The sequence below is a fragment of the Terrapene carolina genome, unplaced genomic scaffold, assembly GCF_002925995.2.
Source record: "Terrapene carolina triunguis isolate 2854851 unplaced genomic scaffold, T_m_triunguis-2.0 Scaffold112, whole genome shotgun sequence".
Lineage (NCBI taxonomy): Eukaryota > Metazoa > Chordata > Testudines > Emydidae > Terrapene > Terrapene triunguis.
The window spans coordinates 6,740,806-6,812,894 of NW_020664463.1; the positions used below are offsets into that span (position 1 = coordinate 6,740,806).

Genomic DNA, 72,089 nt, shown 5'->3' on the forward strand with positions numbered 1-72,089 from the left:
TTGCCATGCAAAAAGGTGAAACCCAAGCCTCCATGGGGTTCTTTCCCTTTAACCTTCTCTATGGATACCAGCCCCAGGGAATGTTGGATGCATTGTCAGAAGGTTGGGAGAAGCAAGACACAAAGATGCTGGATTCAAGCCAATACATTATCTGAGTATAGGAGCATCTTAAGAAGTTGAGCATTTTCTCAAAAAAGAACTTCATCTGGGGTCCTTGTCCCCAGGGCGGACGGCACAGTCTGATTTTTGCATCAACTTTCGTAAGGTCAATTCCATCCCGAAGTTTGATGCTTATACAATGCCAAGGATGGATGAGCTGTTAGAGCAGTTGGGTCCAGTGCAATACCTCAGTATGATTGACCTTACCAAAGGTTATTGGCAGATCTCCCTGTCTCCATCCTCCCAGTAGAAAACCACATTCTTGACCCTTTGGCCATTTCCATTGTAAAACCATGCCATTCAGCCTGCAGCGAGCAGCAGCAACTTTCCAGCGCCTGATGAATTGACTCCTCAGACCCCATCAGCAATGTGCTGCAGGTTACCTTGACGATGTAATCTATAGCCACATGTGGGAAGACCATCTATGTCACCTAAGAGTGGTACTGACACTCCTACTGGAGGCCAGCCTCACAGCTAACCCGGCCAAGTCTAAGTTGGCCATGACAGAAGTGACTTATTTAGGATATTGTGTAGGAGGAGGCTTCATGAAACTGCTGTTAAAGTCCATGTATTAAACTCCTGCCCTACATGCTGGACCAGAAGACAGATATGCCACTTCCTGGGCCTGGCAGGATATTATCACTGGTTCATCCCCCAACTTCACATTGGTCAGGGAAGCCATGATCAATCTACTAAAAGGCAAAGATACAAAAAATGTCTGGTGGGACAACCAGCACAATGAAGCGTTTAATACCCCGAAGGCACCTGTCCTTGCCAACCTGGACTTCTCCCGGGAGTTCATTCTTTCTAATAGATGCCTCGCACATTGGCTTGAGAGCAGCGATCTCACAGGACTTTGAGCGCAAAGAGAAGCCTATCCTATATTTAAGCGGAAAGGTGCTCCCCAAGGGGAGAGCATATTCTATTATTGAGAAGGAAGCTTTGGCTATCAAGTGAGCGGTGGACTCTCTCAGGTATTTCCTGCTGGGTAGTCCCATTTCCCTAGTCACAGACTACATGCCCTTGTGGTGGCTACAGTCTATGAAGGACTCAAATCTCCAGATTATGTACTGGTATCTAGCACCCCAGCCCAAGAGAGTCTGGCTGCAGCACCGAGCATGGAAAGAACATACAATGCAGTTCCTCCCCCTCTCCCCCCAAGGAGATTGGGATTGCAGAGATGCTCGAGTAAGAAACATTTCTGGTCTTGAAGTGGATGGTATGTGAGGGGACATGCGCCTTCCCCACTGATAGAAAGGATGACAAGCATTCCTGTGCTCAGACAGTGCCAGTTAGGCACATCTGGAGAAAGGGAGCTTAAAAAGGTGAAACTTGCCACACAGAGGGGGGAATATCTCCAAAGAGGAGATGCTGCTCAAGCAGCAAGAGGAGCCCAGCCTGAGGCAATAGCTAGCCTTTCCTTTTCTGCTCCCTTGTATGGGGATAGACTGACACTACCAACCTGATATGGGTGAGGGGCCCTGGAGGGTTGCTCCCGGCCAGCAGCTTGTGGCAGGACTTGGGGAGCACAGCCAGGGACTAGAAGTGATTGGACCCAGAAGTGAGCTGAACTCCTGCTGAGAACAGAAAGATTGCCCAGAATTAAGCAGCTCCTGTAGGGAACCCAGGGGCAAGAAAATCAGAGAGACTATAGCTGAGCCCAGGCTGAGGGTTGGCCCACAGCAGAGTGAAGCTGAAGATGTTTGTAAAACATTTGCCATTGCTTAGGGAGGACTACAGAATAACTATGCTGTGACATCATTCTAGCAGAATTATGAACAGTTCATTTCTAGTATGAATAATACTTTTTCTACAGGGACAAAGCATGGAATCCTTTATCAGAGCCCTACCTGAACACAAGTAGCATTGAGACTTTGATATCAGTGAGGCAGAACACATAGGAGCTTGTCTAACAGTTTGGATTTTTAAACAAGAAACATTCAAAGCAATTACAGTTAATGTCTGCGTTCAGAGAATAGTGAAAGCACGTTATAGAGACTAGCAAAGAAAAAAATCTCATGGGAAAAGGAGAAGCACCATATGAAAATATGGAGTACCCAAAAGTGTGGGAGAATAGAGGAGAGATGACATCTGTCCAGCCAGTGGAAGGGTGTGCAGGAAATGTCAGACTAATGGACAGTGGGAGTGTATCTGTAAGGAACAAAGGAATCAGGGAGACTGTCCATGCAAAGCTGAATGACACCTATTTCCTGGGATCCGAGTCTAAACATAGTGTTTATAAACAGAACTGAGTGAAATTGGGACTTTCTGTCCTACATGAAATTCTGATATTTCAATTTTTGTTTTTTCCCCAGTCAGAAACATTTGGATATTATAGATTGAAACAAAACCAGGGCTGTCCTTAGGCATACGCAGCATACGTGGCTGCGTAGGGCACCCAAAAATTTGGGGCACCACTGGGACAGCAGGTAAGAGGTGGGTCGACTCCCGCACACCCAGCGCACGCTGCAGTCTCCTTAGGCAGGGGCTGTATGCACCAGCGCACAGAGTCGAATGCACCAGCGTGGCGCATTCTGCATGAGGGAGAGGTATGGGGGTCTCTTCAGGGAACTGTGACTCTCCGCTGCCCTGAGGCAGGCCGGGCGGCTTGGTACCCTTTGCTGCCTCCTCCCTCCTCCCCCCAACCTCCGGCTGCAAGCCCGGGCTGCCGTACGAAGCTTAGTGTGCCAGCAATGGGGGGGGGGGAGTTTCTGGGGGTCCGAGGGCAGGGATGGTTGCTGTGTCCCAAGTCAGGCATAGGGGCACTAGTTTAATACTGCATAGGGCCCCATAAGTCCCAAGGGTGGCCCAGAACAAAACTTTAACATTCCTGAAATCAAAATGTTTTGGTTTGCTTTATTGAACTGATCCAAAACACTTCATTTCAAGTCAGAGCAACATTAAATTGCATTTCCCCATTGTGGGGCATAGCCTCAGGGGAGTGGAAATTCCTGAGTCCGATGACCCCATTCTCCCCTTTGGGGTAAACTCCCTGGCCAGATTGTATTTCATGATGACCCCAGAGTCATGTGACACCAATGATGCACCAGTTTGGTCAGAAGGGATTCTGTGTTGCATTTCAGAAGATGTAGTTCTCCGGGGAGTCTGTCCCCCAAGAGAGAATTGGGCCCTGAACTGTAAAGCCCATGAATCAATGTGCTGATAGGGAAATGCACTTTAATGCTTTGCTGAATTGATTTGAAACAAAACACTTCAGGTCAGTTACACAAAACAAAATATTCAGATTTGGACTGAAATGACTTGAAAACAATATATTTTGTTTCCATTTTCTAAATAGAAAATCAAATTTTCAGCAAAATTGAAATGTTGATTTTGTGGAAACTGCACTTTCCATTAGAAAAAAAAATCATTATGGTAGAAAATTTCCAACCAGCTTTAATGAATGGGCTTGGATAACTAATTTCAAGAGTCACATTAATGTGATCAAATTTAAGTTAGATTTAGGGTCAGAAATGACTGATTTATAAAGTGAATTCTAAGGAGATAATCCCTAGCTCTAAACTGGGAGGGATAGCTCAGTGGTTTGAGCATTGGCCTGCTAAAGCCAGGGTTGTGAGCTCAGTCCTTGAGGGGGCCATTTAGGGAACTGGGGTAAAAATCTGTCTGGGGATTAGTCCTGCTTTGAGCAGGGGGTTGGATTAGATGACCTCCTGAGGTCCCTTCCAACCCTGATATTCTATGGAGCAGTCCAGGGTAGTGCTCCATAGCCCAAGGGGGGAGAATAAATTCAATTCAAAGGCATATTAACAGAACAGGCAATGAGTGTGTTTGACATCTTTATTGTGAATGAGGCCACTGCGAGGAACCTCCTAGACTGAACCAAAGCCATTGGGATGGGTTACATAACTGATAGTGGAACTGTGTTCATCTACTGTCATGTGAGCTAAAGGAGAATTCCTTTACCTGTGAGATTATAGGAGTTTGTATAGCCACTGGGCCCAGCCCCTAGAGCAGGGGTGGCCAACCTGTGGCTCTGGAGCCACATGCGGCTCTTCAGAAGTTAATATGCGGCTCCTTGTTTGGGCACTGACTCCGGGGCTGGAGCTTTCAGACACCAACTTTCCAATGTGCTGGGGGTGCTCACTGCTCAACCCCTGGCTCTGCCACAGGCCCTGCCCCCACTCTACCCCTTCCTGTCCGCTCCCCTGCCCTTGCTCCTCCTGCCCAGAGCCTCCTGCACGCCACGAAAAGCTGATTGGCAGGGCTGCTGGTAGGTGGGAGGCACTGGGAGCGGGGGGGGGGGAGGCTGGTAGGGGAGCTGCTGACGTATTACTGTGGCTCTTTGGCAATGCACATTGGTAAATTCTGGCTCCTTGTCAGGCTCAGGTTGGCCACCCCTGCCCTAGAAGGATACACAATCGCACACACTAGGCCACTGTGTTACAATGCCACACATATAAAATCTTCATTCTCCCTTATGTTGGGACACGGAAGTAGTAACAGTGATAACAAATATTTATACCATGGTAGCACCAAAGGCCCCAATGGGGATGGTCCTCCCATTGTGCTGGATGTTGCACAAACGTAAGAAAGACAATCCCTGCTGTGATGGTTTACAATCTAAAGACACAAACAGATGAAGGGTATGGACTGGGGATACAACATACAAGCAAATGAATAAGGTGAGAATTGATATATCATAGCCTTACTATCCACTGCTCAAGCATTTACAGGATGCAGATCAAAAGGGGTCTCTGGATTATAGAAAGCAAAGTAAAAAGTATGTTTCAAAAATAAGTTCAAAGTAAACTAAGCCCGAAGATGGAGATTCACCTTACTGAAACAAGAGGAAGAGCAGCCTTCCCTAGGCTTCTGTTTGCTTAGAACACCCTCCTTTTTGTAGATTAATCAAAGTAGAAGCCTCACCTAAACAAGCAAGAGGATGAAGTACAAACACAAGCAATGAGGGGAGATGAAAAATCTACCTCCAGAAAAATTTGCTTAGCGGTGAGGGGAAATGTTGTTGTTCCTTTCAAATGAACAGAATTATCCATTCTTCAAGTAATGTTTTCTTTCTGTATCAAATAATAACACATGTTTTTCTTTGGAGAGTAACAATCTTTAAAAAGCAATCATCTTTGGGCACAGATCAAGCATGGAAAAAATTTAGCGCAATAGGTGAATATGTCAGAAAGTTGTGGGCATTAAAAAAGGTCTAAGTTTATATATTGGAAACTGGTTTTCAACCTTAGCTAAAGCAGATGCAACCAGCTCTCTCTAAAATACCGCATAAAGCTATCGGGACCCACAGATTTCACCTTAAGCTTACGAACTGCACTTTTACTCTACATTTTTTAAAAAGAAATATTTTTCTTCTTTTGAAGTTTCTTGATTATAGCTCCCAGTCATGTGATCCTATCTTAGACAACTGCAGAGCTGACAACATTCCTAGACTAATTAAATAGAAAATGTCCTCCATTTTGTAGCTTCCATCTGTCATGGACATTTAAAAATATTGTTTTTACATTAAGCCTCCTGGCACCCATAGCAAGTGTTTGGCAGTACTTCTGTTTAACTTCATGTTATTCATCCACAGTTTTTGTTTCCTGGTGCAGGACCTCAAGCCTAAAGGGCAGAAGAAGAAATTGTGCTAAAAATACTACACATAGGCCCCAGGTCTGCAACTGACTCTGCATCGGCTGAAACTTGTGAGCCCTACTAAAATAATGAAATCAATAGGGCTATAGGCATCCATGCAGGCCCAGCTACAGAACTGGGGCCTAAATGTGGAATACATTTTAATGTTTCAGACACTGGATTGTTGTGGGGTTTTAGACATGCTGTGACAGAATTACCATGTCCTGAGGCTACCAGGTCCTGTGACCCCTATTTTAAATGAAAGAATCTCATATACCTATTTGATCAGACTGGAGGGAAATAATGAACATCGGTTGTCATGTGGCCCTGTCTCAGCTAACTGAAGTTTACTTTGGCAATCAAAAGAAGACAACAAGCAAATATAATTACAGTATGCACATTTTAATACGTCATCACTAATACACACAGTATACACAGATATTACTAAAATAATAAATCTTTAGTCTCATATATAAATAAGATAGCAAAATAAATCATGGCTTAGCGTTCCAACTGTGCAAACATAAACCATGAAATATTGACTTTTAATAAAGGAAATGTAATGGCTGTGGAAAGGGCTAAAACTTGATAGTCCTGGAGCCACAGAAGAGGTAGAGCATGGGCAGCAGCAGTGAAAGGATTTGTGATGTCTCCCCCTCCTACTCTCTCATGTTTCAAATGTGTTCTGGAGGGATCTCCTGTAGATATACTTAGATTGTAAGTTCCTTGGGGCAGGGACTGTCTTTTTGTTCCGAGAACAGCATTTAGCATAGTGGGGTCCCTGGTCCATGTCTAGGGTTCCTAGGTGCTTTGGTAATACAAATAATAATAACAACAATTCCAGTTTCATTTAATCTCCATGTTAATTCAGGATGGAATTTTCACAAGTGTCTGTGAGGTGCAAAGTTCCCTCTTATTCTTTATTGTTTGCTATGCACCAGTCCAGGAAGGATTTCAACCCTAGAACATTGGTAATAGAGCTAGTAGAAAAATAGAGAGGGGGTTATAGAAAATATCAATGAAAATACAAAACAATAACAAAATCCACATTTTTATCTAAATTTTCACAAGAAAGCACTTTACACAAAAACATTCATTTAATCAAAAAGCCAATTTCCCACAGAATGACAGTTTTGATGGAAAAATTTTGACCAGCCCTAGTGGCTAAAAATCCAGACAGCCTCCCACTTTCTAAGTGTGACTCTCCTATCCCCCAGTAGCAATCATTGTCATTTTCTCAAATAGTCCACACAATACCTAGACCAAAGCTCCAAATCTGTCTGTCTCCCCTTCATACCCTTGCCAAGTTATAAAGAGTATTATATGAGTTTGTCCACATTATATAACTAATAACAAAGCACTGACTGCTGAGGACACACACATTCTGTATCAGCCTTTGGAATTTGTCCTGCTGGTTATATTTTCCCTGTTTATTTTATATTTGCCTGTAGTTTTATTCTCTACCATTTCTTCTTTCCCTGTGTTGGGTTGTGGATCAATGGAGACAATTCAGGCAGGAAGTATTCTGAGGGGCGGGAAGTGCCCCTTTAGCTTCCTGAGACATCCTCCTCTTAAGGAGGAGTTAGCAGTTAAGCTAAGAGAGGTCTGGATAAGTTTGGACAGGGGCTATTTCAGATAGTTCCTGGCTCTTGTGACCTATCATCCCAAAACTTAAAGACCTTGATTGACTAGAAGCCAGATAAACACTGCCCTTTTCCATACAGGACATTAGCCAGCCACCAAAGAGTCAGGAAATAGCCAATGAGAAGAGGATTTGGGGGTTTATGAAAGCTAATCCTTCTCATCTGTATAATATAGGTATTACATTGTATTCGCATGTCACAGTAGATCTGATGTGGACATTTTAACACATATAGTTGTAACCCTTTAGCCAGGTGTTGTCAGCAGCAATAAGGTCTGGGTTCAATTCTCTAAGGGTTCCTTCTGAAAACTTAAACAGCAGCAGCTTGAGCCTGCATCCAGAAACCTGGCAAATGATATATAAACCACCCTGGGTGCCCTTGAGAGGCAATACTTCCCCACTTGCCAGTGTTAAATCCAGAGGGTTTAAAAGAAAGAGAACTTTACTAGGGGGATGGGAGAAGTGGGGAAAATAGAATAAACTTGGGAAAGCCAGCAATTAGTAAATTAACAATACCTAATAGGTAAGACTCCCACCCCACAGGGTGTCTTAATGATAGTCTCCGTCCTCCTCTTACAGCTGCGACTAGTTAATACATTCTAGCCACTTCCCTCCTCCCCAGGTTCCCCACTCACAGTTTGTTGTCTAGGGTGGGTGGAGTTCAAGAACTCTGGCAGATCAGACTCCAGCCCCTAAGGGCAGAGTCACTTGGGCTGCTCCAAGGGCTCTACCACCTGACCCAGCTGAACTGATTTCAGCTTTGATTGATGGTTAGGGAAGTCTACACTAGAGTTCCTCAGATAGGCTGCTGATCTCTGCAGTTTCTGTCCAAGACACCTCAGTGCCGCTCACTGTTTGGAAACTTTCTCTGTCCTGCATCTTTGAAGAGAGTTCAGTGGTGTTTATAACTCTTTACATAGTCCTTGCTACCACAAAGTCATTCCTGATAGAAGTCTCTCTTTAGCACCACCCAGGCTCCTTTACCCAACTAAGCCTGAACTACGGTCTCGGTCAGGGTGACCCCAGGTACATTTGGTGTAGTTCTGTCTTTTCATTTCCCAGTAGAGATAATAGCATTTCATTGCCTCCAAACTCAAAACTTCACTGAATTTTAACCAAATGCCCCCAAACTGTGACATAATTGAAATGTAAATGAGGCTTGATCCATTCAGTTATTTCCCCTTGCTCGCCAGCAGAGAGCTCCCTTGCCTACGGAGCCCCTTTCCACCTGAAGTTTTAAAGCAACTTTGGGCTGCTCTTCTCCCTTTTTACCAACAGGTGTCAATAGTTAGCTCCCTACAAAGAGCTTATATCGTTTTTTCACTTTTTTAGTTTGGCACTTAAAGTCTGCTCTGAAAAGCAACTAATTTCACATAGTATTATGGGGCTCCACTTTTATTGTGTTTTACTGATTTCCATATCAAACATGCTCATAGACTCATAGACTCATAGACTTTAAGGTCAGAAGGGACCAATATGGTCATCTAGTCTGACCTCCCGCATGATGCAGGCCACAAAAGCTGACCCCCCCCCAACTTTCCCTTAACTCTGCTGTTGAAGTCTCCAGATCGTGATCTAAAGACTTCAAGTTGCAGCGAATCTTCCAGCTTGAGACCCCTGCCCTATGCTGCGGAGGAAGGCGAAAAACCTCCAGGGCCACTGCCAATCTACCCTGGAGGAAAATTCCTTCCCGACCCCAAATATGGCGATCAGCAGAACCCCGAGCATACAGGCAAGATTCTCTAGCCAGACCCTCATTTTACCAGCGATGGCCGTTATTGCCTTAATTGATTAAAATCAAGTTATCCCCTCAAACCATTCCCTCCATAAACTTATCTAGCCTAATCTTGAAGCCAGAGAGGTCTTTCGCCCCCACCGTTTCCCTCGGAAGGCTGTTCCAGAATTTCACCCCTCTGACGGTTAGAAACCTTCGTCTAATTTCAAGCCTAAATTTCCCCATGGCCAGTTTATATCCATTCGTTCTCGTGTCCACATTAGTACTGAGCTGAAATAATTCCTCTCCCTCCCTGGTATTTATCCCTTTGATATATTTAAAGAGAGCAATCATATCCCCCCTCAGCCTTCTTTTGGTTAGGCTAAACAAACCAAGCTCCTCGAGTCTCCTTTCATAGGAAAGGTTTTCCATTCCTCGGATCATCCTAGTGGCCCTTCTCTGTACCCGTTCCAGTTTGAGTTCATCCTTTTTAAACATAGGAGACCAGAACTGCACACAGTACTCCAAGTGAGGTCTCACCAGCGCCTTGTATAACGGAAGCAGCACCTCCTTGTCCCTACTAGAAATACCTCGCCTTATGCATCCCAAGATCGCATTAGCTTTTTTCACAGCCACGTCGCATTGCCGACTCATAGTCATCCTGCGATCAACCAGGACTCCGAGGTCCTTCTCCTCCTCCGTCACTTCCAACCGATGCGTCCCTAGCTTATAACTGAAATTCTTGTTAGTCATCCCTAAATGCATCACCTTACACTTCTCACTATTAAATCTCATCCTATTATTATTACTCCAATTTACAAGGTCATCCAAGTCTCCCTGCAGAATATCCCGATCCTTCTCCGAGTTGGCAATACCTCCCAACTTTGTGTCATCCGCAAACTTTATCAGCCCACTCCTACATTCGGTTCCGAGGTCAGTAATGAATAGATTAAATAAAATCGGACCCAAAACCGAACCTTGAGGAACCCCACTGGTGACCTCCCTCCAATCTGACAGTTCCCCTTTCAGTACTACCCGCTGCAGTCTCCCCTTTAACCAGTTCCTTATCCACCTCTGGATTTTCCTATCGATCCCCATCTTTTCCAATTTAACCAATAATTCCTCATGCGGTACTGTATCAAACGCTTTACTAAAATCGAGGTATATTAGATCCACCGCATTTCCTTTATCTAGAAGGTCTGTTACTTTCTCAAAGAAGGAGATCAGGTTTGTTTGGCACGACCTGCCTTTTGTAAACCCGTGTTGTAATTTGTCCCAATTGCCATTCACCTCAAGGTCCTTAACTACTTTCTCCTTCAAAATTTTTTCCAAGACCTTGCATACTACAGAAGTTAAACTAACAGGCCTGTAGTTGCCCGGGTCACCTTTTTTCCCCTTCTTGAAAATAGGAACCACATTAGCTATTCTCCAGTCCAACGGTACCACCCTTGAGTTTACAGATTCATTAAAAATTATCGCCAAGGGGCTCGCAATTTCTCGCGCCAGTTCCTTCAATATTCTAGGATGAAGATCATCCGGTCCGCCCGATTTAGTCCCGTTTAGCTGGTCAAGTTTGGCTTCCACCTCTGATACTGTAATTTCAATCCCCCGTCCTATATTCCCCTCCGTCCTACTCCCTCTATTCCTAAACCCTTCATTAGCCTTATTAAAGACCGATGCAAAATATTCATTTAGATATTGTGCCATGCCTAGATTATTCTTAATTTCCACTTCATCTACATTCTTCAGCGGTCCCACTTCCTCTTTCTTTGTTTTCTTCCTATTTATATGGCTATAAAACCTCTTACTATTGGATTTAATTCCCCTCGCGAGGTCCAACTCTACACGGCTTTTGGCCTTTCTCACTGCATCCCTACATCTCTAACCTCAATAAGGTAGGTTTCCTTGCTGATCCCTCCCTTCTTCCATTCTCTGTACGCTTTCTGTTTTTTCTTAATCGCCCCTTTGAGACGCCCGCTCATCCAGCTAGGTCTAAATCTCTTGCCCACTAACCCTTTTCCCTTTCTCGGGATACAGGCCTCGGACAGCTCGTGCAACTTCAGCTTGAAATAATCCCAGGCGTCATCTGCCTTTAGATCCCTAAGTATGTTAGCCCAATCCACTTCCCTAAGTAGTTGCCTTAATTTATTAAAGTTGGCCTTTTTGAAATCGTAAACCTTAGTCACAGTATTATTTCTGTTAATCCTTCCATTTAGTTTAAACCGAATTAGCTCATGGTCACTCGAGCCAAGGTTGTCCCCTACAACCATTTCCTCAACGAGGTCCTCACTACTCACCAGCACTAAATCTAAAATGGCATCCCCCCTCATCGGTTCAGTTACTACCTGATGAAGGAATTCATCTGCTAGCACGTCTAGGAACATCTGGGCCCTATTATTGTTACTAGCATTTGTTCCCCAATCTATATCTGGGAAGTTAAAGTCCCCCATGATGACACAGTTCTTATCAGTTTTTACTTCCCTAAAAACATTAAGTAGTTCTCTGTCCGCCTCCAGGCTAGATCCCGGCGCTCTATAGCACACCCCAAGCACTATCTCGGGGGAGGCTCTAGTAGTTCTTTTACGCAGTGTAATTATTGCCCATACAGACTCGGTCTTATCCATTCCATCACTTATTATTTCTTTACATTTTAGCTCATTAATGACATATAACGCCACTCCCCCACCTTTACCTTTTTTCCGGTCATTCCTAAACAGCACATACCCTTCCATACCTGTACTCCAGTCATGACTACTGTTCCACCACGTTTCGGTTATTCCTACGATATCAGGTTTCATGCTGAGTTCACAAGTACACAAAGATTTATTTTTCAAACTTCTATCCTGGCAAACTCAGCCTGAGCACTAAGATGCAGATCCACAAAGGTATTTAGTTTCCTACGTTCACTGATTTCAGGAGATCTGAGCCTATGGTTTTGTCAGATAGCGTGATGATTTAAAAACAAAGCATCCTTTTCATGCATCAGTAATGAAAGTTTTGTAGGAAAAATTAGATCCGCCATCATGAAAACCTTGCTTCAGTGGGTTTTCACAGGTGTAGCAGAGTGGAGCTCAGTAAAAATTCTGTTGCTGGTACAGAACAACAATTAAAATTCAACTAGCTCTCTTAGCTATGCTGGCTGTTTTACAATGAGAACTTGAGCTCCAATTTTGCATTTCATCTACTTTAGCTGCCCAGAGTTGAATTTGGCCACTTGTGTTATAGGTGACTGCTGGACTTATACACCAACCTCTGGTTTGTAGCGCACATAGTTCTGCCAGACCTTTAACAAGATGCCATTATTGTTAAGTCTGCCTGAAGAGCTGTGACACATTAAACCAAGCTATTACATCTCTACTTGACTTCTACCCCATTTTCAGACAGGAAACAACAAGCAGCAACAAGTTGAAGGACTGCTCATGTTCCAGGGAGGAATCCCACTCGTGTTGTCTGGATGTGACACAACAGATGATCTCCTGATACATCTTTGCTACTGCAGTTCACTCAGCCATGGAGAAGAGTACTACTGGCCCTTTACCACGAATGGATGATCAGTGCTTCCAGGGAACTGAAAACTACTTTCTTATAGAGTGGAAGCATTAGTGGGAAAGAGCCTAACACACTAAATACATTCAGGAGTCTACCACAGCACCTGACTCCACTTGATCATAGATCCTGGGCTGGGCTCCACAGGCTACTCTCTGGCTTGTCCAGAGTTGCTGTAACTATACACCGGATTGGCCTGGTTTCCATCCCACTCTTTGACAGTGGAGCAGCATGGAAAATGTTGACCAAAAAACAAGCAAAATGTTCTTCTATGTTCTTTTCTTTTCTTTTGGAAGGATGGGGGGAGGGTGTCAAAAAATCAAAAAGATTTTGGCATCTGAAGCCCAAAACATTTCAGCCAAAAAGCACATTTTTGGTGTTCAGTTTTTGGTTGATAAAAACCACGTTTTCCTTTTTGTGAGGAGTTGTGCTTTTTTTGAGGGAAAAAACAAACAAACCTGAAAAATTGAATTGAAAAAAGACATTTCCCACAGGAATTTCCATGTTGACAAAAAAGCTATTGACTGGCTCTGTTGGTGTGGCTGGAGCTGTGGTACACAAACACTAACTGTTGGTAGGAGCAAAATGACTTTACCCTAAGCATATTGGGGACACTAAACCAGCAAAGCAAACCAGCATTATACAGCGATGCTTTCTCTAATGCATATCTTTTGTCATCAGACAGATGCTTCCAACAGCTCCATGCAGCTGAAATCTCTAGTTTATTCCTAACTCTACTCAGTCATGTTAAAACATGAGTTATTTCTAAAAGGCTTGGTTTGTAGGTAGGTATTGAATTCCATACCCTACAGCATCCTTATTTCACTACAGCAGTGGGGCCATAATGTGGAAAATCAATAATTCTGTGGTCAGTTTAGCCTGATTTGCTAGTGGTTACTGGAACCGTTCTATATGAGTAGGAAAAGAGAAGGCTGTGGTGCCTTTAATGCTGACCACATGTAGGGAAGACTGCCAGCACCAGCTGTGCAGTGATGGATTTGGAATGCCACCATCTTATGCTGATTGAACAATGGCATTATTTGCTTGTGCATGTGCAGATATTAAACCACCCTGCACAAGGGAGGCAGGAAGAGAGAAAGATTGAAATAAAGAACCTACACTTCAGCCAGAAAATGAAAGAAAATACAGTTATGGCTGAAGCCCTGTTTTTAAATCGCTGACAAGGTTCGGATGTGCTGCTTGGAACAGAGCATTATATGGTCCTATATATAAAGCCAGTCTGCATACTGATTGAGAGACCAGTGCCGATCCATATTTTTGCTTCTTCTATCCAATTCCATTCAGATTCTTATGCACTAACCCTGGTACCTAAGTTCCTCAATAAAGGCCAAAATGATGGCAGCGAAGTTTTGGTGGTGTAAATCAGCATGTCTCCATCCATTTCACTGGATCTTTGCTAATTAACGTCAGCTGAAGATGAGGCCTTTAATTTTAATTTCTTTATTATAACAATTTTATTATCGTTATAACAATCAACACATCTTTGCAAAGCAGTTCAAAGTTAGCTAAGCTGCATTTTTCAATGGAAAATGGTTCAGTCAACATTTTTTTGGCTGGCTCTCATTAAGAGCTGGCTAAATGACAAATCTCAGAAGTACTTGTTGATGGGGAATCATCATCAAATGGAGGTGATTGTAGTGTTATCGGTTCAAGGCCTGATGCCATACAGAATTTTCACCAGTGATCTGAACGTAAATATAAAATCACTGCTAATAAAATTTGAAGATGACACCAACATTGGCAGAGTGGTAAATAATTATGGGGGCAAGGCCGTCATACAAAATTATCTGGATTGCTTGGTAAGTGAGCCCACTCAAACAAAATGTGTTGTAACACAGTCAAGTGCTAGGACGTACATGTAGGAACAAAGAATGCAGGCCATATCGACAGAATGAGGGACTGTATCCTGGACAACAGTGACTCTAAAAAGGATTGAAGGGTCATAGCGGACCAACAACTGAACACGAGCAATCAGCGTGATGCTGTTGCAAAAGGGGCTAGGACGATGATCGGTAAATATTCACCTAACTGTCCATGAATCCTGAAAGTGTCATGACTTTCAGCAGAAATTATTATTAGTATAAATGTTTGTGGTTAGGGCACTGAGTGGGACTCAGGACATCTGGGTGCGGCTGGCCAGATAAAAACAGCTCTATTTGCAAAAAAAAATAAAAAAAAAATTCAAGGTTTCAAAATTGGTTTAATTCTGATGCAGAATGAAACTGAGAACTTTAATTTTTTTTCTCAAAAACAAAAAGAGAAACATTCCAGAGAACCTCAATAGTCTGGTAGGATAGGGCATTCCCCTGGGAGTGGAGACCACGTTCATGTGCCTGCTCTGCCTGTCTGAGCAAACAAATGCGTATGCCAGTTATTTAATGCAGGCAACCTGGCATACATATTTGTTAACAGTGCAAAGGTGTGTGTGAATCAACAAAAATATCCCCATTCAGTCTGGCAACGTCAAGAAAAAATATATGAATATTTCCCTACTGAGAACTGAAATGAAATCACTCAAGTAAAATTTAACGTATTGCATATTTCTGGCACTTAAAGTACTTTTCAATTTGCAACCTCCTAACACAAGCATATGACTTTTAAAGTGAAGTAGCCATAAATCAGGCTACTGTAAGACACTCCTTACAGAAAGCCTGACATGACAAATGATCACACTGGCCTTGATCTCATCAATTTAGTGAGGCATTTCATTTATTTTTCTTTTAATCTGAATTACTCAGCCTCCTCCCCCAGCTCCCTTCTCCCACCTCCCTCTTCAAGGACTCAGTGACATGGACTAGGCAGTGACAGGGAATATTTACTGTCCCACTAAAACCGAATATGTATTAACCAGCACCTCACTGTAGTCTCTACCACCCATCCTGATCAACAAACGACTGAAGTCAGTGGTATGCCTCCTGCTGATTTTGATGGGCCTTGCCCCAAATACTCTTGGTTTGCCTTCAAACTTTTAATGTGGCTCTTACTGGTGTGTATTTGTTGCCTTTCCCCATCTCCCTCCAAACATAACTGACTCATTTTAAATAAGTAATGTCCAGTTGGCGAGGTTGAATGGAAATCTTCAGGCTCACACCAATATTTTACTGCAGAGCATAAATACTAATGTTTGGTTTTTATTTAATGGGCAGTTCTATCACTAAACATGGGGTTATCTTGCAGAAGTTTTGAGGCACATTCCAATAAGAACTTTAAGAATGTGAAGGAAAAATGAAATAACCTAACCTAGTGTAACAAGTGCCAAAATCAAGAGGCTTCTCTGTCCCCAAAATTTAGAGATAAAGGGACATCTTCCCAAGTGGCTACTGTTTTTGGGTGCCCAATTCAAGACATGTTAATATTCAGTGAGTTCTCAGCACTTCCTGAACATCAAAGCATCTTGAGTTGAGCACCCAAACAGCAGGGTACCCAAAATCATTAGTCACCTTTGAGAATGTAAGCCAGGGAACCACTATGAAATTAAGTAATGTTAAATAAATAATTTAGTTCATTTATTAATTCCCCCCCACCTAGGGTGACCAGAGAGCAAGTGTGAAAAATCGGGATGGGGTGGGGGGTAATAGCCACCCATAGAAGACAAAGCCTCAAATATCCAGACTGTCCCTATAATCTTTGTGCACATTTCTCTTTTCTTTCATTTCCATCTACTCTTTTCTCACTACACTCTCCTTAGGCCTTCTTTCCTCATTAGAGAGCAGCATCTCCATTTCTCACAAAGGTTCACTCTTCCTTTTTCTTCACTCCATTCCTGTGGGGATGTTGCTGCCCAGGATAGGAAGGCATGCTCCCTTCTACATCTGCCTTCCCTAAGCCAGCAGCTAAACCAGTTGGCCAACATTTGTAGTTACAAAGGCAAAAATGAAGGGAATAAAGTCTCTTGAGTCAGCATATAAGATGCAGAAAGTCAGGAGGGAAGGATTTTTTTCCTCGCTGGGCAGCATTGTAGTTAGATAGGTTCATTATGGTTAGTTTTGTTTGTTTTAACCTTCTGAAATCATGGGTAACAGCCACTATCTGAGAGGATATCATACAGAGTGGGTCACTGATTTGATTTATCATGCCAAATCCCATGTACATCATGGGTGAGCAAGGCTTTTGTTCTAGAAGTTTCTCAAGTAGCACTGACAGTAAAACCCACATCACAAAGTTAACACATTCACATAGACAAACTAACAGTAGGTTACAGGGTAGTTAGGGGTGAACCTCAGATGATCTGTTACTGATAATCATTTGTGGGCAGCGAGGCTTTTCTGAATGGACTAGGGTGTGGATAATTGGGCTGGAGAACAGCCCTTCTGTGTTTTGACACCCCCAGCTTCAGAACCCAGAAATGCAAAAACGATTTACAAAAATAAAGTTATTCAACCATTTTAGAACCTGAAAAAGGCGCAGTTCTAAAAACGCATGAAGGCTTGTGTTGGATGTCAGGCGAGCGGAATGGCTCCTCTCTAATTGGCTGAACCAAAACCCTGCCTTGCAGCAACCCTAAACAGTGTGTTATTAGGCCCAGCTTTATTGCAGACCAGCCCACTGAACTGTACTATAGATACAGCCCAAAGGGAAAACAGGGCAGCAGCTGCTAGAAGGCTGAGGCATCAGGCCAACATTCAGAAGAGAATCTCAAGTATTTAAAAGGTCAAGTAACTGGTTACTTTCCCTCTTTACATAGCCTTTTTTGTTGTTTTATTGAGAGAATATGGGGGGGGGGGGGAGGGAGAGAGAATATGCTGCTGTTTTTATAGTGCAGCACAATTGGCAAACCCTCACTTTAGAAAAGTGTAGGTTGTAGCATGCATGACTAACGATTAATGATGCTCATTAAAAAATGAAGTTCTGGTGAAATTCATTAATGCTTGGCTCAAGTCTTGCTAACAGTTACGCAACATTAAGAGCAAGGCAATTACAGATCTTGGCAGCAACTTGTTGAGAGATAAAAGAATACCTTCTCCTGTTAACTCAATGTAGGACATGCTGTATTGCAAAAATATGCTGGGTTGGAAAGCAACTGGAACAACGAGACACACTAACTGCAGCTCCATTGCCACCTGTGGGTTAGTGCTGGAGTTTGCTCTCTCAAATGCCATCAGCTTCAATGGCAAGGAGAAATAAGGCTCTAAAAGAAAATAGCTGGTTTAAAATAAGGGCTGGTTATAAACCAAACTATTTAGAGTGGGAGATAACTATGTCCTTCTCCTGCCCTGTTTCAAGTGCTTAAATATTCCAGGGGTTGCCTAACATTTGATGGCTTTGTGAAAAAATAAGTGTAGAAATTTTCATCCCAAAGGCTCCAAAACCCAGACAAGATCTTTATTTGCATAGCACCAGAGAAAGCTTCTGCTGGGACAAAGGGCAGGCAGATGGAGAATGCAACAAACTCAGGAGCAAGGGAGGAAAAAAAACTTAGGTGTAATCTCTTTTATTAAGAGTTCCGTTGTTCATACACAGCAGGAAGGATATAGATGATTATGGTCTCATCCAAAAGACCTATAAAAGAGCTGCACGGAAAATGGGGTCCATGCTTACTGCCTGAGTGCTAGTTTACAACTAAAAAGATTTCTCTCCCTAAATGCCAGTGCTACAAAGCCAAGCTGTGGGGAATGTTTTAAGAGTTCCTACTTCATATCCAGTAATAAATATTGATTCTGAAATGAAATCTTAGTTAATAAGTCTGCCGATGCACAAACCAAAACAGATTCCAAATCACTGTGCCGTAGCTGCACTGATTCTGCTGTGCTAACAGAAGTTAAACAGTACGTCAGCTTATTTGTCACTCAAATAGATGGCTCTGAATACAATTAGGGAGCAGTTCTGCCAAATAGCAAATGAAGGGGTTTTTATTTTTTGCCATAGTTGCACAAACATTTTGTAAATATCCTATTTAAATTTTGAATGTAAAATCTAGTATGTGTCCCTCTGCTCTCCCCCTCAAAAACAGACCAAAAACCCAAGCTTCATCCTCTCAAGGAAAATCCTTATCGTTACAGAAATCTTTTGACATTGTGCCCCATTCATATCCCTTTATCACACAGATCACAGCAGTTACCACATGAACTGCCCTCACACTGTACCTTTATCAAGGTACCTCCCCCAACTTTTGGCTCATTAAGGGCTCCTGCATTTTGTGTGTGCCTAAGACAAGACAAGTTTGGGGAAGGCCTGCTCTGCAGAAGTGGGCTCTCATTCTAGCAGATTTTCAAAGCTTCCTCTGGTCCACAATGATAATTCACTTTTAGTAAAATCATGAAAGTCAATAGAAGACAAGGCACAACTGAAGGATTATAGAAAGCCATGAGGATTCCAGAAGAGAAAAAAAATCAGTTACTGATTTCATAAAGCCCTTTCATGTGTAGATTTAACTCTAGCACTTAAGTTTATTATTAAACATAATAAACTTAAAACTAAAGTTAATAGTTTATACTACTTAGAATAAAATGTTCAGAGTTTATAAAAGTTATCCACTAGGTAACGGCAATATCACTACATTTGCAGCAAAGAACTGGAGGTAGTAAATGGTTTGTTCGGGGCAATAAAGGCCCAAGTGAAGCTGACACAGTTGATAATCTAAAACCATTTACTTCTGAGTATTTATTACCATGAACATTATTAATTATTGTAAAAGATGAGGGGAAATTCATTGTCACGTGAAGTTAGGCAGCACTCCTTTATTGGATTTCTGTCACTGATTTGCAAAGTGCATTTCAGTATGTTGAACAATTCTCTCTGCATGTTAAGCCCATTGTACAATGGGTACAATTGCAACTATAGCATTCACTAGTGTGAACATACTACCACTACTTTCCTAATTCAAAGAAATATTCTGACAGTTAATGTTCTCTTTGAGATCAGATGAAGGACAAATAGAATACAACAAAATATACATTTAAATTAAGTTTAGTGTCCACTGTAGGGTCATTACACACAGCTCAAATACTGGACTTTGCATTTGCATTCAGCTTTTTTATTTTTTAAAAGACTCATCAGTTTTTTCTATCTCCCCCTATTAGCTATACATAGGAAATGGCAGACATTATTTCAAACATATATGCATGTAATCGGAGGACAAAATGTTGCTCTCTTCAATCTTATTCTAAATATAAATCCCATTGACAGCAGTTGGCATTGCATGTACAACATAGAAGGCAGAATTTGGCTCAAGGAATAGTCCCCTCCAACCCCATATGCTCATTGCAGACAGTTTGATATAAATAATTTGGCCACGACTAAAAAAACCATGCCCCGTTTTTAGGATGGAACGATGACAGGGTGTTATTTGGTGTGTGAGGGGATGCCTCTCCAGTAAGATGATGTCAAGCTGCATTTTAACATGTCAACCGCTATTAGAGCCTTGGAACACAAAGGGCCAAGATTGTGTCATCAGTTTGGGCAGTAATCCCTACAGATATCAAAGGAGATTTCTACTTAATGTTTGACATGGGTCTGATTTTTTTGGTGATAATCCAGCCCTAAATATGCATAGTAAAATCCACAGCATATTTCTTGGAAGGTAGTTAACTATTGTATGTGCACTAGTCAGTTGCTTGACTGCTATTAGCAGCAGCAGCAGTTATGTGGTTCATTCATACCTTCTCCACTCCCTCCCCCTCTTAAAACATGTACTAGTTAATGGCCCTAGCAATGTTTAATTTGTAAAATAGAAATGTTAATAGGCTTATAGTTTTTGTAAGCCAAGTACCAGCCCCAGGGAATTTTTATTTCCAGATGAGTCATGAACACCTGGAAATGGGTGTTTATAATAAATATGTAGCCTTGACAATAGTAAAAGATAGCAGCATGCGTAGCTCAAGTGAAAAGCAAAATCAAAATATATGCTAATAATGCAGTTAGAAACCAGCTTTATTGTTACAACCAGTTTTAAATTATTTACACAATATAAATCTTTGAAAGATACATTCCTTCATTTAATCAATGGTAGAAGGCCTTTATTATAACATAGCTCCAACAATGTTTCATTCAAAAGAAACGGTTCACTCCAATGAAAACTGATGAATGAACAGAACGTATGTTAACTCCATGACAAAGAAATGATTTTTTTTTAAAGATTGGGAGCATTTTATTCACAGGACATATGACTTAACAGCAACCTAAAAATGAGAAAACAATGAAAAAATGTTGTGGAACAATGAAATGACATTGGAAAGTATTCCTATTATCCAATAGTCCTATCTTTGCAAGTGTTACAGGGCTTTGGATAGCTGGCTAATACAAATTTGTGAACCAACAAATCTACTTCAAGTTATATTTGTTTAAGATACTGATACATTCTCAGTGCTGAGACTAATCAAAAGCTCTTATGTACAACACTGCGTTACACTACCACAGACTGTATCTGAGATACACAAATGAAAGGGTCATTGCAACAACAACAAAAAAACCTCCACACACTTCTGACTGAAGATTTCACATCAATCAGAAGTAAACAGCTAAAATTATAACGAAGATTAGAATTTTTGTTTTCCAGTTTATTTTGTGCATTTGGTAATTTATTGTGTTTGGTAATTTACACCATTTCCACCTATAAGTCAGTTTCACATTGCGTTTTGTGTGCGTTTCTCCCCAGTTGTGTGAAAAAAATATATATATACATATAAAGATAAGTGATTTTAAAACAAACATGATCAGGGGCATTACATGAAACTACAACTCCTATCATTTTGCAAACATTAAGTTAATGCTCACACCATCCATGGGAGACATGTAAATTCTTCTCCATTTTTACAAGTTGAGGACACTGAGGCAGAAAAGCTAAACAGCTTTCAAAGGCCACAAAGGGAATCAGTAGCAATTCCTGAATTAGCTGGTATTCATGGATCTCAGTCCCGTGCTTAGACCATTCCTCTGACACTACTGGACTGTTTTCAATCAACTTTTCTCTTGACAGTGAATGAAGAAGCTATTATTAAAGCATCTGAAGTAAGAGAATCTTCTAGACTATTCAGCATTTTAAAGAATCAAATACTTCATATTATGCAAACTAGCCAATTGTGCACTGACAAAAATACAGTACAATAGTTTTAGAAGATTCCCTCATTTACTGTAACTAGGAACCTAAAAAACTACACAAACAGCTCATTTGGTAAAGCCACTTGAAGTCAGACAATGGAATTTCCAGTCTCATCACACCACTAGAGCAGCACCACACAACTGGCATGTGAAAACGATTTACACATTTTCTTTTCCATTCCAGAGGTCTGTAGGCCACAAAGTTAGTCATGTACCCTCTGGACTTGTGCGGTTCTACCACCTTGGAGAGCCTCCCTCATTCTAGCTGTGCAGTTAGCAAAAGGAACACCTACATGGCGCAAGAACACGGTCAGCCTTTTGTCATATCCTTCATAACCAACAAATCCATAGTAGCAAATGTATAACAAAAATCAGTTGTGATAATGCACACTACCAGCACTAGAATCTCTCTGGAAATATGATCCACCTCTTACTGTTCAGCAACTGTAATTACATCCTGCATGGTATGAGGAATGGCGTAGAACTAGGTGCTAACTTTACCAGTTTAGTACTTGCACATTTTTAAGAGCCTTTTCAAAAGGCATCTAAGAACCTATTAATCAAAATACAAAACATTAAAACCCACTGAAGAACCCAACTCAAATTCACAGCCAGGTAGGATGCAGCCAACCTTCCCGATAGCCTTCAAAACAAGCCTCCCCAACAAAAGAAATTACATTCCAACTGGTACAAAGAATGAAGGTTTTACCAGGAAATTGCTGTTCTATTTCATGACTATGTCTATTTAAAAAAAAAAAAAAAAAAAAAAAAAAAAAAAAAAAGTTGTTTTGGTGGGAAGGAAGTAAGGGTATACTTTAATGTCTCTTAACCACCAACTGCCTTCTTAAAGAAATCCAGGCTTCATCATGCTGGAATGAGCTCCCTTTCCTTTATAATCTGATCCAATCAATAAGCTGCCTAAGTATAAGGAGGTCAAAAAACAGAAGTCTGAACACGTGCTTCAACTGGATTATTTCCTCTTATCTGTATTTATTCCCTTCCCCTCCAATATTGACCTTTTGACACTTAGGCCTTTGGGATCTAATTACCATCAAACAGCACCATTGAAGATCCTAGACAATATTAACATATATACCTTTTGAGTGTGTATGTGTCTTTTGTCTGGTATATTTATATGCGATAAACAGGATAGAAGACTTGCACCAAGATGTGTTTGTGAACTTGACAACCAAAATATTTGAATACTCCTACCCTCCATATTTTATGTACCAACATTTTCCAGCAAATCTATTACACATAGCAGTGGCAAGAGGCTCAAAGCTCTTCTGTTTTCACTGTAGATAGCTAAAGAACTTAGTTTAAAAATAAGATAGATGGCAGTTTGTATATGAAAAGATGTTCAGAGAAGCTGGTGTACAAAACTTTACACTTCACTTCTGAGGTTAATTCCCTAATCTCCAGGGGACTTCCTAAACCAGAAACTGATTATGATACAAAGTCTTTATTTCTTTGTATGGTGGATACAGTGGCCATTAATTATTTGAATAAGGCTAAGTTTGATGGGAATAGTTCTGGCTTGCAAACAGTGAAAGGATACTGCATCAAGAAAAATGGAATTAATGTCCAAGGGAATTCAGTTAATAGATTACAGTAAGCACTCAAAGGGAACGAAGATACCTGTAGATTGCCATAACTTCCCTTCGAAGTTGAAATACTGGCATCAACAGCTGATTATTTTATTAAAAGCGGTACCAAATCTGCTTCAAACTATTGCTTTTGTTCAACTTGCATGCAAGACATCAATAAACTGTTTAATTTTACTACACGTCCAGGGAAGGTAGCTTTTACATTGAGAGAGAAAGTTGTGTACTAGTCCTGTATTTTATCCATCTAGGCTTCAAAAGGATTTGGTAGAAGAATGTACCCAGCAGACACCAGTTTCCATAAATATGAATGGGCTACTAGTTAGTTGGTACCTTAGCTACTGTAGCATTCTGGAAACTGATAGAAGTATATTAATTATTTGGCCTTTTATTATACAATACACAGTTGCACAACAGTAATTAATCCTCCTGTCATTACACAGCTTATGTACACTGGAAACTTCTAATTTAGGAATTTGTCTACATGTTCCCTTAACAAACTTCTGTCACCACAGGAACAACAATACGTCTTAAAGAAGTGTACTTAAAACTTCCACGTTTTCAGCAGATACTACTGGCTGCCAATGACACGTGATGTATGACAATGTTTAAGATGTGAGTATCAGATGTAACAGTTTCCCTATGTTGAAAGACAATAAATTTACCACTAATTAGCATTTTTCATTTGCCTTGTTACTAGAATAGCTCTTCCCACAACTAAGCATATTACTATTCATTTATCCCCAAAAGCAAGGGAACATAAAAACACATGGAAAGACAATGGCGGCAGTAGACTATAATGGATACCTTATTAACATGAAACATAAATATGCTCCATTAAAGGTAATGTATGTGATTATCACACAACACAGATGCCTTGAATATGGTCAATTTAACAAAGAAGTCAGCACACACAAAGTTGGATTTTTTCTTTACATCAAAATTTCTACAAAATAGGAGAGAGTACAATGCAATACACAAGTCCATAAATGCAAGATACGGTACAATTCACATTAATTTACAAATGGTTATTTACACTGTTGTATATACATATCCAGTCAGACCCGGTTAATGTGAGTCAGTTTGACAATTCCTTTTTCAAATGCAGAAGAACGCTAGATGAAGGAGTTTAAAATTACATGACACTGGCTATTATTTAAAAAGCTCTGATGCTTAAATGTCTTATTAAATCAGACATGGATTAACCTGGTCTGATTGTAGAAATGTGTCAGAAGAAAAAAATTCACACAATTCTGCTTTACAAAAGCAACCAGGCCACTATGGTCTATTGACTGATGCTGCACATGCATGAATGCCATTGCTAACAACCTTCTTTATATTTACAATATAGGTTTAACTATACAGTAAAAGTTATTAATTTGGGCATTCAAGCTTTTAGCTTAACAGAAAGGCAACAGAGTATCTTCTTGGCAACGCAAAGCCAGGATGGATGTTTCTAGAGCTCTGAGACATTTTCCTTCTTTTTAAATAGCCTCAAAATACTAAGAATGAGGAAATGAATTTTAACAAAACGGGCGTTCCTTATTTTAAGGCTTCAATAGTTCACCCATGTTCAGGCCGTAGGGTATTTGCAGTGACAAACCCAAGTTTGCACCGTGCACCATCCCAAGTTCCCATTTGAACATGTTTGTAGGATGCCCTCTATAGGAGAGGAAATTCTGAGTAGTTATGGATAAAACTGTTGAAGTGTGAGACTCCAGGTGACTGGCATTTCATTTTGGAAAAAGTAACTACTTCCTAATAACATCTCTCACGAACAACCTGCTCTAAGAATTTGACGTTTGCTGCATATGCTAGTCTTAAATGGAAGCCATTGCACAGCCATGTTTTCTAAAAATGGATTTTAATGTGCAATATGAAAATGCAAGTCTCTACTATACTGCAAAGTCTCCTATTATAACTCTGTGATAAGTCTCGTGCTTCTTAAAAATGGCTCAAAGATTACTGTATTTATAATATCTTTGCCTCAAAGTGTTTTTGAGGTTTGTGAAAGGAGTTCAGTGGAATTTAGCAGCTCAACATGACTGAGGCTGAGATCCAGTCACAAAAAGCTTACGTTCTTTTCCCCTGCAGAGATTGTTACCTGCACTATATAAACAAACACCTCCTTTAAAAAATTACAGTACAATTCCAAACTGAAACAGTACCAGCATAGGAAGAGCTCCTAGGGCAGGGAGACAATGGAATCTGTAAAATGCACAGGAGACACCCTAGCTCTGCCCTCTCCCTCTTGCAGAAGGAATGATCTGCAGTGTCACCCTCTTTTGACCTGAATGGTTAGCCCAATTTTCAAGTTCTAGCAGGCAGTTTCCAATAGGAGGAGAGACTGATGATGTAATCAGGTATTTCTTTGATGCCATCCTGTTCATACATTCTTTGTAAAGTCCTGCTTCCCACAATAGGAATCGAACAACAGCTGATTCTTTGCTCACACAGTTAACAAGCCTCTTTCAGCCAGCACTTTACTCAAGAAGCTCTCATTCAGCTGTTTTCTCTGGGTCAAACTACCAGGGCTTCTTTGGACCTTGTGGTTCTCTCATCAGAGAGTATGGGACACCACTCTTGAATAGCCAAAGAGTTTGAAAAGAATTAGGGCTAATAAGAGCTAGACTGTACTTCAGAATAAACAGACACCGCTGTATATATTTTAAAACAGTTCTCCTTGGGATAGTTAGAAAGGGGGATCTGGTAAGTGTTCCAATTTACCAGGTTAAAAATAAAACTTTGAAAGCTCACTCTCAAATATGTATGTGTTACCAATGCCAGAAATTAAGTTGTCACTTTACTCTATCAGGAAAGGGGGTTTTGTTGTTTTTATTTTGAAATAATTTTTTTCAGAATCCAACACTGGTACTCACACTAAGTAGCACCTTACTTCAAGAGATGTCTTGCTGAAATTAAAGGGACAACTTATGGACCAAGATACTACTTAATGTGGGTAAGTGTGGCAGAATAATACTTTTAGCGAAGAGAGAACTTTTCAGGTACAAAGATTAAAAAGCTGTTCGCTGTCACTTTCATGAGCTCTAGCAACATCCTTGATAATGCTACAGAAGGAAATGCCATTTCAGTTGGTCAGTTTTATTTAGACTATGAAAAGAATCTGTCCAATTTAATAAACTAGTTTAGTAAGTACTAAATAAGACTTACCCACTTTCAAGTTTTTTTTATGAAAAGTTTATCCATTTATATTAAAATTTTAAGAATGTGATTGTAAGAAATCCATGGTTGGAACCACCAGGTGATGAATACAAACTAGTTTTAAGGAATAAAACTTGCTTTTGTAAAATAACAGAACACTATTTAAAGTGGTGTATAAGGTGAAAGTTTTTCATCCATGTCATTGCTTTAAGCATCCTGAAACAAGCTACGCTTTTGTAAAGCCCATCTGCATTTGACAATATGCTATAAAGCAATATTGAATAAATATTCTTGCCGAGTCTGCAACTGGCTCCCCATAAAATCTACTCCTACGGTGAGTGTGTTTGCACATACTGTATGTGCATACACGCAGACTTTGTACGTGTGGGCACTTCAGTGACCAAAGTGCAAAGTTTTTTCAGAGTAATAATCAGAATTGATTGACTGCTCAACAACACAGCAATTTCCAAGATTTAAAGCATCATCCCCAACTTCTCTCAACATACAGTCACAAAGTAAACATTTTCTTTTCAATTCACATTTTGTATTTCAAACCATTCTTGGTATAATAGCTTTTTAAAAAACATTGAGGATGATCAAAGCCCCATTGTTCAAACCTCACACATTTCAAGAACATCCTTTGAACATGAGACTTTGGGCTACTAATATTTTTGCCATCAGTACAGCAAGAAAACCAGAAAATGTAACAGAATCTACAACTACTGGACCTAAATATTTAAAGACAAGAATCCAAGCTGGAAAGATGAGGAAGGAAGGAAAAAGGTTTAAAATCTATGTATCCTTTAACTGAAGTGGTATTGTTTTGCTCCCAAGAGCAACGGGATTTCATGTTCACTGTTTTAAACCCAATAGTCTATCCTGTTGCAGTAATATATATAGTTCAGAACATAAGGAATTTATTGAGATTTTGGAATAGTGGTCTTTAAAATAAATGGAAAAATTTAACAAACAAGAAACTCTCCCATACAAGTTAAGGTTGGTACGTTTCCTGTCAGATACTATGCACGTTCCTAAATAATCAGGTGGCCATAAAGCCTTCAGATTTCTACTATGTAATAGTAGCAGAAGGAAAGTCAAAATGCTGATATTTAACCCTAATAAGTAGATAGGCCTTGCTATAAAATGTAAAGTACTGTTATGCAGAAAATTGCTTTTATCCTCATCTTCCTTCCCTCAATTACTTGGTACCAGTGATTGGCATTTCAAGAGTAAATGACCACTATTCATGGTTTTTTTGTTTTTGTTTTGTATACAGTTAAAGATTAAGATTCTCTACTGACCATATACAGTCTTTATATAAGTTAATGTCACTTTAATAAAATAAGTTGTGAAAAAACAAATCCTTTGGAACAGTTTCACTGCCTGAACTCAACCTTTACAGAAATTGATGAAAGCAGCAATGGAATCATGTTAAACTCATAATAAATAAATCACATACAACATATGTTAAATTACTTAGGTAAGGATTAAATTGCCATCTCTACAGCCTTATAGATTTAGCAAATTTCTAATCCATTCTATATCAACAGTAGGTATGCTCTTCTTATTAGATTTAACATTAAGACTTGTTTAGAGGCATCATTTGTAAAGCAAAACAACCAAGTGAACATTACAGAACTTAAACAAAATGTTTAGCTTTTTCAGTATCTGTTCTCAGAAAGGATTCTAAGGATCGCTTATCCACTTGAGGAGAACTGAAGTTCTTCATTACTCGGGAAGCTTTAATGCTGTGACCTCTGGCTTCATTTTGAAATACTGGTTAAAACGAACAATTGCGTACCTATTAAAAGGATAGAATTGAAACAAAGTTACAAAGAGATGAAAGTTCCTTAAGAGTCTGATCATGTTTATGGCAAGAGTCGTGAAATCTTATTGTAAAATTTCACAACAGCAACATGCTTTTGTGGAGTACCATGTGATGCTTTTGTTTAATTTATTGTGCCATCTACTGGTTACTATCCAGTGTCTTTTACCTTTGAGAATCTTATGACTGATTCACTAGTCCAGTGAGTTTCAATACCAAATTCAAGTGAACAAATTATGATCTCAACATACTATTTCATCAGCTTAGTCACAAGTTACTAGTCTGAGTCATATTAAGTATGAACTAAGCTAGCATCTTAACTGCTACAGCAAAATTTCCAAAAAGATGCACAATCTTGTCATGATAAACTTAATAGGTTCTTCTTCATATTGCAAGGGGCATTCATTTGACAATTTTAAACATTTTTCATAAGAACATGAAACCCCACAATAACATCAGCTAGTATCTCAAAAAGACACTAAAAAGAAAAATATTCAGAATTTATTAGACTAAATGTCCCTTGCTATTTGGAAGGAAGGATTTTTATTTTTTTTTAAATAAGAACAGATCTCCTGGTTCTTAAATCCGAGCTCCATTCCTAGCTCTGCCATAAACACTTACGTATGTATGACCAAGAGCAAGCCACTTAACTTCTGTGCCTCTACTTCTCCCATGTAAATGCCACCTACCAAACACATGCTCGTGTGGCTTAATCCATTAATAATTGTCAAGTGCTTGGATAACGCATGCATGGAAGACACTATATACTGGAGCACAAGAATTTTTTATTTTATTTTTTATATAAAATACAGGGTTGACTTTTTCCCCACAAAAAGCAAAATAAATAAAATAAAAAATCCAGACTTTTATGGATGAACTGACATTACCCGGACATCTTGATTGTCTTAATAGAATCTCACTATAAAAATAATTGTGTACGGTCATCTCTGGAGCATCCTGCTTGAACATATTATTAACAAAACAGGATCAATTCGCTCAGACCTAGTGTAGTTCTGAAAGTCAGGATTCCAATCGAGGAAAATAGATTTGTTATTTATAGACAGTACAGTCACTTACCCTAGAAAATCAAAGTCAATGGTGGAATATTTGGCTTGAATCAGAGCCCACAATCCCCAAAAGAAATGAGAGGCCTAAAGATAAAAATAATTGGTGAAAGATTATTAGCTTAATGTTCTGTAAAGCAAGTATATGTTAAAAGGAATGAGCAAAATGGCTTGTCTGAAGGACTATTCTATAATTTACAAAAAGAAAAAAAGAAAAAAAAATGTGATTTTATAATTAAAGATTTTGTTCTAAAATGTAAGTTTTCTGAAACCAGATACCAGCAAGTGTTATAAACCCTAATGCTGTCAATTAGATGTGTAGAAAAAACACCTTGACATGAGAATCACCTTCTAGAAAGGGTCTTGTTCAATAGCGTTAACAAATGACCTATGCTTCAGTTTGATAAAGAGAATTCCAGCAGTGTACAACCATTACAAATCTACATACTTGTTTGATTGTGTTTCAGATATTAGATATTATTTGGCACCAGAATGCTTCACTTTCCAGTGCTGCTAATGAGACTAACCATTTAAAACTCAGCATTTCCATAAGTTTCAAATCTATTCTGACCCCACTTCCTGTTAAAGTTTAGATAAGCAGTTTGTAAGCATATGTTCAATGTCAGACTGAAGCTATGGATTACATGAATTATACGGTTGCTAATGTGTTTTAATAAACTTTGAAACTTGCGTGTTGTGGCCATCAGCTTCACAATCCCCTTGTGAAAGATGCATATGATTTCTGGACCACCCATGTTGCAAGTGATACTTCATACCTCTATTTATGTTCTGTAAATAAAAGCTTACAATAATGACCTAAATTGTTTCCCGAAGCATCCACATAATCCAAGTATTGTACTTAAATTCCTTTACTAAGGCTGTACAGTGTGAGTGCACATCTGAAAATATCTCAAAGCACAGGCACGTTAACATCTCACTAATGCATTTATTTAAGTTTTGATCAATTTGTCTAATGGTAGCAGTTTGGAGTTTTACACTAATACTCATTCATTCTAGTTCCTGTTTTTTCTAACATGACCTCACACATTAATGAAGTTTAGTCAACATTAAAGGAACCCTTATTTTTTAAATTTTACAGTATTTGTACAACTTGTGTGGTCTACAGATCGGTCTTAAGCTGTTCAGTAAATAGAAACTCCCTCCCCCCCCCCCCCTCCAGCATTAATATGAACAAAGTTTAGAGCTCATGAAACAATGCTATATATTCTGAAAAACAGAGTTATATAGCTGCAAATCTAGCTTTACTAATTTAAGTAAATGGGACAGCTGAATATAATTACCACAGCTGGTACTAACAGCGCTAACAACAAATGAGCAGTATTTTCTAATAAAGACTCGTCTAGTGGATCATCCTCTTGGAAAGCCAACTAAAATTCCTCACTATAACTACCAGCCTTTGCCAGAAAATTGGAGAAGCCATGTATAGATTAGTCAGATATATATGGGCCAAAAAGTCAGAAAGAGTACTGGAATCATAAGGCCATACTAGCTGTCCAGAGTTGCACATCCACTGGCATACTAGGCATTATAGCTGCACTTGTAAAGACTTTATTTTAGCCTAAGTAAATGCAGGGTAAGAGGCACTGCTGCCATGACACCTCATGCTGTCATCTCCTATACAAAGCATGAACAAGCCTGGACAGTACTTAAACTGGACCAGGGATAATTTAGAGCTTTAAGAAGTGGTGTTGGGAAGTCAGTTCTAAGCAATATTCCAGCACTGTGATAGCAGATACAGCTTTTCAGAGGCAAATCAGTGGAAGGAGAGGAAGGATGGAAGAGCATCTAGGACCAGAGAGCCAAAATTTCAGCTTCTTGCTATACATCAAGACATGAGTGTCCTATGTACAGTCGTCAAAGTACGTTTGATGCAAAGAACTTCAGTGGTTCCTTTTATTTTTCAAACACAGAATTTTGGTCTTTGACAAATTTTATTTACTGTAAAGTCCTATATACACACACATTTATGCTACAAAAAAAAACAAAAATCAACATCAAACTCTTGAGGCAAAGCCACATTAACTTTCCTCAACTCAACATTGTCCTGCTAAACACAGGGTTGTGAGTTCAATCCTTGAGAGGGCCATTTAGGGAACTGGGATAAAAATCTCTCTGGGGATTGGTCCTGCTTTGAGCAGGGGGTTGGACTAGATGACCTCCTCAGATCCCTTCCAACCCTGATATTCTATGATCAACACAGGGTGACTGATTTCAAACTATCAAGTTAAACCTTAATGCTATTTAGAAAATTTCTATGGAAGGGACACACTTACTGCTCCAGATACATGTCACACAGTTCAATATTCTATTACTCAGATTCTTTGGTTCTCAAATTAAAAATAATCTAGGATAAGGCCTGGTAAGGCTCATTTCACTACATATGGGGTCAGTTCAAATCCTGATATCTATTCCTTACTACCAAAGCCAGGAGGACTGAGAATCTATCATGCCAGCCCACCTTTATTGGCCAATATGAAAGATCCCTCCATGACTTAGGCCTGGGCTACACTAGCGGGGCGGGGGGTTGAACTAAGATACGCAACTTCAGCTACGCTATCCGCGTAGCTGAAGTCGAAGTATCTTAGTTCGACTTACCTGGCCATCCTCATGGCGGCGAGTCCACCACCGCGGCTCCCCGTCGACTCCGCTTACTCCTCCTGCCGAGGTGGAGTACAGGCGTCGATTCGGGGATTGAGTTATCGCGTCTAGAGAAGACGCAATAAATCGATCCCCGATACATCGAACACTACCCGATCCAGCGGATAGTATAGACGTATCCTTAGGTTCTTCCTTGAGACTGAGAAATCTCTCAATCAAATTGACTTTACTTACGCTACTGCTTGAGGGAAACTATATCCTATGAAGAACAGTTGCTCCTCCACAGAAGAGGGTTAAACAGAGGAGTGAAAGAAAAATCTGCAGTGAACTTAAATGTGTTGCTTCTAGATGATGGATTCTAGCTGGCTTTACCTCATCAGAAAGGCCTTGACCTAGGGAATAAAGCCACTAAATGTATCCAGATAGTAAAGGCCTAGCAGTGAGTCCATTTACTTTCCAAAGATCTACATTGAGTTAGTCTAACACATAAACAAATAGAAATTGAACAATATTCATTGCATAATGGTTTCCATCAGTAATAGTAAGAAAAGCTGACACTTATATTGTATTAAAGATTTCCTGCAGGTATTGCATAATCTTAAGACTGCAAGTTCCTTGGGACAGGGAACTCCGTTTTATTTGGCTGGAAAGTGGTAAGCATACCTGGGGTGTTGTATATACATTAATAATCTTGAGAAACTTACCAATGCAAATTGATTGACTTGCACATATAGGACTTCTACCTCTTTCTCAGTAACATCTGTACCGAAACCTTTATATTCCTTGTATGCCTCAAGGTAGGATCTCAGCCACTGCTCTTGTAATTCTCTATCTGGATAAAGGCTGTAGTCTACCTCACTCACTCCTTCAAAAACAAAAAACAAACAAACAAAAAGAATTAACATTTATTTATATATATTTTTAAAAGTCAGATGTTTGACTTCACAATTATAAATGACCTATACTTTTCAGAAACTTTGCAAATGTGTACCATATGTAAACTAAATATGAACAGATTCGGATACTCTTATCAATGAATACCCCTCAAACCCAAAAGAAAAACAAAAGAGGACACTAACATTATGAAAGATTCTATGCTTAAATATTTGACCATTGCTAGCATACATGTGTATTTGTGGTCTGGTATAATCTGAACATCAGCAAGTTACAATTGTATGGGGAAAGTCCCATGAAAATAAAGCATCTGTATTATGAATTTTTTCCCCAAAAATCTTCCCACGAAAATTCAAAGAGCGCTATAAGTTCTAGTGAAAGAAGAAAATAGATTTGCATGCAATCTGAATCCTTGTTACAAAACATGAGACATTCAGGTATACTTATATTTCATCAAAAATTAAGCTAATGTTTCAGAAAGAAGTGAATTCCTTACACAAAAGGAACCTACTCAATCACAACTCTATTTCCTTTCCTTCCCTCTCTTTGGAACTGTGAAATTTCATTTGTCTCCATTGTCTAATCTTCTCATCATCCTTGATCCAAGTTCTCCTCTCTGCATATCATAAATCTGCCTCTATCAAACCCTACAATTTTGCCTTGTATACTACTGCCTCTGCCTCAACTCCATCTCCGCTGAAATTCTCACCCTCACCTTCCTCTGTCCCCTGGACTAAGTCCCCTTCTCAAGTCCAAGTTCTCTGGAATTCGTATTCTGCACATGGTAAAATATAATCTTCTGTATATAAGAATGACAACACAACTCTCTTCCATTTCAGGATCCAGTTCAAACCTTTTTAAAGCCCTCCTTGGATTTGCTCCTCTTAAATTCCTGACCTTTGTCAATCTCTGCTCACCCAGCATTAGCCCTATGCAATATTCTGGTGGTAGAAAGTGGTTCTCTGCATTTTCTACCATGTGTTAAAAATGTCTCCCTACAGCACTCCTTCACCTGAAATCTTGCCTATACCTCTTCAAGAACAACAGTGGGCAAGATTAACTCTAAAGTGTTTGGGGGACAATTTGTATAAAATGCTCAACAAAACAAATTGTACAAACAGGTTCCAAAGAGTAAGCTACATTGTCATCAAGGAATTAAGAATTTTGAAAGTGAATTACCATGACCGCTTTAGAAGTACACAACCTGGAAAACACTATGACAAATAGAAGATTACTTAAACTTCTTGTACTGTATTTACATTGCTGTACTGTAATCATTATGGTGGAATTCCCACTATAACCCCATTCCCAAAGTAAATAGCATACAGGTAAGGTATGTCAGGCACTCCTATTTAAACTCTCCAAGAGGAGAGTACTGTAGAGGGACATTCAATGAACTAGACTTGACTAGATAAGCCACTTTTTGAGCAAGTATAGTCTTTCCTATGTTCTTAAACCTTAACTTCTCCCTATCACACACAAATCTGCACATTAGCTTTGATTCTTGTTCTGCTCTTCTCAGTTTGTCAAAAATCAAGTCAAAGCGAAGTCTCAACTGCAAGTTGTGCAAGGAATCACAAGACTGTCATTTGGCGGTAGAGGTTATTATATATGAAGGCAACTGTGAATTTTCCACACCGTATCTGCACTGGGAGGGAAGGAGCATCAGTGCCCCTATGATATTGTTTTTAATACCACAGAGAAAGGATTATCTCATAGTTAAGGCAGAGCTCAGGAAGTTGGGAGTTCTAGGTCTATTTTTAGCTCTGCCAGACTTCTTGCATGACTTTGGCAAAGTCACAGCCTTCCCACATCTTAGGCTATATCTACACTACACAGCTTTTAGTAACGTGGCTTTATCACCACAGACATGCCACGCATTGTAGCTGTTGTGTGTCGACTCTCCTGCCGACAAAAAACTTCTACCCACAACGAGCGGTGTTTGCGCTGTTCACACTGGCATTTGCCGTGGCAAAACTTTTGTCTTTCGAGGGGGAGGGGGACTAACACCTCTGAAAGACAAAAGTTTTGTCGTTCAATTGCCAGTGTAGACATAGCCTAAGTTCCCACAACTGTGAAGTAGGGACATAACTAGCCCACCCCACAGAGATTTTAAGTTGAATTCATCAGTGACCGTAATACATTTTTGTGACACTTTCCTAGGGAGCCCAAGACTGTGAGTCACCTTGTTATCTGCTTGCCACCAGTGAAAACAAGATTTGCTTGTGCTCCCTGACCTCACTAGTCTGTTAGGAACCCAAAATATTTCCTCAGGCTATGCCAGCCCTTACTTTGCCTTGCTTGTTATCAGTAGGTGTAACCCAGCTCCCAAGGTCCACTGAAAGAGTCCCTCTGTAGTATCCAGCCCTTATCACAGGGGACACACAGAAATTACCAGCTAAGATGTCCCCAAAGGATCAGTGTATACACAGGTTGACTGGTACAACTCAGGATCAGATTCTTTATAAAAATCACAGAACTGAGATATAGGCATAGTGAAACAATCATAAGTATATTATCAAAAATTAAGAGATAAGGCTAATAAGTGGAAACAGAAATGGTTACATATAAAACAAAGTATAACACGCTTCTTACTAGACTAAACTTAACTTTAACAGGCCAACAATCTGTCTAAAAGCAATCTTATCTCACCCAAAAGCTATCTTGCAGTTTCCAACTAGGACAAGTTGGGATCCTGTTTTCACGAATGTAACTGCTCTGCCCGATTACTTCCTCAAGTACAGGATAACAGGGTGCTGTCCCTGTCCCGTTATACGCCAATAAACCTTTAAAGTGTGCAAGACAACGTTTCCCCCCCCCCCCCCCCCCGCTGTTCATCTATTTTTCTTAAATCTCACAAGTCTCCATGTGCATTTAGCTCAGACTGGTGATTGTGGATAAGACAATACTCAATTTACATTTCAAGAGACAGATGGATAAACATCTCAGGTCTGGCAAGAAACCAGTTTCTCACTTCTCCTGGGGAGTAACCTTGCTACAAACTATAAGGGCTAGTCTACACTGGCAGCGCTTTAATGTGCCTTGTGTAGTCGTGGCGCAGCGCTGGGAGAGAGCGCTCTAAAAAACACCACCTCAACAAGGGGCATGGCTCCCAGTGCTGGGACACTGTTTACACTGGCGCTTTTCAGCGCTGCAACTTGCTGCGCTCAGGGGGGTGTTTTTTCACCCCCCTGAGACAGAAAGTTGCAGTGCTGTTAATTGCCAGTGTAGACAAGCCCTAAGAACATATTTTCAGTATATAGACATATCAGTATGTTACACACAATGTACACTATGTTACACCAACCATATGTGACCAGCAAGATTCGGACTTTCATTTGAGATCTTATGTGACAATTTTTAGGGATAAATGCTATAAAAACAAATGTATTATGTGTAGTGAGTTTGATAGGCCTATGGGAGTTGCTATTACAGAACAGTGACGCCTTTGCCAGTTGGCACAGAGGGGTTCATTATGGTCACAGTTTTGAGATCCTCAGATGAAAGGCACTATATAAAAGAACAAAAGACTCATTGTTTTATTACCAATTAACTTTTAAATGGGCAATTCATTTTTTACCTGCAAACTCATTGAAATGATTTCCAATATCATAAGCCAGGTAGTTGTATCCAGAGTACTCATAGTCAATGAACTGTACATCACCTATATGAGACACAAACATGAAAACGTAAGAATCCATAACAAACAAACCAATGCCCTAATTCAGTGCGGTCCCTAAACATCTGCCAACATTTCAGTCTCACTGTTTGTGCCCATTTGCATGCACTCTTGAGACACTCCAGGGTAAGGCTGTGAATTTTATGGTATGAGCTTCACTTGACAGAAGATATACAGTCTGATCAACAGCTTGCTTCAGTATTTTACTATGTAATTTAGAATCAAAATAGCTATTTCAGGTTTCCATTTCTACCACAAGAGGGCGTCAGTTACCTTAGAAACTCAGATTCCGTTCTAATGAGAAATACTATATAAAAACTCTTTTAGTTCTAACAGTAGGTAGAAATACAGATTACTTATCTATCTTTTTAACTAGCAGAGTTATAGGTACAGTATAAGTAATCCAATCTACTTTCTTGACAAGCAAGTAGTGCAGCCTGACTACAGAATACATGTAGCGCGCACAGTCATTTTTTGCAAGACAGCGTTTCCCCAATTATTCAACAATCTTCTGATTTTGATGATGGCGTTAATGAATTTAGTGTTATTTCAAGCAATGGCATGCCATGTTTGAATACCCATCTCAAAAACAAAGTGCCTGCAGGTATCAAGTAACAGAAGCCTTACAGCATAAAGTAAGCGTGGACAAAAGGAATAGCGCTACCCCAAACGCTCCCTTGTTGCTTAATGGCTTTTTACAACAAGTTTATCTGGCCAACTGGGAGGGCAGTTGTGGGAAGTGCATCACGTCCAGATTGGATGGCCTTTGAGTCGCCTCTGGTAAATCCATTCCATAGCAATAGTCAAATGGACACCTGGAAATCAGGTTGTAATATAAGCTAGACAGGATTGCTACTGCTCTTGCAGTCTCAGAAAAAAATATACTATCAACTACTATAACCGTCTGAGTGCAGGGGGTATATATTTCTGACTATTCAATAGTACCCACCTCAAACGTGTTCAGATTTAAATTTTGTATTCCTCCATATTGAGCTTTAATAACTACTAATGGTCATTCAATTAAACTCTATTCCTGAAATATGTTGTAATTATTAAACTCCTTCCAAGCTGCATGATTATTCCTCTATAGGTATCAAGTTTACCCTTGCTAAAAGGTTGTACTACAAATTTCAGAGACTCTGAAGTAATGATTTTAATACATATTAAGCCATAATAATGAAGCAAATAATTTTGCAATTACTAATGTTGACTATTCTCTCTCGAAGCCAAAACTGAAAGTTTAATCCTTGAGCAAATTTAACACTAAGCTTAAATTAGAAAAATATTTTAAGTTTGATCTGAATTATAACCTTTTAGGAGATATGGGGAAATGTTTTAACCCAACTACATTGCAGCTGTTATTTCCTTAAAAGACTGGAGGAGTTAAAAACTGGACATTAAGGACAAGTTAAAATGTGTTATAAGTGTCCATGAGCATGCATCTCCTGAGTTACCTTCTGCACAGATAGAGTGCTTTGGTAATTTTTTTTCAGAAACAGCATGCAGCAGCAAGTACTTAAGATTTCAATCAGTGCCATTACACATGTTGCCACCCATTCCACATATTTATTTATTCAAATGTGTCGATAAGCACCCATCCTTTAATCTAGGTACCTAACTCATACAATTAACAGATAATAAATAAGAAGATTACTTAAATATTTACCAACCCCGCAACCCTCACCTCATGCTTGGGGGGGGGGGGGAGGGGAGGAGAGAAGAAGTGGGCTTTGCAACCTGCCTGGAAGGTTAACAAACATGTTCTCGGTCAGACCAACCCAGGGAAGTGACTAAAGCAGAGCACCCTTCACAGAGAACATCCAGCCAGCAGTACATGATAAGAGGTTCCCATGATTTAAAAGCTGTTAAAAGTATTGAAAGCACTGGAAATTGATTTTACAAGGGCTGCAGTCCAAGATCTCATAGCAAAGTCACAGCTTAATTAGAGTTATCTGCGTGGCAAGTCCATGAAACAGATTACATGTTTCTTGCTGGTTCCTTAATAGTGCTGTAGATTTAAGCACATATAACCTCTAAAGCTCATCTGTTAAATATAAACCAATAAAAATGCACAGCCCAACCCTGGTTAATGTTTGTTTTGTCATACGATTGAACTAGCCAGTACAAAATCCAATCATTTAAAAAGTCTCTTGTATTCAGGATTTTGCATATAAAGCAGATAAAAATAGCAGGTAAAAAGTCTGCTTGCAAAGTATCAACTTAAGACATACTTTTAAAAAAAAAATTTAATCCAAATTTTATCTCAGACTGCAGTGCCATTATTCTGATTATAGCTAGCCTTTATTTAAAAATGTTATTTCCAGTTATAGTTAATAGTTTATAAAGTAAGAATATGAAGCTAACAAGATACAGATGAGGCTGTTACCAGGCTCTGTGCTCTCCTTTGGGGGAGGTGCACGTGAACAATTGATGCGATAAACCTCCAGTCAGTGCGTTTAAGTAGCACGGTGCACGCCGCCACATGGCAGCAACAATGGCATACCTAATCTGTAGCAGATGAAGAAAATTTGGCACACTCACATTTGAAAAGACACAAAACTTTAAAAAGAAAAGTTCTGCATTTTACTGCTCTCCTTTTTCAGACCCATTCTACAGTGGAACTCAACCTTAAATTTAATTTTTGCAACAAGTATTAAGGTTAAAGATACACAGTTCCCTTCAATTTTCTGTGTCAAGAAAGTATGAACAGACAGGATCACTTCATTAATTTTTATTATAACATTTTGCTATAAAATAAGGCAGGTGATAAAGAGAAAGTGAACTGACTTGTATGATGTTATCACTGCATTCTTTAGATTAATTTATGTTTAAAATTATAGGAATACACTCTAAGAATTAGTAAAGATGAATTCATCCAGAAGAGCAACTAGTTCCCAGTATGATGAACTCTGAGCTACTAGCAATTTATTAGTCTTTTAGATTGGGGTTTTTAAAATGTCTAAGTCTACTCCCATTGACTTCAATAGGAACAGCTAGGCCAATGCTGACTACTACTAAAAACTTCTCCCAAAACAGAAATCTAATACATGAAGTACACTTGTGGAATGTGCAACCTATAAAAGTGTTATATCATAATTGTGTACTATTGTCCACTGTAAAGTTTATCCAGACAGAAGATATTTCAAATTGAAGCACCCAACATTCTATATCTGAAAGGCAGTTATATGTATTTTATCAAAGCTTTAATGCTGAAAGCTACATACTATTTCACAGTTCATATAAAAATGAATGCGTGATCTGCAATGTTCATGTCATTTTATGTTTGATGCATTTAAAATTGTGTTTATTAACTGAAATCAGAGGTTGGGTAATCCACAGGGGATTTGCTGACAGTCTTCAAGGAGCTGACAGTCAAGAAATGATGACTCTCCTGTTTCTAGCTGCTCTTTATTGCACTATAGATAGTTCAACAAACTTTACTACTCCCCTGACATAAGCCACTGCTGTATGAATATTATGTAATCATGAACAGAAAAAGAGATAACTTGTTATAGTAAATGTGAATGGAAGTGCCCTGCAAGATGATCTCTTTATTAAGAGTGAGCGATACTATGAAAAGTAGTGAGAAAGCCTGAACTAAACAAAGCTTAATGTAGCAGGGTGTATCACCTTGCTGTGATGAGAACGTCACTACAAAACCCCTACCACAGAACAAATACCATCTCCGAGACACACACTAAAATACGTTCACCCAAAGTTTAAAAAAAAAAAAGCAGAACACTTAACTTCGGCACCTAGTTACAGTGACCTGATTTCCAGAAGTGCTGAGTAACAACCGTCAATGGAATCTGTTAAGTGGTCAGCACTTTTCAAAAGTCAGGCTGCTTATGTAGGTGCCTAATGTTAAGCTATTTTTAAAAATATTTGCCAAGATTAAGAAAAGTGAGGAGTAACTGAAGATGTTCTAGAAGTGTTGGAAAGAAATCTGATGCTGACAAGCATTAGTAATAAGGTATCTGAGAATACTCGGAGAGTCTAGAAAAGATTTTGGAAACTCCTGCTCAAGTTTAAAAAAAAAAAAAGTCAAGAGCATCACGACAAAAGGGTTATAAATAAATGCCTTCCAACTGTCAGTTACTTAAATTTAAAACCACAGTTCACACATTAAGATATATTCAAGGGCAAGAAATGAAGTGAAACTGTGAGCTATTTCTTTCAGAGAACAAGTCTTCTAGGCAATTATAAATCTGTTATGTAAGGTAACGCTATTGAAATTTTTCATATCCGGAGTGATTAAACAAAGCAGCAAGAGGCAGATTTATCTGAGCCACAGCATGAGCAAATTCAACTCATCAAATGAGTGATGCACTCCATTTAACCATGCTAGAGTTCAACATTTTATTTCAGTCTCTCTTTGGAAAGAGGGTTAGATGTTCAGGTTTAAGAATTCTTAAAGCCATCGGTGACAAAGTATGTTGTTTCTGTATGTATATACGTCAATCTATTTTTAATATCTAGCAAGTTTTAAAACCCTGTGTAGACTGGAAATGAAGTATAGTCTTTGAAAGGGTAGAGTTAAAAGGTTGGGATAAACAATGGTGGGACTATCTACTCTGAGCGAGCTAGTGTAAACTGACCACCTGTAGCTTTTTAAATAGTATGCTGATTACACTTGGCCTAAGCATGACTAGACAACATGCTAATGAAAGTGCTACAAACACCAATGGTGAATTATGGATTCTGTTTGTGCAGGTTTAGACCCAGCCTCTTTAGAGAGCAGATCAAGGTGAGATTGAAAGAACTGATATGAATACTGCTGCATAATCAGAACTTTTATCTACCTTCCTATATTTAGGCCAGTAACAACTCCAGAAAGCGAACTGCATCTTTAAGATTGTTCTTTGTGCTCTTATTAAAGCAGCTTCAAAGAAGAATTCATTGCATGCTGATACTTAATTTTTAGAGTTTTTTTTTTTTTTTTTTAAAAGGATCTTTATTTGGCTGAACATACTTGATATGATTCATGTTTATTTGCAGTTAAAGTTAAAGCTGAGTTTCCACTTCAAAAATAAAGATGAAGTTCCTCCTTCTAAGACTGGATTAGGTAACACGGGTTTATAAATTTTTGCACCGTAAAAGTGTACAGTACAAAATATACAGCTTTCACAATATACAAATACTCATTTTGCAGATGGCATTGAGGTTTGGTTACTATAAGAATAGTACCTGTTGTATCTCGGTATTGCAGAGTTCTTACAACAACGTACATGATGTGCTGCAATATTCAAGCATGTAAGCTTTAATGGACACAGTCTAGCTATTGCATATACTTTCAAATCTTTTCCCATTCAGTTATTTACAACCAGCTCGAAGCCTAAGTGCTTTACATTCAGATTCCTCCCTCCTCCCCACCTTGTCCCCAAACACTAAACACTCACACACTGGTTATTGTAGGTTTGCTCAAAAGTGATGCACTGCTGGCATTGTTTTTTTCCTCCACTCTGTTTATAAAAAAGAGAAGCATATAGTATTTGTTTTCAAAGTGGGAATGTTAAGCTTATCAACCGTGATAGTGAACATTTAACTGAATTATAGTTTTTGTTTAAGCATTTTACACTAAAGCATGGTTCTATTATGAAAAGTGACTAAAAATAGCATCTTTTCTCAGTAGGTCTGATCTGTGTATTCAGAATCAGACCTGTTGACTTTAGTGATAAAAATAATTTTTACCCCCTTTTTAATTCCTATTAGCACTGCAGAGTCAACAACTGAAGTTTTTTCCCCTTTCAAAAACCTCAACAAAATTGCTTACTAACTCCTACTCAATAGTTAGAACTAACTCAACAGTTAATTAAAATTAATAGAATTACACAAGTATGCAAGGGCATATACTGGAAGGTGATGGTGCTGCAAAGGTGTAGTTGATGGCTACATTGGCCTGCAGAACATATAGCACTAGTATTTATGTGCAAGAAAGAAAGACCTAACTCAGAAGAGAGGTTGCATATATATGGATTGCAGCTAAAAGATCTTTTACTTGTACACGTCGAAGGAGCACAGTTGATGTAGAAATGATATACAAAGCCACTTTTCAAAAATCAGAAACAACTTCAATATTTATTTTGTATCAATTTTTATGTAAGCTGTAAGGCACATAAACTAAGACGTGACGCCTCAATTATTGCTGAATGTCTGATAGAGAACACCTTAAATGCTGTTCACATTCATTTTAATGATTTCAAACAAATATGTTGGCTTTAGTGGTAAGCTAATTGTCAATGACATGATAAGTTACAAGATTAATATTAAATTACTCAGACAAATCTGAAATTAAATACTTCTCTTTAAAGAGAAAGTCTTCACTATCTCAATTGTAAGCTTCCCTGCAACTACCAACATGCTTCTACAAAATTAACTTGTTACTTTCAGTTCAGCTCACGGACTTCTGGGGATTTGGGAGGAGGTGTGGGAAATTGAGGTACTAGTCTCGTTAAAGCATTTTTCTGCACCATAATATCCCTGTTTTCAATGTCCCAAATTTACTGTTGGTTCACCATGTTTGCCTGTTGAATGCATCATTTAGTAACCGAACCTCAAACCACTAAACAACCAAACCTTAAAAGGAATAACCTTAAAAGGAATTAAGGTTTTCTATGAGAACTTTTGATAGTTCCTAGTTTTTTGGTTTTGTTTTGTTTTTTAAATACAAGGATTTCTTTCAAGAGTTCAAGTATTTACAAGATCTGAAAATAATGAACAAAAATTTGATTTGCCATTTCCAAGATAAGCCAACTCCCTACCTCTGAGTTAAAAAATAATATTTACAAAAATATCTTCAACATTAAGATGCCTATGTACCTCATATGCAGGATATAAACTGAGCCATTGAAAGTAGCATAAGTATCATTATGATACTTCACCCTGGGGAACTCCTCCTTGGCACCAATGTATCTGACAAATCAGAACAATACATTGATAATACAAAGAAACCTGGAGACATTAGCTCCTAAGGTTGTTGTTGAATGCATGACAACCTTTTATAAATGTATATGAGACTTCTATTAAATTACAAAGACAAAAAGACAATTTGATAGTTTGAAATCCATTTTTACAGACTAAATTATTACAGTGAAAATAAGAATATAAAGATTTTTCTCTACATGCTAAAAACATTTTAGAATTAAAATTATGCTTATAGCTGCTAAGACAGTTCATATATTTATACAAATACTGCTACCATTACATTGAACTTCGATTTCAAGCAGCAAATTTACTTCACTTACTACCATTAGTAAAAAGTCATAAGTGATTTAATGAATTTGAATTATAATTCTATACCCACCCTAAGACAATTGCCACAGAATACAAATACAACACAAGTATGGAATGAAGCACTACTTACTGCTGTGTTCAATACCTACCTTGTTTCTCGTTGTAGATAATATTCTTACACAACAGGTCATTGTGGCAAAGCACCACTGGGGATCCTAGATTTGACAGTCTCTCCTTCATCCAGGCCATCTCCTCCTGAAGGATTTGAGGACTTGGAACATCACTTAAGAACCTTTTGGGGTTCAAAAAAATTGAAAAGTTTCTCTTCTGAGCATAGTGTTAATAATAAAGGAATTATACAGAAATGTATACATTAGTGCACTTGGTCAGTTATTTTCTGTATTCCAGTTATTTCAACACATAATTGAGTAAGCCATCTTAGTCCAGATTTCACTGCTCACTCTTGTAGTGAAGTCACAGAAACATAAGATGGGAAGAAGGCAAGAATTCCTATTACTTTTACAAAGGTGACTTCTTTAAGAACAACTTGGCTCTCAGACATGACAATATCATAGTCCTAGTTGTGGGAGGAGAACAAGACTAGTAATGCATACTCTTTTCAAGTGGAAAGGAAAGAGCAGGAAGAATGTGGCCAAAAAAATAGAAAGGATCGTCAAACCCATCACTTTATTCTGCTTCTTAGAAGCATTTACATTGATATGGGGTCAGGGGGATGGGGTGTCTAAAAAACACTCTGGTTATGTTTTCCCCCTCAGCTGGTTAATAAGGTATGTGATGAAAACTGAGACAAATGAGTTATTAAAAAAGTAATCAAATATTTAATAAAATAACACTTACCGTTTATTTACTTCCTCATCTGTAAATTCTGTAGGTATGAGTGAGAAATATTTTCCCATCTTCAGCCACATGTTAGATTTGGGGATCCATCCATTGTGTGCATGAATAGCATGGATTTTAGCAAGCTGCCTGGCTATGAGTCTGTAAGATATAAAGGTTATTGTATTGCTACATTCTTACTTTTCAACTGGTGACAAGCAGATTGCCAAAAAGCATTTGGTAGTTAATTACTGCTTTCTTGACATTTAAATCTCTTTTTTTATATTTGTCTTATTGGTGACTTTTTACTTTAAATTTAAAATTTCATCAGGGAATACATAGGTCACACAATTTCCTTCAAAAAGTTTGTTTCCCCAAAACATATACACCTCTACCTCTGTCCTTGGGAGCCAAAAAATCTTACCGTGTTATAGGTGAAACTGCGTTATATCGAACTTGCTTTGATCCACTGGAGTGCGCAGCCCCCCTCCCCCCCCCCCCCCCGGAGCACTGCTTTACCGCATTATATCCGAATTCATGTTATACCGGGCCGTGTTATATCGGGGTAGAGGTGTATGCTTTATAACGGAGAGGAGCAAGGAAGTGTGGGAGGCAGGGGGGATGGCTAGAAAGAGCTAAGCACTGGCAGACAAAGCTCAACAGCACTTCCTTACTCCTAAAATGGTGCCCTGTGGCCTGCTGGAGGAGGAGGGAGCAGACTACCTACAAGACCCAAGTCCGATCCTTCCAGACTGGATGGGAAACAATGAGCTATCATGGCCACATGGAGGGAGAACACTAGGTTGTTGCAGAAGAGCATTTGGATACTAAAATGTGTACACAGTCAGCCATCTCCATAAGTTCTTCTGTGTATGGTTATCAACAGCATGCTCCACATTGACAACTTTCCTATGCATAGATAGGGCCCTACCAAATTCACGGTCATTTTGGTCAATTTCACGGTCAAAAGATTTTAAAAATCGTAAATTTAATGATTTCAGCTATTTAAATCTGAAATTTCACGGTGTTGTAATTGTAGGGGTCCTGACCCAAAAAGGAGTTGTGGGGGGTCGCATGGTTATTGTAGGGGGAGGATGCGGTATTGCTTCCCTTACTTCTGTGTTGCTACTGGTGGCGGCTCTGCCTTCAGAGCTGAGCAGCTGGAAAGTGGCAGCTGCTGGCCAGGACAGGGCCACCCGGAGGATTCAGGGTGCCTGGGGCAAAGCAGGGGAGCGGATATAAAAAAAGGCGCCACCCGCTGCGGAGCTTGTACTCACCAGGCGGTGCGCTGAGTCTGCAGCGGGTCCTTCACTCGCTCCGCGTCTTCGGCAGCACTGAAGGGCCCCCCGCCGCCGAAGTACCGCCGAAGACCCGGAGCGACTGAAGGGCCCTCCGCCGCCGAAGACCCGGACCGCCGCCGGGTGAGTAAAAATTAAAAAGGCGGTTCTAGCCAGGGAAGGGATTCTTGGCCAGGGATCGTGGGGCCCCTGCGGGGCCCAGGGCAAATTGCCCCACTTGCCCCCCCATTTGGGCGGCCCAGGGCCAGGAGTCCAGCTCTGAAGGCAGAGCTGCCATCAGCAGCGCAATGCAGAAGTAAGGGTGGCATGGTATGGTATTGCCACCCTTACTTCTGCACTGCTGCTGGCAGGGCGCTATCTTCAGAGCTGGGTGCCTGGGCCAACAGCCACCGCTCTCCGGGCACCCAGCTCTGAAGGCAGTGCAGAAGTAAGGGTGGCAATTCCGTGACCTCCCTAAAATAACCTTGTGGCCCCCCTGCAACTCCCTTTTGGGTCAGGACCCCCAATTTGAGAAATGCTGGTCTCCCCCGTGAACCTGTATAGTATAGGGTAAAGGCACACAAAAGACCGGATTTCATGGTGGGAGACCAGATTTCACAGTCCGTGACGCGTTTTTCATGGCCATGAATTTGGTAGGGCCCTAGACATTAGTTTCCCAAAATGCACTGTGGAGTTTTAATATTTTTCAAGATGTTTACCTGAATATATCTGGGTTGCAGACATGCTCCGGATCCAGTGCTTCTCCCTGCATGAACTCGTAGCATAGACCATTACTGAAAGTACAGTAGAGTTGTGGCGCACAGCCATGGGCCTGCAACACCCGGAAACTTTTCACTTCCTCATCTCGATCTACTAACAGCTCGGTCTTGTTTCCATAGATTCTAACTAAAACCACATCATCCATTGCGTCACCCACATAGCAACCAATAAGCTTGTTGGTGATTCCATCTGTGAACAACTGCAATGTAAAAATAATACGTAAGCTACTCAATGATTCTATATTTTCCCATTTGTACGTACATCAGAAAAATGGGAAAGATGGGTGGAAGTTTTTCCACTTAATGGATCACCCTTAATCCTGTGGATTTTTTTAGTTAATTATTTGACTCAGGTTGAACAGAAACAACTGTTATAACCAAGATATTTGCTAGTCTGTACATTTTAAACAATCTTTAAAAAACACAGACGTGGAAAACTAAGTACTGTGGAAAGATGCATATTTCTTTTTAAAAGGGCATTTCAAGGTATTTTCTGAGTAACAAGCCATAAGGAGAGAGACAGGAGAAAGACACTAGAATTAAGAAATGCTACATACATCAAAGTAGGTCTGTAATAGGAGTTTTCAGATAAGCAACTGCTTTGAGATCTATTCAGCAACACAACCCCCCGCCCCACCTGTCCCGCCCCCCAACAAAACAGGATTTCAGGACATTGTATTGAATTTTTCAAACAAATAAATAGAGCTAGGCAGAGAACAGTAATTCCATTTTGAGGAGGATTTTAAGATTTCAAAATTTGGTTTTGTTTTATGTCAGGACAAAAAAACCCTGTTACTTACATCTAGAAGGACCGCAGTTACTGTAAGGTGTTGTCCATATACATTCCACTTTTGGTGTGCACGTACCCCAGTTCAGATTGTTTTGGTCAGCAATGTCTCTGCTGGGGCCTTGCCTGCGCCTTAAGTGTCCTTAAGCCTCCCACCTGAAGGATGGCCCTAACCAGTGCAGAATGCTTGCGTTTTAGGACTCTATTAGCAGGGAAGGAGGGCAGGTCACAAAATACATACGGACCACCATTGGTTCAAGTGCTTGTCCACATTATATTCCGCTGCTGTTAACTCAAGCAGCAACCTAGATCATAAGTAGTGGGTGATAGGAGTCTACCTGAACCATGACTGTGAGACAGCCATGAAAGAGTGAGCATCAGATCTCGATGCTGCTATTATGGAGTGATGTTGGGTGAACATACGTACTGAATCGCAAGTACCTGTCCTACATCTCCAGTATTGGAACACCCCTCAAAGAGCTTCAGAAGCTGCTTGAGCTCTTGTGGAATGAGCTGTAACACTCAATGGAGGGTCTTTGTTGGCTAAATCATAGCCGTATTTAATGCAGGTAGAAATCTAATAAAGTCTTTGTGCCTGACCTTTCATCCTATCTGGAGGATATCAAAAATGGCTCAGGTCCTGTCAAAGTCGAAGGCAAGTGCCCAAAGTACATGGAAAATGTGATGCTTAGCTCCCCTTTGCTGGAATGTGGCTTGGGAAAGAAAACAGGCAGACGTATTACCTGACTGTGATAGAAGTCAGGGGTTACATCCGCCAAGAACTCTGGGTGAGATATCAAGGTCCCCGTCTTTATGAAATTCTGTGCATGGAGGTCCTACCGAGAGTGCTTGCATCTTCCTCACCCTCCTAGCAGATATTATTGCTACTAAAAAGGCTGTATTGATCAACGGATGGAATAGAGAACATGCAACTAGAGGCTCAAAATGGGAGGCATGAGGACACTCAAGACATAGGTGCGACCACAACTGACATGGATGACAAACAATAAACAAGTGCTTGGGGTAAATGTGCACCAACCGTGGAATATACATGGATAATCACTTTAAGAACAACCAAAAATTTTCAGAATTCTCCACGAAAAAGGAATTACAGTTTTCTGTCCAGATCTATTGGGAGCCCCATTTCCAGAGTAGGCTGCTCAGCAGGCTGCCCTGGCGCTGAAGTAGCACCTGGCGGGAGTTGCGTGGGCAAGCTGGCCAAAATCCAGTCAGACAGGTTTCCAGTGGAACCTCATCAAAATCAACAGGGTTACGTGGAATACTTCGTCTGACAAATCAGCAAACTCTGGCAAGATGTTTTGTTGAAATTTGTAACGACTAACTCTATAAGTAAGGCTTGCTTCATTAGATCCAACTTCTCAGGGAAATGTAAAAACTGTTTGAAAAGTAAAACTTTTAAATTCTCAGGTGACAAGCCTAGTTTTAGGAAAAAATCTGCACAACAAATGGAAAAGCGATTGGAAACAGGATTTTACCATGAATACAGAACAACTTAGTGCAAGGTTACTGCAATTTTAAATGAAAAACAGAGGCAAGAAATTTGAAGTCATGGGCCCACAGAAACCATAATCTGTATGTATAGAGAATTTTGTATTGCTGTTTATGCCATTACATTTATGTCTTCAGTTACCCCCAGTTTACCGTAGTTAAGCTTGCTACAATAAGCATTGATAGAAAGGTTTTCATGAATTTTTAAAGTGAAAACACATTGGTCTGAATTCCCTTGTAGTTTTTGCAAGCCACCTTTTACACCATTGTGCAAATGCATAAGTTACAAGAAAACTGATTACTAAGCTATTTCATTTTCTAAGATGAGCAAAGTGCAAAAAAGAGTAAAGAGCCAGCACAAGTGATGTATGCTAATCAAAACTAAGAGTTTAGGTGTTATTAGTAACAACTGACATTCATTTTAAAACAGTAATCTGACAGTGTTCTCCTTACAATTTTCCATTTAAAAAAAAAAGCCTTTTAGTGGTTACTCTCATATTGGCTCTCACATTCAAATAGAGGACTGCAGCTGCATTCCTCTGTCTTCATACTGCTTTCCTACACACCTGTGGTGCTCCACATGTGCATGTTGGTATGTACACTTGAAGCCCTACCAAGCACAAAAGTTTCAGCCCAATAAGTAATTTTCTTAAGATGTTCCAAGTGCTTGGAGAAACAACCGTTTATAATGCAAGTGTCCTCTCAAACGTCAATACAGTATCTCCAGAACACTACAATAAAGTGTTAGTTGAAGACTTTACAGCTTTCAAAATGAACAGCTTTACTTAATTCTGGGCATTGTTTCAGAATAACTAAAGGCAGAACCAGCCTTACAATATTGTATGTTATAGCAATATGCCTTAGAGACTAGATTCTTGTACAATTTTTTAAGTGGAAAAAATTAGGGCTGTCGATTAATCGCAGTTAACTCACGCGATTAACTCAAAAAAAAATTAATCACGATTAAAAAATTAATTGTGATTAATTGCTGTTTTAATCGCACTGTTAAAGAATAGAATAGCAATTTAAATTTATTAAATATTTTGGATGTTTTTCAACATTTTCATATATATTGTATTCTGTGTTGTAACTGAAATCAAAGTGTATTATTATTATAAACATTTGCACTGTAAAAATGATAAACAGAAGAAATAGTATTTTTCAATTCACCTCATACAAGCACTGTAGTGCAATGTCTTTGTTGTGAAAAAAGAACAGGAGTACTTGTGGCACCTTAGAGACTAACAAATTTATTAGAGCATAAGCTGTCGTGGGCTACAACCCACTTCTGTAGCCCACGAAAGCTTATGCTCTAATAAATTTGTTAGTCTCTAAGGTGCCACAAGTACTCCTGTTCTTTTTGCGGATACAGACTAACACGGCTGCTACTCTGAAACCTGTCGTTTGTTGTGAAAGTGCAACTTACAAATGTAGATTTTTTTTTGTCACGTAACTGCACTCAAAAACAAAAATGTAATACTTCAGAGGCTACAAGTCCACTCAGTCCTACTTCTTGTTCAGCCAATCGCTAAGACAAAAAAGATTGTTTAAATTTACAGGAGATAATGCTGCTCGCTTCTTATTTACAATGTCACCAGAACATGAGAACAGACATTTGCATGGCACTTTTGTAGCCGGCACTGCAAGGTATTTACGTGCCAGATATGCTAAACATTCGTATGCCCCTTCACGCTTCAGCCACCATTCCAGAAGACATGCTTCCATGCTGATGGTGCTGGTTAAAAAAAAACCCACATTCTGCCACATATTTCATGTTATAGCAGTCTTGGATGATGACCCAGCACATTGTTCATTTTAAGAACACTTTCATTGCAGATTTGACAAAACGAAAAGAAAGTATCAATGTGAGATTTCTAAAGATAGCTACAGCATTCAACCCAAAGTTTAAGAACCTGAAGTGCCTTCCAAAATCTGAGGGACGAGGTGTGGAGCATGCTTTCAAAAGTCTTAAAAGAGCAACACTCCACTGCAGAAACTGCAGAACCCGAACCACCAAAAAGAAAATCAACCTTCTGCTGGTGGCATCTGACTCAGATAATGAAAATGAACATGCGTCGGTCTGCACTGCTTTGGACTGTTATCGAGCAGAACCCGTCATCAGCATGGACGCATGTCCTCTAGAATGTGGTTGAAGCATGAAGGGACATGTGCTAAAGATTCATATCTGGTACATAAATGTCTTGTGACGCTGGCTACAACAGTGCCATGAGGATGCCTGTTCTCACTTTATAATAATAATAATAATATATGGAGATATCCTATCTCCTAGAACTGGAAGGGACCCCGAAAGGTCATCGACATTTCAGCTGACATTATAAACAAGAAGCAGGCAGGATTATCTCCTGCAAATGTAAACAAACTTGTTTGTCTTAGTGATTGGCTGAACAAGTAGGACTGAGTGGACTTGTAGGCTCTGAAGTTTTACAGTGTTTTTGTTAAGTTCAGTTTTGTTTGTACATAATTCTACATTTGTAAGTTCAACTTTCATGATAAAGAGATTGCACTACAGTACTTGTATTAGGTGAATTGAAAAATACTATTTATTTTTTTTTTACAGTGCAAATACTTGGAATCAAAAATAAAGTGAGCACTGTACACTTCGTATTCTGTGTTGTAATTGAAACCAATATATTTGAAAATGTAGAAAACATCCAAAAATATTTTTTAATCGTGTGATTAATTTTTTAAAATCGCTTTATAGCCATAGAAAAAAAATCAATAGGAAGGGCAAATCTAAATTTTCCAATTACAAAGGCCTTTGTGCAACCACAGATCTAGCAGAGTTGGGAATTTCGACCCAGATTTTTAAAAGGTACTTGGGCATTGTAATGCTGAACAGAGCAACTTCTAACTAATGTAGGAGACAAAGTTTCATTTTCAAAAGTGACTTAGGCACCTAAGTCAATCAGTCACTGCAATGCTCAGTGTTGCAACATCTAGATTCCTTTAAAGTCTGGACCTTTGTACCTTTAAAAAAATAAAATTTAAAAAAAGCAGGGAAAAATACATGGTCTCTAAAGTTAAGAGATTGTTGTGTTTTCCAGGTCAGGGATTATCTAAATTCAGAACACATCAAAAGGGTTATAAATGGACAAAAATGGAGAAAGGCAAGAGGAAGGACTATGGTTACAATAATGAGATCACATGATTATTCTAAGGCATATATGTCTTGATGGTTAATTAAATTTGTCTTTTTTTAATCCCCTTCTTATAAGTGATATTACATAAACAACCTTAGATTGGTTTGCTGTTTCACAACAAAAAATTTAAAAATGCAGCCTATTTAGTTCCATATACTGAAGATGAACTCCCACCCTACAATAAAATTTATAATTAAGGGTGAGATATAATGTTTGCTGGAATAGGGAAAGAGAAGCCATAGCCTAGATTGTTTTCTTATAACTCATTTTCTTATTGCTACAGACATACTGTAACTACCAAATTGCATGGCAGCACTTCTGAATAATGAGCAGTATCACAGACAGTACTGGAGGATGCTCTAAAGACGTGGTTGCTTGTATAACAGCAGCCTCTGTCATGTTTCAGCAGCATCTGTGGGGATGCTGTGACAGCAAGCTTATCACAAAGCTGCAGATCTATAGATCCACATGTATAGAAGTGCTGTTGTACAAAAGTGAAATATGGGTGCTGAGGAAGGCTGAAGAATACTGGATTGATGTTTTTGACTCTCACCATCTTCATACGCTGCTCCATGTTATGAGGCAGGACAAGATCAGAAATAAGGATATTCAAAGCCAAACCTAGCAATTGCCTCTATCAGTATTAGTTTGGTTTGATGGCTTTCTTGGTATGGACATATTATTAGAATGGAAGATCAACAAATTCTGAAGTGTTTACACCAAGGAATGCCACTACACTACTGGCAATAATGTGGGCACCAAAGGAGGCAGTGGCACGATACGGTTGCCAGTGATGGACAAACTGAAAATATCCAGACTGAACCCCTTAAGGACCTAACCAGAGGTCGACCCAGGTGGCACGGTCTGCAAGGAGGCCACGTCCCTTTGGGATTTGCCATGAGGTTTACAACATCTAAATAGTCTTTCTTCCTTCAATCCCTCTTCTTCTTACTGCCCCGGCAAATCCAATAGCATAAATCAGAGTTGTAGTTAAGAGTCACAGGGAGGACTGATGGTTTAGTGGCAGTCTCTTCAGGATGAGCAGATATGAATTATTTTCATCTTGGGCTTCCATTCTCAACAGAAAAGACTGAAAAAGGAAGTATTATCCAATTTTACAGGTGATGAGTAGGTATAAAAATATCTAAAACACTAAAGCAGAGGCAGGAAAACTTTTTGGCCCGAGGGCCACATCTGGGTGGGGTAATTGCATGCAGGGCCATGAATGTAGGGCTGGGGCAGAGGGTTGGAGTGTGGGAGGGAGTGCGGGGTGTGGGAGGGGGTGTGGTGCACAGGAAGGGGCTCAGGGCAAGGGGTTGGGGTGCAGGAGGGGTGCGGTGTGCAGGAGGTGGCTCAGAGCAGAGGGTTGGGGTGCAGGAGGGGCGTGGAAGGGGGCTCAGGGCAGAGGGTTGGGGTGCAGAGGTGTGGCAGGGGCTCAGGGCAGAGGGTTGGGGTGCAGGCTCGGGGTGTAGTCCCTGCAGCCCTGGGATGGGGGTGGTGGTGGCAGAGGGCGTTCTGAGAAGGGCAACAAAACTAAGAGGCTTGTTGGAACTTAAGTAGGAAGATATAAATTTATATATAGTGAGGCTAAGTAATGTCCAAAACTGGACACAACAGACTACAATTATTTGAAGGGTATAAACACAGAGGAAGAGGAATTACTTAAGGTCGTATAATTAGTACTCCTGGGGGAATTCTGTGACTGTGCGCTCGCAGAAAACAGCCCTGCCCCCCCGCAGAATTCCTGTGCTTCCATGCAGAAAACGGCAGGGAAGCTGCACTGTGGGGGTGGGGCGGGGGGAGGAAACACAGGACAGGAGGAGCATGGGTACAGTTTGGGGGGGGATTGCTCCCTCCCAAACAGAGGTGAGGCATGCACAGAGCTGCCTAGCTGAAGGAGGCTGTGTCTGGGCTCCGCTGACTCTGCAGCTGAACGCCGCCTCCTGGTTCCTAGTGCCAGTCGTGCTCCCCTTCTGTGTGTTGGGAGCCTTCCTGTTTTCTGTGAAACAGTAAGTGACCGCAGTAGGGCTGGGTAAGAGGTGTGTGGAAGAAATGGGTGGGGTGAGGGGAAGGCGAATGTGGGAGTGGAGGGAGGGGGATGCAGAAGAAAAGGGGATGGGGAAATCGCAGGGGGTGGGGGAGGAGCGGGAGCCTGGCATGTGGCATCCCCTTGGCAGCAGCTGGGGCTTCCCTGTTAAGCAGGCCCATCGAACCCTCACCCTGAGAAGCCCTACCCCCCTACACCTGGACCTCTCCGCCGAGTCCCCCACCCCATTGATCCCCAACCAGCTGCACCTGGACCCCTAACTCATCAAGCCCCACTCCTCCAGCACCCAGACCCCCCTCTCCCCCCCATTGAGTCCCAACCGCCTTCACCTGGATCCCCTACAGTCCCGTTGCCCCTGCACCGGGAACTCGCCCAACGAGCCTCTGTGCATCCAGATCTCCCACTGAGCTGCCTGCACCCAGACTGCAAAACACAGAAACCTCTCACCCCACACCTGGATCTTCCCACACTAAGCCCCTCCACACTTGGATCCTGCTGGGCTGAGCCTGCCCACCCACACCTGGTGTGCCTGGTAGAGAGGGGTGTTTCTGGGGCAGGCCCAGCCCTTGTACTGTGTCAGGGTTGGGTGCAGCCTCACTGCCAAGTGCTCGTACTGAGGGTGGTGGGGGCTTCAGGGTGATCTCCCACCTCAATGCAGCCAGTGGCCTGTGTTCCCCACTGCCATGCTGGAGCCACATTTATGTATTGACAAATAAAATTGGCATAATTTTAAAATAATGTGCACATAATTTTAAATTTTTTGGCATAAATTAAGAAGAACAGGATGAAAACAAGAGTGGCATTTGGGCTGAGTATCAAGGAAACTGTGGCAGTGAGATATGTTAGATCTTTGACATGGTTCTCACTTAGATGGCATGAGAGGTTTACAACCATACTGGAAAGCCACCAACCACTGAAAGTCTACTGTAATCCTGCACTGGCAGGGGTAATGGACTTCAGAGAAAGAATAGACCAAGAAACACATCTGTTCTGGTGCATTGAGATGGATAAGACCCTACTGGAACCTTTCTCCCTACCAGAAGGTGTGGGGAAGAAAAAGGGATCAGGGTGGATGGATAAATAAATAAATAAAAATAAATAAAAATTCTTTTTACAAATAAACGAGTTTAAAATTGAAACTGAATTTAATACACACTATGTTAAGGCCTAAACTTCTTATAACCTTTTAAAACATTTACATAAAAAGTAAATATGCTAAATCCACAAGCCTCTATCAAAAGCGTTGCGTGTTCTATATAAAGAAAGAATCAGAAGGAAAACATTTAACTTTTTAGGTCAAGCTATATTAATATGGCACAACTGGTCAGATACCGCATTAAGGGTTTGTTTTGTTTAATAAAATTAAGTTGTATATGCTGTTGTGTATTTAATTAAATTCAAATTACCATCCTAATGCAGCTTGACACAAATCATGAGCAAAAAGTTAATTATCTAGTAAATAAGCAATATATCATTCACAATTTTCTAACATACTAAAAAGGTATAATTAGAATATGAAAATATTAATCTATATAATTGTTTAAATATATATAATTAATAGGGTTGTACCTCCCCAGGTAACAAAAAGATGTACAAATCCAGTGTAAAGGCTCTATTTAGTTGTAAATCAACATATTTTAATGGTTACATCAACCAATGAGAATGCACCTTTCTTTACATCCTAACTGAAGTATAAAGGGAAAAGTTGATGAAAACTGATTATTTAACCCTGAAAGGGACCCCATTGTATTTTTGCACAGAACACAGTGAGATCATCCTCCAAATCGCTGGAGCTTCTGGTACCTTTACGTTTTATAAAAGGTGATCTTTAAATGAGGCTTTTCTCATTTCACACAATACGCATTCAGTACACAGGTCAAGCTCATGAATATATCAGAAGAGATAAAGAACACAATGGTAGTCAGATATCAGCTCTGACACACACAACAGCATAAATTCCATTTATGTTACTGATAAAAACAAATTCAGGATAAATTAGAATGAAAACATGGCAGCAGATTTTAAGTTTGCATTAGCAGGAACACTACTAAGTCTACTGATTTATTCCAAAAATTACATCACATAATGCTATTTTAACTATATTTAAAAATCATGTTTAGTCACATGAATGTCCTCAAGATCCCACAATACATGAGGAAACAGTCTGTGTTAACATTAAGACAGACAGATTGACCACAAAGTTCTTCATATTGGTGTCCTTAGTCTTCTGAACTGCTATATAGTTTTCTCATGAACTATTTCATACCTATTGTGTATTCCCGCCCCCCAGTGCAAGTCTCATTAATGTTAATGGAAACTACGTACATCAAGGAAATTAGATCTTACCACCTGATAATTTAGAAATTCCACTCAAGGTCCTTATTAGCATCTATTTGTAACATGCTGCTATAAATAATTATTTGCAACCAGAAGTCTTTTAGATTTAATAAGCATTCCTCATGAGCTCTTGACAGTTTTAGAGGTAATTTTCATGTCCATCTGAATAATACTTTCCATTTTGTATCATGAAATGAAAGTCAAAATTAAAAGGCTGCAAAACTAGTACACACAAAAATTAAGTGCATGTAGACAAAATGTATTTTATATACAAGTTTCTTTCTTTAATCATGATGTCCCTAATATAGTATTAGGAAAAATGTCATTTGTAAACAAATGAGAGATTTTAAAATGAGGTGCAATGAGGAAAAAGGATTCCATGGCAAAGAAAAAGCATGAGATGGGCATCACAAATGAAGAGAGTAGTCTCTGACTAAGGAGACACAAGTAAGGAACAGAGGCCTACATAGCAATGCAGAGTGATCAAGACAACGCATGGCCTAGCGTGGGATGAGGTTGAAAGACTTCACAGAACGTCCTGAATACCAGGAAGGAAGTTCCAGAAGTATATTCTGAAATAGGAAAGCCGACGTAGGTGACAAAGTGGATGAAATGCAGTTCTGATGCCTGTAGCAGATAGTTTGGCAGGAAGATTCTGGATCCCTGGAAGTATTTTAGTCAATATGAGAAATTAAAAATTTCAGCTGAAGGCCAACCCAAGATAAATTCTGACTGTTTTTGGAAATAGTAACAAGTGGGCTCACGATACCACACAAGAAATGTGGTGGGGAAAAGAGTTTGAAGTAGAGCTGTTGACTTAATCACAGTTAACTCACGTGATTAACTTAAAAAAATTAATTGTGATTAATTGCAATTTGGATTCCGCCCCCCTACATTTTCAAATATATTGATTTCAATTACAACACAGAATACAAAATATACAGTGCTCACTTTATATTATTATTTTGGTTACAAATATTTGCATTGTAAAAGTGATTAAAAATAGTATTTTTCAATTCACCTCATACAAGTACGGTAGCGTAATCTCTTTATTGTGAAAGTGCAACTTACAAATGTAGATTTTTTTTTTGGTTACATAACTGGTCAATTAATTCAATCTATGCCCTGTTTGTTCTAGAACTGATCTCTCCAGATCACAACTGCAGCATATAGGCAGAGTAACGCAGGCAAGCTTACACTGCTGCTGTCCATGCTAAACATATTTTTAGAAAATTTAGTCTCCAGACTTTCGTTGACAGAGCAGCTTTCAAAAGGAATTAATTCACAATACGTTTTTTAAATATAGTACTGTGTTTCAGTCCATACCTATTCCGATGGTCCATCAACAATTATATTCACAACTCAACTGCTAGCATAACATAATCAATTGCAAATGCTGCGGTTGACTAAACATAAAGGGGTCAGACAGATGGATGAGCAAGTTCTTTTGTTTATGCCAGAAGCAATCTCACTACATAATTACGGTATCTGTAAATAAGATATTTGATTTTGCTTCTTAAGAATCTTCTCCTAAATAAGAAAGAAAAGATAGTCCAGGTTAGGGTGCTAGCGTGCGAGTCAGGCGACCTGGTTTGTTTCCCTGCTTCTGGGTGAGTCACTTAGTTTCTCTAAGCCTCAGCTCCCTATCTGTAAAATGGGGATAACTTCCCTAACTCAGAAAGGTGGTGTGTGAATAAATACATAAAAGATTTGAGACACTTAGATATTATGGTAATGGGGGCCAAACAAGGAGTTAAATCAGATGAAAACGGTGACTTTAAATTTGCATCATCCCCCTCCAGAGGATATTACAGACAACAGTTATAAGCAACCAAAAAAATAATATTTTAGAAGTGTCACCTCAGCCTTAACTGCAGCATCAATATAACACTAAACCTAATGAACCAAGGAGCAGAACCAAAAAAAAAAAAAATTGCCGAGTTCAAATATTTCTACAAGCTGACAGGTCATAACTGACATCAAATCTGCCAGGCACTTACACTATACTCCAAGGTGCTAAATGTGGAGACCCTATTACTGAACTATTAAAGTTGAAATTTTACAAGCACAAAATCAAGGAATTTCAGTTACAAGCTATACAAACTAACTCTATTCCACTGACCACAGTATTCTGTTTAATTGAATACAATCTTACTTTCAATATACAGTGAAGTCTGTTTTAAGTGGTCACTGAAAGGACTAGTTTTTGCATGCTTCTGGGTTGTGAACCCCAGAACACAGAAAATGAATTTAGAAGCACTAGGTAGATCCCCAGTGGAAAAATTGTCAGCCTTTCTGGGCCACATTCTGATGCCAACTTTAGAGGACTGTAGGTGACATAGGAGGAAATAATTGGCTGGCTGCAGACTCCAAAAGATGAAAATGTGTGTGAATAAGTGTCCAGCCCTATACATGATTGCACAAGATTACATACAATTAATGGCAAACAACATAGTGCCTACACCCTACTCCCAATGATAACATTCATATCGACTTCAGGGGGGAGCACGATCATGCTCTCAACATACAAGTATACAGTGTATCATTTTCACTTAATTTATTTTTAGCTTATACAGAGAATTGAACCAGTTCCTATTAATCCCTGCATCCTTTAGCTATGTTGCACATTTTGTGGTGCATTAAGGTTCTTCTCCAGCTTTTGTTTTCATGTTTCTATTCAGACACTAATTTGACTTTAACTCCCTTCTTATTATCTTACTCTTGGGTAAATCCAGATCACATAACCTTCTAGACCTACTCTTCAAGTTGACTATGGGTAAAGTTGGGACTTATGAGCTTAAGTCACTTGGGTTTAGAACCAAAAAGGTGCTTTGGTGCAATGCTAAGCATTGTAACACCTAATTTTTAGATGCCTTGCCGCCCGGTGGAATTTTCAGCCCTGGGGTAGGTGCTCAGGTTCCCTATACAAAGCATGGGGAGAGTCTGGTGCCTAAGAACGGGATTCATGGAAGCCAGCATGCTAATGGGGACCCATGTAAACTAGCCAGTAGGAAATTCTGAGAAGACAGGAGGGGCCTAAGCCCCACCCCTGAAAAAACCATTAAGCACCTAATTCCAGGCTGGAGTGAGGCACTTATCTCTGCTCAGGTGCCTAAGACAGGTCAGCTCTATCTCAGGGGAAAAAAACAGACCTCTAGCCAAGTATAGCTAATAACCCAATGGTCAAGACACACACTCAGAATGAAGGAGACCTGTTTTCAAATCCCCACTGTGCCAGATTTGGAGCAAGAGTCTCCTACAACCTGGGTGAGTACCTAACCCCCAGGATATAGAGTCACACATGCTCCCCCTCTTTGGCCCAATGAATAGTGGAAGAAGAAGAGACAGAGAGACCAACATCAGAATACCCAACAACCTGGAGGTTAGAGCACTCATCTGGGATATGGGAGAGACAAAGTCAAGTCCATGCTCCAAATCAAAGCAGAGTGGGAATCTGAAAACAGGTCTCCCACATCCCAGGTAAGTGCCCTAACCACTGGGATGTTGAGTATGCTGAGACGAGACCCCTTCTTTCCTCCCCCGCACCCACACAGAATATTCTAATCTGGTCACCCCCATCTGTCTTTTGTGTGAGGGCCCCACAAGTGAGATATGCGAGGAATGCCTTGTTTGACAATTTTGCCAGTCTTAGGCCTGAGTTAGGATGCTGAGCAGTTTGGCAGTGTCAAGACTTAAATGGTTTTGTGCATGCCCACCAATGGAAGCTTTGTTGCCTAGAGAATTTAGGCATCTCCAGGGTAAGGCAGCAGTTGAGCATGGGTTTGTGGATCTCAGTGGCATCTAAATGTTGGACTTAGAGGCCTAAAGTGGTAGTTAGGTACTTAAGTCTATTTTTGGATCTAACCCTTAGGCCCTTTTGAAAATATTCCCCTCTATCTTTAACAACTGCACTGCTGAGCAATTTAACAGAAACATTGGGATTATGGGTAGAAATTGCTTGAAGTACCACTCCCTCCTCTCCCATCACATCCAATGTAATTCATTAAGAATAAAGCACCAAACAACAAATGGTATGCTTAATTTGTAAATCAATATTGTCGTCAGTTAAAATTTAATCTTTTGAATCAGGGGAACCATATTAATGATACTAACCATTCATTATATTAACTATTATTCTGTATTGAGAAACTGGTATGTTTTTACATACAAGGTCTATAACCATGTTTTCACATTCTTTCCATTTTTGGAACATCAATTGGAAACGTTTTTATTGTTCTGAAATTATTACAAGATCCTCCTGTACTGAAGTAAGGCAAAATGAAGAAGGCAGAATTCTAGCATTCAAGTGTACAAGCTTTAACATATGGGTCAAAAATCATGCAAGTTGTACACAGAACAGAAGGTATGTTTGAGACAGTGTGTAGTGGATATATTGACTGACTTGTCCCAAAGTCCTCCTGTTAATATTTTTGGTTTCATTTTTTTTATTAAAGATCTCGCTCCGGTTACTATATGAAAAGACTTGCACAAACAGAAGAGAAAATGACTATACAAAGTTGTCAAAAATCACAATTTAAACAAGCATTTCTCATTTGTATGTAATAGTATGTAGAACATTTCAGATAAAAGTGTAATTTTAACGTTGGTGCCCTATTGATTTTGAAATACCTGCTTCATGTCCTTCACTCCCTCTGGCAAATCAACCACTGATCCTCCAGTAAGGGTAAAGAGAGAAGCAGCTAGGTGAGGGTAAATGGAGTAGTCCTTTTAAGTGTAAGTATGGGCTTCTGTCAAATAACCTCCAATGTTCAACGTTAGTTATCTGAAAACAATTCTTGCAGCACCCCCATCCATTCCCAAATTCTAGGCCTACTAAATTTCCTGCACTAACATGTCACTGCAACTACCACCACTCATTTGGGTCAGGACCTTTGATAATGCAACAATCAATGCTTTGTCTATCATGGAAAGTTACACCAGTGTAATTCTTTTTTTTTTTTCCTGGCAGAAACTGACATGAGTTCATATGCAAATTGTCTTGTATATAGGTTTATCCCACCACTTAAACTGAAATACTTAACCCACTTCCAAATTGACTTACAGCAGCATGTTGCTTTTTTTTTTAAAAAAAAAAAAGCACTGCCCTGCAAAACACCACAACATGCAGGGAGTGAACAGGTGAGCCTGCACTCGGATCACTTGGACACCAATTAGCTCTCCCACAGTAAGATGACTGAGGTAATTAGATAATCAGGATGGCAGGCTGGGTGAAATAAAGAGTCAATTAGCCCATCAGCCCAGAAGGATAGAGGCACAAGAAGGAAATGCAAGGGGAGTGAGGAACAGGGCTAGCTGAGCCCAGTCTCAGAGGCCTCATTGAAGGGACACTTCTGCTCCTCTCCGGTACTGAAAAGAAGGCTAAAAGCACAAAAGATATGGAAAATAGTCTGATGCATGGAGATTGTAGCGGTGTTGGTGGAGGGAACTCCAGTAAATGGCACTATGAATGCATAATCAGTGCAGTCTGTGCAGTTTCTGCATTGCAAGACGACAGGAGTGAAGGTGCACCCTGTTACATTCCTCTATCAAGTTTAGACAGTTTTCTGATTGTAGCAAAAACTAGCTCAGTTCTCTAAGGTTTCTATACAGCGGATTTACCAAAGCAGTGGTGGTGGGGGTTAAAAAAAAGCTATCCATAGACATTAACAGTGACTGAATCAGGATTAGGAACCATATCTAGTGTGTTCCTAGGGCACGTTATTTGCTCTTTTCCCCACATCTTACCCCAAAAGAGTGGCTCAGTCTTTGTCTAGAACAGGGGTCGGCAACCTTTCAGAAGTGGTGTGCTGAGTCTTCATTTATTCACAGTAATTTAAGGTTTTGCGTGCCAGTAATACATTTTACATTTACAGGGGCCGGCAGCGGGGACTCCAGGCCAGCAGCAGCGTGCCACAGTAAATCAGCTCGTGTGCCGCCTTTGGCGCACATGCCATAGATTGCCGACCTCTGGTCTAGAAGGGCCACACTCCTAAGGGTGAAAGGGTAGTTCTTTCAATCTTTGTCTCTCTTCAGGCTGCCAAACAAAGGTCCAATAACAACTGGCAGTTTTTCCCCTGTGGATGCTTACATAATAGGCATTTGATTAAGACCACCAATGTACTTTATATTAGAATATAACACTTGACCAATATCATCCAAAACCACGCTTCAAAAAGCTCTTCGGGCCTTTTTGCTGTCAGAATAATTGTGCACTACCAGTCAGTGAATGTATGGCTGAAACCTAATCACTAGGGAAAATTGCTTCAATTTTAAGACTGTTCTTTTAATTTGTTTAAAAGTTAGTTTAGCCCTCTCTAACATTCATTTTTATTTCTATGGTAGGAATGAGCTAGAGTCCTCTGATGCACACTATATCACCTTGCTCAAAGTCCAAACCTAAAACGTTCAAATCTAACAATGAAATGAGAGAAAGAACTCTGATCCTTTTAAACAACCTTCTCCTTTTAGAAGAATCAGTTTCCTAAACCAGATGAGCGAATAAGGTGAACAATCATTTTTAGCTACTCTTCATGTTCTTCAATTCCATGCAGGCACTTCCTTTCTTTCCTTTATCCCTGGCAACAGCTGAGGCCTCTCTAAGAGTGAATTTCCAGATCAGAGGTGGACAAACTATGACCCGGGGGCCACATCAGGTCCTTCAGACATTTTAATATGGCCCTTGAGCTCTCGCCAGGGAGCAGGATCTGGGGCTTGACTCGCTCCATGCAGCTCCCGGAAGCAGCGCCATGTCCCCCCTCTGGCTCCTACGGGTAAGGGCAGCCAGGGGGCTCCATACACTGCCCCTGCCCCAAGCACAACCCCCACAGCTCCCATTGACCAGGAACTGTGGCTAATGGGAGCTGCAGGGGTGACACCTGCGGACAAGGCAGTGTGCAGAGCTGTCTGGCCAGGCAGGAGCTGGAGGGGGGACATGTCGCTGATTCTGGGAGCTGCTTGAGGTAAGTGCTGCCAGGAGCCTGCACCCTTGATCCCCTCCCATGCCCCAACCCCCTGCCCCAATCCCCCTCCCGCCCTCTAAACCCCTCGGTCCCAGCCCAGAATACTCACCTGCACTCCCAACCCCTCATCCCCAGCCGGAGCCCTCACCCCCCCACACTCCAACCCCCCGACCAGAGCCCCCTCCCACACCCTGAATTCCACAGCCCGCACCCCCAGCCGGATCCCTCATCCCCACCCCCAATTTCATGAGCATTCATGGCCAGCCATACAATTTCCATACCCAGATGTGGCCCTTGGGCAAAAAAGTTTGCCCACCCCGTTCTAGATCCTCTCCTTGTATAAGGGACAGACTAACATTAAAGCACAGCTTTAAAAAAAAAAAGGCAACTCAAAATATTAAGGTGCCAATGTTTCTATAAGTTATTTTTCCTCATACAGTGATTTAAAAAATACTTATGAATTTAAGCTACAGTGCAACAAGCCATGTTTTGTAATTTTTATAATACTAAGCCATGTGTGAGTGAGCCATCAGTGCTTAGGGCCAAAGTCCTTGTCAAATATAATACACCCAAGTTACACAGTAATGGTCTAGGAATGCACACCCTGATGTGGCTGTTTTTTTAAACTGAGACTACAAGGCAAGCGTACAGTTGCTGCTCCATCTGGTCATATTATGCAGTTTTTTTTTAACTGTAGGCAATTAAGGTATTCAAGCATTGTCAGGTGATCAGAAAGTACATACTAAGTCAGCCTGAAAGATATCATCTGTTGTATAAACAAGATGCCACCACGGGTGTGTTATTTAGAGCACACCTTCGGTCATTAGTGCTTCATGAAAAAATGTTCTATTTAGAGATGATTCAGACATGTGTTCTATTTTCTTCTCCATTTTTCTTCAGTCATCTTTATCAAAAGTATTTGAAGGCAGCCATCACTGTGATATTTAAGTTCCTGAAGCAAGTCACAGTCCCTTTATAAGTAATATCAAATTCCTCCACAACAACTAACTGTGCTGCCAAGAAGAGGATTATGACTAGGGATTCTATAAATCAGTTTGCCATGGAAAAACACGGCATTTGTGTTTTTACAGAGAATGTTTGGTTTTTATATTTAGTGAAAAAATAAAAACATTAGGGCTGCCAATAATCTCAGTTAATGCATGCGAGCAATGCAAAACAAATTAACTAGATTAAAAAATAGTCACGATTAATCGCACTGCTAAACAATAGAATAATTTAAATTTATATAAATATTTTGATGTTTTTCTACATTTTCAAATATATTGATTTCAATTACAACACAGAATACAATGTGTACAGTGCTCATTCTATATTATTTTTATTACAAACATTTGCACTGTAAAAAAAGATAAAAAATAATATTTTTAAAAATCACGCCTAAAGACCATGTCACTGAGTTTGGTGAGGTCAAATTTCATGTTGATGGTAATATGCTGTTCTGTAGATTATGTTTGAAGGCAGACAACTGTAGAACATATGGAAAGCACTAAACTGAATGAAAACTAATGAAAACAAGGAGGCTAAAACAGCATGGCCATCAACAACAGCAAAAAACAATGCACTGTGTCTGGTTCATTCTATTAATTTTATTATAATGACTGATGGCACTGGGAGGCTTCAAACTTGCTTAAAATTGTAAATATATCAATAAAACATGTTCAACTGATATCTGTATATATATATATTTTTATATATTATATAGTTTCCTTAGTCACTATATGTATGTGTGTGTTTGTGTATATATATCTATCTATAGATAGATAGTGACTAAGGAAACTATAATTCAGCGTTTCATTTTAATTGTGGAAAAACATGGATTTTTATACTTTATCAGAATTTGGGGGGGGGGGGGGGGTTAAATCACAAAAAACTAGGATCCCTGATTATGACTTAAGGTGATAGACATACAGATGAACACTTAGACTACAATAATTTGTAGTCATAAAAATGTCCTTAATAGTAATAAAATGGGAAATATGATGCATTGGTAGAAATGTTGCTATTTAGAGTTTAGATTTCCCAGGAGACATCAGCAGATCTTCAAGTGCACTGCAAGGGACAAGACCAAAAATATTACCAACAATCAAGACAAAACATGCTTAATATCATATCACAAGCTGTTTAACATGTTTTAGTATTTCATTGATATACACTTGTGAAAAATTAAAATGAAAAAGCCTTTAATTTTTTTTTTTTTTTTTTTTTTTTATATATAAGGGTTGTCAAGCGATTAAAAAAATTAATCGTGATTAATTGCACTGTTAAACAATCATAGAATACCATTTATTTAAATATTTTTGGATGTTGTCTACATTTTCAAATATACTGATTTCAATTACAACAGAATACAAAGTGTACAGGACCCACTTTATATTTTTAATTACAAGTATTTGTACTGTAAAAAACAAAAGAAATAGTATTTTTCAATTCACCTCATACAAGTACTGTAGTGCAATCTCTTTATCATGAAAGTTGAACTTACAAATGTAGAATTATATACAAAAAATGCACTCGAAAACAAATAAAGGTAAAACTTCAGTGCCTACAAGTCCACTCAGTCCTACTTCTTGTTCAGCCAATCGCTAAAACAAACAAGTTTGTTTACCTTTGCAGGAGATAATGTTGCCCGCTTGTTTACAATGTCACCTGAAAGTGAGAACAGGCATTCTCATGGCACTGTTGTAGCCGCTGTCGCAAGATATGAATCTTCAGCGCATCTGGCACATAAATACGTCCCTTCATGCTTCAACCACCATTCCAGAGGACATGCGTCCATGCTAATGACAGGTTCTGCTCGATAACAATCCAATCAGTGTGGATTGACGCATGTTCATTTTCATTATCTGAGTCAGATGCCACCAGCAAAAAATTGATTTTCTTTTTGGTGGTTTGGGTTTTGTAGTTTCCACATCAGAGTGTTGCTCTTTTCAGACTTCTGAAAGCATTCTCCATACCTCATCCCTCAGATTTTGGAAGGCACTTCAGATTATTAAACCTTGGCTTGAGCGCTGTAGTTATCTTTAGAAAACTCACATTGATACCTTCTTTGCGTTTTGTCACATCTGCAGTGAAAATGTTCTTAAAATGAGCAACATGTGCTGGGTCATCATCCAAGACTGTTATAACATGAAATATATGGCAGAATGCAGGTAAAACAGAGCACGGGACATACAATTCTCCCCCAAGGAGTTCAGTCACAAATTTAATTAACACATCATTTTTTTAACGAGTGTCATAAGCATGGAAGCATGTTCTCTGGAATGGTGACCGAAAAATGAACGTACATACGAATGTTTAGCATATCTGGCACATAAAAACTTTACAATGCCGGTTACAAGAGTGCCATATAAATGGTGTTTTCACTTTTGGTGACATTGTAAAGAAGAAGCAGGCAGCAGTATCTCCTGTAAATGTAAACAAATTTATTTGTCTTAGTGATTGGATGAAGAAGAAGTAGGACTGAGTGGACTTGTAGGCTCTGAAATTTTACATTATTTTGTTTTTGAATGCAGTTCTGTAACAACAACAAAAAAAAATCTACATTTGTAAGTTGCACTTTCACGACAAAGACTGCACTACAGTACTTGTATGAGGTGAATTGAAAAATACTATTTCTTTTATCATTTTTACAGCGCAAATATTTGTAATGAAAAATATATACTTTTATTTCAACTACAACACAGAATACAATATATATGAAAATGTAGAAAAACATCCCAAATATTTAATAAATTTCAATCGGTATTCTATTGTTTAACAGGTTTCAGAGTAGCAGCCGTGTTAGTCTGTATCCGCAAAAAGAACAGGAGTACTTGTGGCACCTTAGAGACTAACAAATTTATTAGAGCAGTACTCCTGTTCTTTTTATTGTTTAACAGTGATATTAAAAAAATCGTGATTAATTTTTTCGAGTTAATCGTGTGAGTTAACGGCGATTAATCAACAGCCCTAATATATACACACACACTTTTCTGTCCCCATTCTACTTTTTAAACTTCAGAATAAGCCTGTTTAATAGAAGAAAGTTCAAAATAGTTTAGCCACAACCAAAACACTTAAAATCTGAAGCCATACAATAGCCATAACACACACCAGGAAAGCTCCAGAACAGAAAAGGAACACAGATGAAGACAACCAAGGAAAGGAAGTAGTGGCCCAAAGCAAGAAAGACAATCAATCCTATGGGTGATGGAAGGAGAACACTGAGGAATAGGAGTACAGGTGGCATGGGGTATAAAATAGAAAGAAAGAAGTTATTTCAATAACAAAAGTAGGAATCTTACTAGCAGAGTCCTGGCTTAGGTGGTTGTACTTGGTACCTACAATACAAGAATTACATTCTTGTGCAAACTGTCAAGCCTAAAAAAGCAAATATACTGATGAATGCAAGTAATCAAGCATCGGTGGGGGGAGGGGTAGCTCTACAAAGTAAGTGGCCGATCCCTATAAATCCTGAAGAGATCTAAGACAGGTACTTTCAAGAAGATCTAGAGGAAAGTGATGATGACTTCATGATACAAGTGCTTACAGCCTTAGCTAGATGTATCATGTAAATCTAAACAAAAAAAAAGTGTGTAAATAAATCCATCATTTTGATTTACATTAATTGATGCTTGCTGTTAGAGGGTACAGAAGATAAGAGGCTTTCATCAACATCTTCACCACCCTATGCTGGAGACATGGGGGACACTGCACTGAAACAGAGAAATGGTGGATAGATTCAGGGGGAGCTACCCTCTGCCCCAGAATGTTAAACTGAGTGGTGGTAACAAAGGCAAAATAACCAATTAAATCTTCTAAAACATCCCCGTTATGAAACGATCCAATACTTATGGCACAGGTCTTTGACAGGGTGCATTATGGGGATTTTGAGTTGGCATTTGTCAGAAGGGCAAGTGGAATTTCCATATTGGAACAGACCCATGATCCATCCTGAGCTAAGAAGGGAGATCAGTCTCCTGTACTTATTTTATCCTTGGTCTCTGTCAAGATTGGTAACAAGGATTCCACTTGTGGTGGGACACCTGGAAAGCAGATGAGATGACCATCTTTATGTTACATAGGCCACCAAAACCAGTAACAAAGGTTTTCTTATTACTAATAAGGGAGTGACCAAACAGCTGAAGACATTAAAGAACTTAAAAGGAAAGTGGCAAGATTCACTCACTCGACCACACTGTACAAAGTCTAGGAGGTGAAAAGTTAATACTAGACAAGTGAAACTTCAAGTTTCCTTATGAAGTCATTATCAATTATCTTTTAGAAAAGTCTATAGTTTGTTTCATCCTTAATACTGACTGCAGCCAATTTCTGAATGATACAAGGAAGACCAAAATCTGCTGTTAGACCAGTGGAACAGAAGGGAATTTAGCTCAAGCAGCATAAATTTTGATGACACTGCTTTGGATTATTGTAACCAAGGCCAATGAAGCAAGAGGAAGATCATTCTTAAGTATTTGGAGATAAAAATAGAAACACAATTCTATATTGCTCCTAGCTTTTTCCCAGGAGCCACTCTTCTTGTCAGATTTAAACACAACTACATGAAGAAAAATCTTTAGGTAGAAGAGGACTTTGTCTTTCCACACAACTGTTGGCAGAAAGAGGCAGTTTGATCATTTATTTTGGAATTCTTCCCTGTACGTGGATAGGGACACAGAGAAGCAATACAGAATGATTATTTCCCTATTTCGGAACCAATTCTGTATTATGCAACACTTATCACTAGGCTTTCCGATAAAAACAAGCAATCATTCTGAAGCATTACAGTACACACATATAAATAGTTAAGCAGAGGTTCTCAAACTGGGGGTCGTGAGGTTATTATGTGGGGGGTCACGTGCTGTCAGCCTCCACCCCAAACCCTGCTTCACCTCCAGCATTTATAATAGTGTTAAATATTTTTTTAAGTGTTTTTAATTTATAAGGGGGGGGGGGTCGCACTCAGAGGCTAGCTGTGTGAAAGGGGTCACCAGTACAAAAGTTTGAGAGCCACTGGGTTAAAGGATTTTCCTCCTTTGCCCAAATGTTAAGCTAACAATTATATTTGGAAAAAATAATTTTAAATGGACACACTAGTATAATATTTATAAATACAACTAATTACAAATCGTAAATGAAGGAATGATTAAGCAGCAGCAGACTATTCTAAAATGCAAGGCAATTGGAAGACACACTAAGTAACCTGGAATGGTTTTGCCCACTTCACATTACATTCTTGCAAGTAAAAATTAGGACATTTACTAAGTTAAACTTTGAACTTTCTACCCTTCCAACACACTATGCTGACGGTATGAATATAAAGAGCAAAGGTGGCTAGATGTAGAGTTCAATTATGAGAAAACCCACACTACTGACTAGTTCTGTCCACTCCTCAGCAAGTTCCTAGGCTACTCTGCCACAGTCCTACTACATTTCAGACTAGTCAAACCTGTATTCCACTGAATATATATCTCCAGCTTTTATTTCTTTGCTAGATGTGTGGTCCTTCTCTCTCTTCTGTCCCAGTAAAGCCAATACAGACTTTTCTCTCAAAATCTGTTTTGGTCTAGCACCCCACTGCACTGATCTTTGGAGCGGAAGTTTGTGTATGCACATTCTCGCTTCTACTGTTACTTGTGTGCAACATTTTAAAAATATACTAGACTGCAAAAGAAAATGGTGATTGAAGGAATCTCGGTATCAATAAAGTTCTTCAGTTGCACAAAGACACAGAAGAACAAAATGACAAAATCTGCATACCTATTTTTAAGACCACGACTTTTCTATTTGGCTGAAAAATAATTTCCATTAGCTTCTTAGAGCAATTTTTATAGTTGTCTAAATATATATTTATTACATTAGTTATAGCATGTTCATGCTCAAAAGAACCAAGCATCAGTCTTCAGGGGGTTTCATTTTGTGAACTCTCAGCTTGGAACAGAGCCAGAATTATGAATGTGCTATTCCACTGCTATAAACAGCACTAAAATGTTACCAAGAAAAAGGGTCAGCAGTTAAGCAATAAGGTTTCAGTTTCATTTACTTGTTCTCCTGTGCAAGAAAACAAATACATGAAACTGAAATGTGAAAAGGCAACTGGACTTGATGGCGTGTCTAATTATTATTCCTTTGGGACAGGAATATAGAAGTGGCTGCTTGTCTTCTTTAACTCTTGCATGGAGACAACGCAGATACCCAGGCTGTGGAGCAGACAAGTGGCTGCACTACTCAAACCACATAAAAACCTTAACTCTGCAAAGAGCTACCACCCAATATCCATACATTGCTCAACCTACAAGCCATATGAGAGGATTATAATGGGTAGAATATCACCAATAGTGGAAGGGTAGCTGACTGATGACCAAGCTGGTTTCTGCTTAGGATATTCATGCTATGGCAAAGTTGCAAACCTAACTCAATACATCTAAAATGGTTTAGAATCTTGTTCATCTGTCAACTGCTGATGAAACTGTGAACCATAGTGCACATCTACTAAAATTGGCAAGAACTCTGAGAAATAGCAAGATGGTCCAGGTCATCTCCTCCCTGCTTGAGGACAGACTTTTTTTGTTGAGGTGGATGGTCAAAAAAGTCAACAGCATGCTCACCAGAATGGATTGCCCCATGATTCTATCAGCCTTGCTGTTTAATGTTCACACAGAATTCCCTCAACATGCGAAGATTCATTTATGCAGATCTTTGTATCATCACCCAATCAGAAAGATTTGAGGACACTGAGCACATTCTAATTGTCTTTCTGAGTATACCTGGAAAATATTATCACACATGGTTCCTGAATGCCAATCTTAGCAAGCCCCAAGTGTGCACCTTTCACATGAAAAACCCTCAGGCCATGCAAAAACTTCAGATTTCATGGGATGGAACAATCCTTGAGCATTATGAGTATCTGGTGTACCTTGGGGTCACATCAGACTGAATGCTGACACTCAAAGAGCATCAAGAAGCTAAAAGAAAAAGGGAATTCCAGGAGTTGTATACTGCATAAACTAGCTAATAGAAAAGGGGAGCTGACCCCCCAAAAAGTCTGAGCAACCAGTCTCACCCTGTGTTACTCAACTGCGGAGTACTGCGCCCCAGTATGGTCATGCTCCAGCCACACATACAAAATTGATACTGAACTCAATCGATCCTGTAGGATCATCACAGGGACTTTGAAAGACTCCCACACGGTTGCTATGCTGCCTCGAGGGAACTGCATCACCATCAGTGAGGCAGGATGCCTTCAGTCAAAAGGAGAGACAAAAACAAGTGCATGATCTAAGACATCCACTGTATGGACACATTCTACCACCCAAGAGGCTGAAATCCAGAAAGATCTTTGCCTCTGAAAATCTCTTACCCCAAAATACTACTGTGGTAAGTTACAGCGTAACAAATTGAAGGGGAATATTGATCATCTTTGAGAACCTGGTTCCTTTAAAACTCCCCCACCTCCCCCCAGGCACTGACATTGTACGAACATACTGGTGTACTCTAAACTGAGACAGAGCTGGGGTGGCAAAGATTGGTCATAAGATCTCTTTCCTGATTAGTTATAGCTAAATTAGCCCCCATCACATTGTATGTATAATTGGGAT

At 39.7% G+C, this 72,089-nt stretch overlaps 1 protein-coding gene across 1 annotated transcript; it reads right to left on the bottom strand.

Annotated features, from left to right (window-relative positions):
* Nucleotides 1-24,234: 24,234 nt before the first annotated feature.
* Nucleotides 24,235-52,720, bottom strand: ETNK1 (ethanolamine kinase 1). The gene is made up of 8 exons (XM_024203243.3): nucleotides 52,436-52,720; nucleotides 46,630-46,889; nucleotides 44,655-44,795; nucleotides 43,946-44,088; nucleotides 36,465-36,548; nucleotides 32,695-32,855; nucleotides 29,385-29,458; nucleotides 24,235-28,283 (listed from the first exon to the last, which is right to left on the bottom strand). The coding sequence occupies exons 1-8, from the start codon at nucleotides 52,718-52,720 to the stop codon at nucleotides 28,211-28,213; spliced, it is 1,221 nt and encodes a 406-aa protein (XP_024059011.2). The 3' UTR covers nucleotides 24,235-28,210.
* Nucleotides 52,721-72,089: the final 19,369 nt, after the last annotated feature.

Coding starts and splice junctions, on each gene's coding strand:
- ETNK1 (XM_024203243.3), bottom strand. CDS start 52,720: ATGGAGCAGCGTATGAAGATGGTGAGAGTCAAAAACATCAATCCAGTA. Junction 46,890..52,435: donor CATGCAATTTGGTAGTTACA/GTATGTCTGTAG, acceptor TTTACATTGCAG/TTGTTCACAGATGGAATCAC. Junction 29,459..32,694: donor AAGTCAATCAATTTGCATTG/GTAAGTTTCTCA, acceptor TTTTATCTTTAG/GCCTCTCATTTCTTTTGGGG.